Source organism: Rhinolophus sinicus, chromosome 3 (assembly GCF_057876585.1).
Source record: "Rhinolophus sinicus isolate RSI-liver-muscle chromosome 3, RSI-T2T, whole genome shotgun sequence".
Taxonomy (NCBI): domain Eukaryota; kingdom Metazoa; phylum Chordata; class Mammalia; order Chiroptera; family Rhinolophidae; genus Rhinolophus; species Rhinolophus sinicus.
The window spans coordinates 141,331,724-141,403,812 of record NC_142503.1 but is presented as its reverse complement, the minus strand read 5'-3'; positions in this window follow the sequence as shown (position 1 = coordinate 141,403,812).

Sequence of the window (72,089 nt, the reverse complement as noted above, 5' to 3'; positions counted from 1 at the left end):
AGCTATCACCCAGATCAAAATACAGAACATATCCATCACCCCAGAAAGTTCTTCCATGCTTCTTTCCAGTCAAGAGCACCCAACTCCCATGCACTGTAGGTAACAACTTTCTAACTTTTATCCCCATAGTCTAAATATCAATGCCTCTTTTAAAGAGAAATCAAGTCCAAAAAAATTTTTCCTAAGGTCTGGGCTCTTATCATAATTTAGTGTGAGTTGAGAGAAAGGGGGAAGATATGACTGGGGGATAAAGACTAGGATATTCTCCTAGGATCCTAGGATAGGCAAGCTAGGAAAAAAATTTCTATTCCTTCTTTCTGAGTCCACAGCAACAAGAAATATAACCCAAATTCAATTCTCAAAGGGTGATCCTGTTATATTAAAATTATCTTGCTGTATTGTATTTCATGTCTGCATGACATGGACAAAAAGAAATGCATCCACAGAGATAGACAATTGACTAGGAAAATCCAAGAGAAACCTGAGCTCTGTAAAAGAAATAAATATGTCAACAATAGGCAAATCTGTGGGCCAGTTGAGGACTCAAACACCACCGCAGAAGCTAAATAAAATTGGCCTAACTTTAAGCTTATTTTCTGAGTAATTGACTGGAGTTAGTGGTGTAATCACAGGACAAAGAAAGCTTAACCTTTAAACATACATCCTGGAGGTTAAACTGTAATGGATTAGAGTGTGAACAAATAACTCTAATCAGTCCCCAGTGTATTGGGTAAGGAGGGAGAGCAGGAAAGAAGGGGGGAGTGCACATTCAGCACATTTAGTATTTCTCGTTTTCTTCCCAAAGATATAACACACTCCTCATCCCACCTCCTAATGGAGATGTGCCTTGGTATCTCACTGGGATAGTCTAATGCTTCTCTGTTTCTTGCTCTCTGTCTGTCCAAATCATTCTCTTCCTTCAAACCTCAGGGAGAGCTGCTCAAGGAGAACTTTGTCTTCTATCCTAATGGAAAATTTAGCAACTTTATGATAAGTTTTCCAATCTGTCGTGCGGGAGACCCTGCTCGCTGTGCCATTTGTCGTGCGGGGAGGCCTGCGGGGTCTCTGCTCCCTCTCCCCATACAAGAACGCAGGATGTGGTGAGGCCAAAAAGGAACACCCACGGAGCCATAGGTAGGGGAGTCATACCACTATATTCTCTCTGGCAGCACTATACTCTCAATGGAGGCTGGATCCACACTGTCTGCAAACCGCCATCCACACTTGCCAGCCCAGCCACCATTTTCTTGCTAGCCCCCATTCTTTCTCTCTCTCTCTTCCTGCTAGCGTAGCCACAGCAGTTATATTAGTGGCCAATGGCTCACTGGTTACAGCTGACAGCCAACTAGCCACAGCTGATGGCCATCCAATCACAGTTGATGGCCATTTACTACCTGAGCCAACACCTTTCTATGTGAGGCCGAGAGCCTGGAAACTGCTTTTTGGGGTTCTGTCCCCACACAATCTCTTTCTTTCTATTTCCAAACTAGGGTATTCCCTTCAGAGTCGACTTGCTTTTCAGCCCAGACCTCAACTGTTTTGTCTCTTATATCCAAATTTGGGATTTTTTTTTTCACGGAGAATGGGAGTTATATTTTCCTTAGACATTCTACTTTCCTTTTGTTGTAAGCTATGTTCTCCAAAAAGCAAACCGACAGAGTTCAGTATTCATTGATCCCTTTCTCCTACCTTGGGATCAATGCAGGTAGGAGAAAGCGAAGGAAGCTGGAATGGGCAGAAGTCAAGTTACAGCACAAACCCAACAGCCTCCAACTAGAGTTCAGAAGGGAGCTCAGGAGTAGAGCAGACCCATCAGAGTTTGCTCATGTTGGGTAAAATGGCTGAATCTTACATATTCCCACCTTGATTCGTTACTGAATGTAGTCCAACAACATAGTCTGGATTCTCCAGAGAAATGCAACCAACAGAAATATATATATATATATATATATATATATATATATATATATATATATATATATATATATATATATATATATATATATGGAAGGAGAGAGAGAGAGAGAGAAATTGACTTAAGAAATTGACTCACGCAATTGTCGAGGCCTGGTAAGTTCAAAATTGCAGGGTCAGTTGGCAGGATGGAGACCTAAGAAAGCGCTGCAGTTCAAGTCCAAAGGCTATGTACTGGCTGAATATTCTCTTCTTCCGGAAATGTCAGCCTTTTTCTATTAAGGCCTTCAGCTAATTTGATTAGCCCACCTAAATTATGGAGGACAATTTCCTTTCTCAAAGTCTACTGAGATGTTACTCTCATCTAAAAATTACCTTCACAGAAACATCTAGAATAAAGTTAGACCAAACATACAGGTATAGTGGTCTAGCCAGGTTGTCATTTAAAATTAACCATCACACCATCCCAAAAAGGCATAATCTTGGGAAAGGTGGCTTTTTACAGCTGAGGCAATCACTACAGGAACTCACAGATGAAAACAGGGAAGCTAGGAAAGCATTCCCAGCAGCTGGGGCAATGAATCCTTCCTCGAAGTGGAATCTGAGCAGTGCATTTCTGTGTCCATCACACCTATGAGGTTAATTAAATATATTCAACAACTAAATTTACAGTTTAAAAGTTTATTCAATATTATGTTTCAAAACAAAGGTTAATGAATGTATATTAAGATGTAGACATAAGGACACATGCCTTTTTTGTTCAAATTAAATGATTAAGTGAGGGTGTTTAAGACGTGGGAAATTATTATTTACAGATGCAGTAAACCAAATATAGGGTCTATGCCATCTATGCTACACAGAACAGTTACCATCATTCATCCAGTGAGCCTCTGAGTTAGCTTATATCTCCTATTCCTTTCAGAGCTGGTTGTAGTGACTTCTTAAGGTGATTGGGGTGAAGAAGAGGGAAATAGGCAACTTAGAGAAACTTACCCTGTGACTTAAACAATTATTTGATAATATTTCCTGTAATCAACTAGTGAGTATAACTTATCAGAACTCAGAACAGAAACACAAATCCACAGAGAGCTCAGTTTCTATCACCCTCATTTCCTATTTCTCTTCAGCTCCTAGTAGACATTACACCTGATGTGAGAGATTCATCAACCCAGGAGTTGGGTGGATAATGACAGATTGAAGTGGAAGAATGACCAATTGGCATGTGTCTCCCCCATTTCCTCCATCTACTGGAATGATAACTTTGGGTTCACCCGTCCTCCAGTCTCAGCTTATGAAATTTGTGTGGAAGTGATTCCTTTATCGCCTTGCCCACATTGGTTGGCTTCAGGAATGGGCCCTCCAGATCTACTGTCCATCCTATACCTTGATCTATATCCCAAGAAAAATAAATTTATGTATCACATCAACAGATTCTCTTATACTCTGGTTTCGAGTTGAGTGTGATCAAAGGGAGGTACTGGAGGAAGATTAGTACATGGGAGGACAGGAGAAAATGGGGAATTTCTTTGCCACCCACTTCGAGCAGTGTCTGGGAGCAGCTAGGTCTCTTCATTGTTTGAAGCTCCTGCCAGGCATAGCCCTTCCCTTTCTGGTTTTTACGCTGTGGGGGCGGAGCCCCAGAGAGTAGTTTCCAGGCTCTCGGCCTCACATAGACAGGTGCTGGCTCAGGTAGTAAATGGCCAACTGTGATTGCATGGCCATCAGCTGTGGCTAGTTGGCCGTCAGCTGTAACCAGTGAGCCATTGGCCACTAATATAACTGCTGTGGCTACGAGGAGGAGAAGGGAGAGAGAGGAGAGAGAATGGTGCTAGCAAGAAGATGGCGGCTGGGCTGGCAAGCGTGGGTGGCGGTTTGCGGACAGTGTGGATCCAGCCTCCAGTGAGAGTATAGTGCCGCCAGAGAGAATATAGTAGTATGACTCCCCCATCTATGGCTCTGTGGGTGTTCCTTATTGGCCTCACCATATCCTGCGTTCTTGTATGGGGAGCGGGAGCAGAGACGCCGCAGGCCGCCCTGCAGTACAAATGGCGCAGCGAGCAGGGTCTCCTGCACGACATACGCTATCTTGGTTCTAGCCTCTATAGGAGGACCCCAGCTTCTGAGCTCTGGTAATACCCCCCTTCCTTATGCTGCTCTAGCCCAAAGACTTCTGCTGTTTCTAATCTCTGATAAAACTCACCATCCCTTCTTTGGTTTCTCAACTCTTCTGTCACTTGTGTAATCATTTCCCTGTAGTATTTAATTCCCTTCATTGAAATACTCAATGTTTTTTTGTTTGTTTGTTTGTTTCCCCTAACTGGACTATGAGAGTAAGAGCAACAAAAGGCTACTTACAATATCAGTCAAAGGGAGAGTTTTGAACATTTCACCACCAAGTATGTTTGTTAATCAGGCTAAGGAAGTCTCTTCTATTCACAAGTTTTTAGAAGTTTTTATCATGAGTAGATACTGAATTCTATGAAAGTATTTTTCTGTATCTATATATTATCATGATTTTCTTCTCCTTTAATCTGTCAATGTAGCAAATTACAGAAAGATTTTGTTTCCTCAATTTGATCCTCCCCCAAAACTGAGACTAAGACAATTATGTACACATAGTTTATTTGAGAAGTAATCCCAGAAAGCAGGAGTGAGGGATAGAGGAATAAAATAGAGAGGAAGGAAAAGCCTAGGGTAACTGATGCTCAATCATGTTGAACATACTGAGGAGCCTTATGAACTTACATCTCAGAATTGTCCACTAAGGGGATGAAAAGGAGACACAATTATCTATCAATCCCCCATTGGTCCCTCAATGAGGACCTCTTTCCCAGTGGTCAAAATGGTGCCCGTAACTCCCACACATTTTCATATTGTACATGCACGAGTGCCAGTAGGTTCCCACAAGCATCTCACATTGAGGTATCAAATCATCAGGCAGGAAGCAAGAAGAAGTGTCCGTGGCTGAGGTGGGGTACTGTCAGGATACAGCTATGCAAAGATGGTTAAAGCCTATGTGGTACTGCTATCTTTTTAAATATCACCTCTTCTTTACTCTCTCCTCTCCTTATGGGACTCTAATCAGATGTTAGGTCTTTTGACCATATGTAGTAAGTCTCTATTGCTCTTATCTGCATTTTTCCATCTTTTTGTCTCTCTGTTGAACTCTGGATAATTTATTTTGACCTGTTTATCCTCCAACTCACTAAAGCTTTATTCACCTGAGTCTCATCTGCTATTAGGCCCAGCCACTGAGGTTTTTGTTTTTTATAAATCAACTTCATTAAGGGATAATTTACCACCCACAGAGTTTTTAATTTTGGTTGTTATATTTTTTTATTTCCTGAAATTCTAATTGATTTATTTACAAAACTTGTCATTTTTTATAGTTTCCTGTTCCACCCTTAGATTTTTTTAAATTTGTCTTTTTATTTTATTGCTTTAAAATCGGTGTCTGATAATTCCATTATTTTTCCACTTTGTGCATCTGTTTCTACTATTTCACTTGTAGCAGATGCTGTCATTGCCCCACCCATCCACCTAGGACCTTTCTGTGTGCGGTGGCAGACTCCTAACTGCCAGCATCTATACTCTGTACTCCCTATCTGATGGCTCTTGGTTCCCCAGAATCATGACAGCTGTATTACCCAAGTGTGTGGCTGGCTAAAAGTGCCAAGGAATTCACAATATCAATCCCAAGCAGAGCAACCATCAGCTAATGATCAATAAGCCAGAACTGGTTTATAAAATTGAGTTTCCAAACCTCTCAGATGAGATTATTCTGAGACATATGTTTTCTGCTATGTCCTAGTTTCCTCAGGAGTTTAAGTTCTAGTTGCCCACTTTGGGCTTTATTGGCTGCATTCTCTATAGCCCTTCTCCACTTCCCAACTAGCATCATGTGAATTTCCCAAATAAACTATCAACTTACATCTCAAATCATGTATTCAAATCTTTGTCTTGAGTCTGCTATAATGAGAAGCAAAATTAGGATATGGCTCCTCACTTTCTGTGCTTAGTTGCCTGCCCACCCCCTCTTATTCTGTGAGCTTATCATTTAACTTTCATTTATTTATTTACTTTTTTTTTGGTAGAGATTTTTCTAGGACCTAAGATAAAGGTAAATTCATCAAAAGCTTTGGCTTTTCTTCTGCCAGTCCAGGACTACTTTTTGGACCACCAACATGATGCAAATTTAAGCTAAGATTTCATTGCACACCCAACCTATTCTTCAAACTTCTCAGGGTTTTTACCTCCCTGCTCTGCTCAGCATGAAGGTAAATTTTCCTACAGGCCCCTAGGGGTAAAAATCTAGGGCAGATTTAATTCTGGATCACCCTAACTAGGAAGTATGGCCTTTAGAGTCCCAGCTTTATGGAGGGAGGGTCATCCATGAGGTGCCCATCTTAGGGAAATGCTGTATTTTGTCTTTTGACTCTTGTACCTAACAAACCTGCTCCCTAAATGAAAAAACAGGTTTGGTAAATATTCTTTAAACAAAACAAGATTTAATGCTCAATTTACCTCTCTGAGTTCCCACCTTTGATATTGGTCTCAATTTCTCACCATCTTAGCATCTCTTCAATATTTTTTAGAATAGTTTTTTATTTAATATAAAATTCTTATTTGTTTGAAGAGGAAGAGTCCATTCAAATATCTAACTATTCATATTATTGGAAATGGAATTCTTTTCCCTTTTGTTAAAAACAAATGTGGGTTAGTTTTTTCATCACTTGCATATGAAAAAGTCCTAATAATTAAAAGGTGGCTATCCCGGCATCAAAATGATGTACTGAAATGACTGGCTAAGTGGAGAGGAGATAATATCTCTGTATTTTCCTTTGTCACCCGATTGCTCCTTGAACTAAACCTTCTCAGAACTTGAGGTACGTTGTTCCTCTAGCATATTCTATGCACGTTTATGTCGCGCTATGGGTATTACTTAGTCATGTTAATTCGTGGGTTTTATCTATCCATGAAGGTTATAAGGGCTCTCAGGACTTCAGGACTATGGACCAGACTCATTCATTTATTATTCAGTCAACAAATGTCCATTGACTGTGTCTTGTACAGACACTAAAAATACAATGGCAAACAAAAGCAGCCAAGATCCCTGCCCTCATGCATCTCACATACAAGTGGGTAAGACAGACATCAATAAAATAATCACATAAGGAAATATATGCATAGACATGGTGCTATGAGAGCATATAAGGGAAAGTGTCCTAGCAAGCAAGTCAGGAAAGGCTTTTAGGGAAGCAATAACTGAAGCTGTTACCTTCTGTGGAAACCATGTTATTATCTGACTTTTTAAAGGAATTAAGAAGTATAGAGGAGAAGCTTTTTTCTGTTCTAAATTGTTCATTTAAAAATAACTGTCAACATGAGGGTCACTAGGCTGGTTAATTCAAAAATCAGTCAAGTAAATTGTTTTAAACTCTCTCTGTCCATACCAGTGAAATCTGTAAAGGATGCTTTTTAACTACAGGATAATGCCTTAAATCTAAGAACTCATTTCACACTAATGTCAGGTGCATTTCCCTAATACTAATTCTATCAAATTCTTTCTAACATCTTCTCCCCAGAAGATACCACTATTATAAAGTCAAACTAAGGCCATCATCATCAAATACTAAAACTATAAATTAAAGATGTCATCCTCATTTATCCATGTTACCCTAGTGTCTGTTATTTTATATAAAGTATAATTGGTCATGGATTATTTGCCAGCTGAGCTTAGGAAATTGGCTCAATTGAACAACCCAAGAAATCTCTGCTTCCTCAACATGAAACACTAATATGTGGTAAGCATTATTTTCTGGACATGTTTTTTCAGTGAAGTGTTTAAGATTTATGGGATCATTTTTTGTGATTATTCCTGATGTTTCCTGACTACATTCACCATTTTCAGAACTCAAAGCAGCCGCTCCAACTCACTAAATCATGCCTGGACTTCTCATAATTCACTCTAGTAGGGCACTAACTGAACCAGAACCATTCTGTGTTGCCATCTGCAAAGCGAGGTCCGGGAAGTGGAAAACTTTTAGTATTTGAACCAAAGTAGGGCAATTTCATTTTTCATAAAAGTCACCTTGAAATTTTATCCCACAATACATCTATTTCTCCTCACTTCACCCAACTCTTTCTAATACTGTAGAAACTCATTTTTTAAGGGATGCATTTTAAAACAAAGAGACATTAGAAATGCCATAAGTTTGTATTTTCTTCATATTAAGCCAATAGGCTTAAAAATGTACTTTGCCTACATCAAGCTTTAATTCCCAGCTGTGAATATTCCACTTAGAAAATGCTCACATTATGTTAGACACATCGCAGGCAGTGCAATTCCAAAATAAACAAGCCTGCAATATTGTCAGCTGTCTACAATTTAAAGCAGCAAGTCAAGGAAACAATCTGTTCACACATCATATTGTATTTAATCACATTAATTTCAAATGAGTACTGATGATTTGGAGTTAAGCTGATGGTAATGTTTACTTTTTCAATTTCTTCATTAATGCCATATTTATATAGTATTAAACAATAATTTGTCAAGGTGGTGGAACACATTGTATTGAAAATAACATAAATATCTTTGTCAATTATAAAAACTATTTGTATTATAAAACTGTTCTTCACATAATTCTGAGAAACTTTTCAAAGCTATTGTTCAGTAACTTTTTAAGGATAAATTTCAAAGTTTTAGTTAATGGTGAAGACAATTTGTGTTACTGACAGGAAGGTCATGTTAGTTCTACTTCACATCACTTAAAAGACAAGGTCTATAAATCAATCATGGAAGAACAAAGATATTTTACAAAGAGAAATGTCATGAACAGGCTGGTCATTCCTTATTTGTCTTCACATTAGGAGAACAGGATGAGTGACCGAAATAAACCTTCACTAATCACGTGCAATTGCTAATGTTAACCCAGAATGACATTTTTATAGGACAAAAATGCTACGTAGTACTCTGTGTGTGCTTTTATGTCTCCAGCTTACCTATATAAGACACACAGAAATCAATAAATCAGACTTGAAAGTAAAAATTTTAAATTATCTCCCCTCACCTTTAATCTCCCCTCCTGAGGCCTCATTGCTCCCTGCTTCCCCTCCAGCTTTTCTCAAAAAGACCAGAAAGATGGAGAAGGGAACTGAAGTTCTTGGCAGAGTGGAGAACTAGGCTAGAGTGATGTCTAAAGCTTTTAGATGTGTTACTAGAAGATAAAGTATGTTAAATTCACCAACAAAGATGAACTGTTGATTCTTTTAAACCTGTTACTGCATTCAACAGTCTGTATTTCTGCAACTGTGTGTGCTGTGCCTGCATCTTTCACCTGACTGGTATTTAGGGCAAACTTATACGTGGCGTTGTATAAACCAGGGGTCAGCAAACTTTCAGAAGTATTTATCCAAGTAGTCACTACCCACTCCACTGCTAAGGAGAATTAGACACGTGGTCAGAAACAACTATAAGTCTGAGGCTATGAATTCTCCTTCATCATCGTCTCTACCACCTGAGCATGAGTGGGCCTGTTTGAGTTCCACTAAAAAAACATAATACCCCCCCAAAAAAAAATACAGCAATCTTACACAAGGTTGTTCCTTAAATCTTTACCAAACAAAGACTTTAACTTTTCATTTTTAAGTTAATTGTGCTGAGCTCTGTTCATGACCCAAGTCAACCGTATACTGTTCTCTGCTAAGATACAACTCCAGAAGACACTGTGGGAGAAGCATCTGAAAAAGATGGGGATCCTAAAATATACAAGGAACTCATGCAACTCAACAACAAAAAAACAAACAACCCAATTGAAAACTGGGCGGAGGACCTGGAGAGACATTTCTCCAAAGAGGGCATACAAATGGCAAATAGACATATGAAAAAATGCTCAACATCACTAATCATCAGAGAAATGCAAATAAAAACCACAATGAGATGTCACCTCACCCCAGTCAGAATGGCTATCATCAACAAGGCAAATAGTAACAAGTGTTGGAGAGGCTGTGGAGAAAAAGGAACCCTCATACACTGTTGGTGGGAATGCAGACTGGTGCAGCCGTTATGGAAGGCAGTGTGGAGGTTCCTCAAAGAATTACGAATAGAATTACCATATGACCCAGCAATCCCTCTCCTGGGTATCTACCCAAAAAATCTGAAAACATTTAGAGATAAAGACATGTGTGCTCCAATGTTCATTGCAGCTTTGTTTACGGTGGCCAAGACATGGAAACAACCAAAATGTCCTTCAATAGATGAATGGATAAAGAAGTTGTGGTATATATACACAATGGAATACTATTCGGCGGTAAGAAATGATGATATAGGAACATTTGTGGCAACATGGATGGATCTTGAGAGTGTAATGCTAAGCGAAATAAGTCAGACAGAAAAAGCAGAGAACCATGTGATTTCACTGATATGCGGTATATAAACCAAAAACAACAAAGGAACAAGACAAACAAATGAGAAACAGAAACTCATAGACACAGACAATAGTTTAGTGGTTACCAGAGGGTAAGGGGGGTGGGGGGGGTGGGAGATGAGGGTAAGGGGGATCAAATATATGATGATGGAAGGAGAACTGACTCTGGGTGGTGAACACACAATGCGATTTATAGATGATGTAATACAGAATTGTACACCTGAAATCTATGTAATTTTACTAACAATTGTCACCCCAATATATTTAAAAAAAAAAAGATGGGGATCCTGAGAGAGTAGCAGGAGTGCTGCTTGGAGAGTTGTATAGGACCCAAACCAGGCTTCTCTCACTTGATAATTGTATATGGGCTATGGCACCTGATCACCTCATTTTGCCAGAATATTGACCAGGATTATGCTTGTTCAAACCAAATACAATACAGCTGGTTTGAATATGGACCTAGATTATGACTACCCACATTTGGAAAAAGCTATGAGGCAGTCGTCCACTTGTTTCCTCCTTGGGAAAGAATAGAAAAAAAACGGGAGAAAGAGAAAGAGAGAGAGAGACAGAGAGAGAGACAGAGACAGAGACAGAGAGAGAGAGAGAGAGAGACAGAGAGAGAGAGAGAGACAGAGAGAGAGAGAGAGAGAGAGAGAGAGAGAGAGAGAGAGAGAGAGAGAGAGAGAGATCCATCTAAGATAGCTGGTTCCATTCCACTTGGAGGGTTTGTATTTCCTAATTAAACTGACTATTGAATGAGTGGATGAAATAGTGGATATAGTGGATAAGGATCTTACCAGTCCAATACCCTGGCTTCCCAGACTGATCGTATTAAAATGTAAGTCAGATCACTTCACTCATGCAGAGGAAGTGTTAAAAGAAGAGCAGGTTAGAGCAAGGAAGTGAAGAGAACATTCACAGAAGAGGCTCTGGGTAAAGCACATTTTGATCATGGTTGACTTATGCTCCTGGGAACAAAGTAAAACAGTTTCAAGAGATGGTGAAACAAGGGAGATAGATCAGAGAAGGTGATGGCATTAAAGAATGGGGAGATGAGAAATGACATCAGTCCTGAACTTCTTGTGCTGAACAGGGATAAGGGGTGTGATGAGATTTTTGTAGTTGGTCCCAATGCAAATAGTTTTTTAGGCATACAATGGCTCACCACTTGCCTTCTTTTCAACACATTCTCAGTGACAGTGAAGTGCTCTAGGTAGGAAAACAATTGTATTCTTTAATTATGCAAGTGATGTATTACTGAAAGATGTATAGCATTTTTTCCACTAATATCACATAACTTGAGATCCATTCCTAAAGGAATAATTCTGGCCCCGAGATGTCATTGAAAATCACATTAAGAATATAAAATGTTACTTAACGAACTGATAAAATAATATTTATAACGTCAGTTGAAAAGTATAGTAAAAAGGTGGTACTTTAGACTACCAGAGCTGAAGTGATGGCTATTGAGTTGTGGGCATGAGATCTCACTTCCCCAGAGAATAAGAGAGCCAATTTTTCCTTCACCTTGGGTCTGATGTTGGTATTACCCAGAGGTACACTCAAGAATTTGTGTTACCAAAAACTGCTCAGATAACTAACTGCATTGAACAAATGTTCTTCAAGTTCAGTTCCCTGAGGTGCCTGAGAAGCCATTATTAACTCTCCTTGAAATGTTCAGGTTACATACATGATTGCATCCACTTGATGGGATTGCAAATCTGTCTTAAATTGCCCAAAAAGCTTGTGCCTTTACACTTGAAGCTAATTAGACTGAAGCCCTCACAAAATTTACTGACTGATTTCTGAATTCCCTTAATCCAGGTGATGAAGCCTTAATAGAATGCAAACTACTTCACAAGTATCCCAAAAAATTTCATCTCTAATCTGAGAGGTATGGAACCAAGCCAAAGTTCCTGCAGTTCCTACAAGCATGAGGATCTAGGGACGCTTCGGCAGCAGACAGAGTTGGATTGGAATTCTGACCTTAGGCCCACAGACCAACCCAGCCCAGGCTCAGAGCTCCCTATAAAGAGAATAATGCGTATTTCATGAAGAAAAAGCATTCACCCTAGAGAGCCTGACACTTACCAGGTGCTAAAGTGTTGCCAGCTCTTTATCCTAAAGGTCACAAACACAAATGCCTGAGGAGCCAGGCACAAGTGGGTTAGGGAAGGCCTGATGGGCAAGGCTGGGCACTCCGCCCCAACCCCCTCCACCAAGGGGCAGCTGCTATTCAGCACTCCTGGGGAAGATGGTTCCAATGTTGATGAAACTTCTGGTTTTTGCCTCATTGTGGCAAGTCTGAATTTTTATGTGAAAATATCTCAACTTTTAACCATTGGTTTCACTCTTTTAACATACACTGTGCAGATACAATAAAACATACCTGCTAGAGCAATTTCAGCTCTGGACCACCAGCTTGCAAAGCCAGTTTTATATCTTTTTCCTGTTATTTACTTAAACAGAAAAAAAAAAAGCCAAAAAATAAAAAGTAAGAATTAAAAAAAGGCAAGATGATTTCATAGCAAAACACAGAAGGGAATATATTATTTACATGACCTACAGACGAGAAGGTTTTAGGCAACGCGATTAAAGGGAAATAACTTTATTAAAGCAGTTTTCGCATTACAGACTCTTGAAACTGCATATATTGAATCATCTAAAGCAGTTGTTTTCAAACCTGGCTGCACTCTAGATTCACTTGGGAAGCTATTTTAAAACATCGATGCCTAGTCCCTACATTCAGAAATTCTCATTTACTTGCTGTGTACTGGGACCCACGTGTGTGTTGTATTTTTTAAAAGAATCTCCCCACTTCCCTATCCCTTACCTCCACCCTGAGACTTTCAGCCAAGATTAAGAACCAGATACAAAGCAGTGCCTCTCAAACTGGATCAACTTTTTTGTTTTTTAATTACATCTTAGACCTACAGAATCAAAAACCAGTAGCTAGAGGTAGGACACAGTAATTTGCTTTGTTAATTTGCTCCCAGGTGATTCTGATGTGGGTGGTCCACAGAGCACTGTCTTCAAAACATTGCTAATGTGTGGGTTGAAACACAATGCTTTCATCCTGTTTAGCATATTCAATGTGTGCACTTTTTGAGTATAATTTCATAAAGTGGGGTAGCAGGGAAGGGCTAGAAATGTGCTCACCAGGGAGCATGGTGGGGCTGACATGGATTGTAAAATTGATATAAGTGACCTTGGATGAGGGCAGCAGAGTGGAAGCAAGGGCAAAGCAAGTAGAGCAGAGTTAGGCACTTTTTGGTCCCCCAAGGTCTTTGCCAACACAGGGAACACCAGGAAACACAAGTGTCAGACCGTACTCGCCATCAGGAAGGCATTGGCTATTTCTGAGAAAGCCACGCAAGTGCAGGACCCACACCAGTGGGTGGGAAGTGAAGGATGGAGGTGTTTCGAGCAGAGTGCTGGGAGTAAAGAAGGGCTGAGGAAGGTGGTACTGGAAGGTAGGCAAGTTCAAGGAGGTCAGACACCCACTGACATTCACAACAAAGCCTGAGTCTTGGCAGGATTTTCAAGCAGAAACCATAAGTGGGAAACTGGCAGCGCCCAGTAGAACAGTGCTTAGTTGTTCCCCCTAACTTTATAATTTGTGAGTCCTTTTCTCCTAGTGTTCCAGCATTGGAAGTTGAATGCATGGTTTCTGTTGGTTGGATATATTTGGCTAAGTAAATGGACTCAACTTGTTTATAATTCACAGGTATGCCACATTTTTGTTAAGCATCAAATCATTCTTAAAAGGTCTGCTTTCACAGGTCTCGCAATCAGCGGAATTAGTTCAACTCCTGTTATGTATGCCAAGCTGTGGCCTAGGTCTTACAGTGTGAGACAGGAAATAAAGATACAAACAAATTTGTCCTGTACCTCACCGGACTCCTCCCGATGAACCATAAACATAACTGAAAACGACAGGCAAGGAAATATGGAGGGAAATGCAAACTCTCTACTATATTGTACTCATCTCGATGATGCTGGTGTTCTTGGGCTACTGCCACGGTCATTCAGGCAGCACCAGGGAGTAGCACCACATGGGGTAGTGGAGCCTCACCTGACTGACTCCGTGCTGCCGAGAAATCAGAAAACACTTGACTGAGTTTTCTGGAGTTGTGGATGCCCTAAAACAAAAGCCATTTTCCTTACAGAAGAGCAAGGATGGATTCTCGCTTCCAATTGAGTTGTATTTTTCCTCACAGGCACCAAAGCAGTGCTGCCTATGTCCCAAGATCTCTGAGCTGTTGATATGAAGCAACTTTCCATTTTTACCTACAACCCTACTAGTGGTCAGGAGGCAAATTTGAGTTGTTTCCAGAGAAGAATCCCATTGGTGACTCAATATTTGTTACTGGGTCAATCAACCTTGCCTGTCTAATTCTCTCTTCCTTTAAGAGGAAGGTCCTTCCCAGGAGGCTCCCATGTCACTCAGGTAATAAATTTAGGTAGGCATGCTTCCTGTTATGCTCATATGTCTAGACACAATTTTCACACAAGATGTACCTACCATCCCCCACTCACAACAAACAGACAGGTTTAAACAGGTGCATGTGTCTATCACTTACTTTTGCTGTCAAGTTCACTAACAAAATGTACAAAATTTGCTAACTGCAAGTAATCTAGAGAAAGTTAAAGGCAGAGAATATATGAGAGTGGCTAGATGAATTAATTTCATATGTATACAAGAGTTTACTGGCTATTTGCTTTCTGGTTCTTAAGAAGATGTATGAGTATAGCCTCCATGACTCCCCTGAACTTTCTCACTCCTCTTAAATCCAGCAGGAGAGCCATTCTCTTTATCTTTGTCCTACTTGAAAGACTTCTTTCTTGCCTTTAACAGTTACTCAGGTTTCCTAATCAGTTTTTTTACTGACTTTCCACATCAGCAATGAGATGTTGTGTCCCTTTGAAAAAATGCATCTTCTTTTAAATCACTCTTTCAGTACTTCTCAAACTCTAACGTACGTCAGAATCACCTGTTGGACTTGAAAATACACATTGCTGGGCCCCTTCCTACAGTTTCTGATTCACTAGGTCTGCAGTGGGGCCCAGGAATTCGCATTTCTAACACAATCCCAAGTGATGCCGAGGCTGGTGGTCCAGGCACCACACTTTTAGAACCACTGCTCTAAACCAACATCCAGTTCCTTCGGATTTATGAGCTAAGTGGAATGTCACAATGAGCTTACAAATGGCATCAAAGAGCCACCGTAAGGCAGATGCTAGAGTTGTGTATATTGGTTCCCCTGAGAAAGTGTCCCACCTTGAGCCTGCACCTCCTAGGGCAGGCACTGTTTCCTTCCAGTTTTCCTGCCAGACTTTGTATCTCCTGGCTTTGGTGATGAGAATTAGAATAGGATGTTTCTGTAGACTTTTCAGATACCCAGTTATCATAGCTGTTCATCTGCTGAATCCAGTGGCTTGAAACAGCTTTAAAACAAAGTGTTAGTGCTATTTCCAACTAGCTTCACAAAATATAAAATGGGAGATTGTGGGAGCAGTCCGACTACTACTAGCTGGAAGTCCCCTGTGCATCTGCAAGGTCAAAACGCCTAATGGCACAACCATAATTACAGTCACCCTTGAGTTGTCCTCACACATAAGGGGTTGCACAGAGAGAGTTATTAAAAGACTGCTTGTAAAAATACACTGTGGGTTCAGACTTGGCCTTCATCAGCCCATCCTAGCAGCCATGACTTTAAAAATAAATTTTAAAACCTCATTTAGTCTCCAGGAAATTAAAATATCAGTTGAAATAAACATTAAGAATTGTACACTTGAAACCTATATAATTTTACTAACCAATGTCACCCCAGTAAACTTAATAAAAAATTTAAATGATGCATTAAAAATTAATTAATTACACCCCCCAAAAGAGAACATACAAAAATGTTAAATTTTCCAAGCAGACATTTCCATTTTGTTCTAGCCCCACTAACCCAAAGTTGTAATGATGTAAATGTAATCATTTTGTGGGACGGTGCTAAGACTCAATGGAGGAGCAATAACTAACTACTCCATTGTTGAAAATCCATTTTCTAACCAAGCTGGAGAACAGACTTAGTGCTTGAGTGACAGGAGTCTAGACTTTCCTCACTCCCCCATCAGGAGAAGGCAGCAATTCATAGGTCCCTGGAAAGTGCTGGGGTATGAATTGCACCGAGTTACTCGCACCTCGAGGAAAGAGGACCAGCCTTTGTAAGCTCTTGCTGCAGTCCTTAGTCAAGGTCATTCCTCAGAAGGGAACATCTGTGATGGTTATCAACACTCACAAAAGCTGGGGGATCTGGCAGGGCACCAACAACAACCACTGAAGGCATTTTCATTGGCACTTGGTTGCCTATGACTATTTCATTGACCAATTTATTTCTCCTACGTCACTCTCCTTCCCTCTAGTAGGGGGTCAGCAATCGTTTACGTAAAAATAAATGTTACGCTTTGCAAGCCACATATCAGCTCTGTCACAACTACTCAACTATGCTGTTGTAGCATGAAAGCAGACATAGACAATATGTAAATGAATGAAACTGACTGGGCTCCATTAAAACTTTATTTACCAAAACAGGCAGCAGGCCAGATATGACGCACAGATCACTGACTCCTGCTCTAGTCCCTCTCTCTCCTCGCTACTTCCTGTCTAATTTCCTTGACTACTCACCTTTGCTCTCTCTCACATGTAACCTCACACATAATCACATGTAATTGTACCTATTAATTCCCCATTGCTCTCCTTCCTACTCTCTCCCTCTTCTGAAATGCCTCTCGGTCATCTTCCTTTCCCTCTTATTCCTCTATTATACTCTTATTTAACCTTTGAAATGCAGCGTCATTTGAAGTACCTCACACAGTTGCTTAATAAAATTCTCATTGTTCTTCCTTTCAAAGATCTCCTTTGTTTTACCATCACATCTCTCTTCTAGTTCTTCACTTACGTCTAATTGATCAGTATATTCAAATATCCTAAAATTCAGTCTTCTCAGGCTGGTCTTCTAGAATACAGCACAAACATTGTACTCACTAACCAGTAACAAATTCTCTACTTATTCCAGATGCCTACAAGAGTCCAGGGTTTCTGTACATCTTTCTTCAGTTTAGGCATTTCTTTAATGCTATGAGTATTGGTTCAACTTTTATCTGTTGTATTTAGAAGAGAAAAATACTGATTTTCAACAAGTCCAGTAGACCGATCAAACCTCACACTCTCCTCAAGAAGCATCTAAGGACATTATGTAAGGATAACCAGTACCTAAAAAAAGCAATCAGATATAGGAGGCAGAGTTTTCTGTACAGCAGAGATAAATCTGTTTTCCATGTAAAGGGCTCTTTTATCTTCCCTTTTTAAGACTGTTGAATTATCTTAGAAACCACTTCTTCGTGTGTTTTTTTCCTCAAAACAATGGTCTAAAATATCTTTCCTCTTGGCAAGAGGCATTCTTCTAGGGTGGGGATATCAGAGGCAAGAAGGCATGGAGATGCAGCAGAAACTTCTAGATTAATACAGTGTTTCACCGAAAATAAAACCGGGTCTTATACTAATTTTTGCTCCAAAAGATGCAATAGGGTTTATGTTCAGGGGATGTCATCCTGAAAAATCATGCTAGGGCTTATTTTCTGGTTAAGTCGTATTTTCAGGGAAACATGGTAGTCTTCATAATTCACTCTTAGTTATGACCAAGTCACCAAAGTAATATATCACTTAAGACTGTGGGCCAAATCTCTGGCTAATAATAAGGTAGTTGTTTTCACTGGAATGGACGCAAGGTACATATCCTGGGGAACTAACTGGAGTGGCAGCTGAACAAAATTTTAATTAAGGACTCAGGATCCCTGGTAAATCTTCTCCCAGAATAACACCTGATGAATGTGGGTGTACGCAGAAGAGTGGAGGATATGGGAGACAGCCTTGCTCAGAAACATCAAATTGCAAGAGCAACTTTGCATGGGAAAAGCTCCAAGTGGAGAGAAACAAATCTCTGGCATTGAAAGATGTTATCCATCAACGGTTCTAGAAGTCATCTCAGTGTACATAAGGATTCTTCTTAAGGCTGAAGACAGTTTCACTCCTAAAGTACAAATTATAACAGCAATTATGTATCTGATCCCACTTCAAGCAACAGGACCCAGTCTTAGTTAGGGATAGGAGTTCATTTTATTTGGGCAGCAGGCCCAGATCATATAGAAAACTGCACTTTGGGCCTGACGACATGAAGAAATAGTAGGAGGCAGGGTACACACTATCCTATGTTTGTTTTCCTTTTTTCTCCTATATTCAGTGAGAGTTGGAGGCTAGCATCACTGGGAATGCAAAGCTGTGAATTTTACTTCTAGAGTTGTTATCTGTGGGGAGTTAGTTACTTGCTTGCCAGAAAGTAGGAGTATCTTAATTTGGATTCTCCCAGAAACAGACTCTGATACAAGGAATTGCGTGTAAGTAGTTTATTTGGGAGGTGATCCAAGAAACAGTTGCAGGAAAGTGGGAAAGGGAGGGTACCAAGCCAGCTACCACTGTGGGCAATTGAACCTTTATCCTGCTGGAAAACTCCAGGAATCAATGTAGAACAAGCAATTCAGAGATATCCCACCCAAGTCACTGATGAAGGGCTGATTATGGAGCATTAATTCTGTGGCACTTCCAGCCTACTTTGGGCACAAGCAGTAGGTTTCAATTGTCTTAACAAGCCTTCCAGCAAAGAGGTGCACATCCTGGCAGCTGGAAGTAAGTCAAGGAGTGTACCACAAAGGTAAGACTCAAGCGGATATGGCTGAGGCACCCATAACATCTCTTGTAAGATGTACTCCTGAACTGATTTGAGTGTGGTTCCTGGAGAGAAGTAGCAAGAATGCATCTTGATTTCCCTTTTATGGAAATTCAAAGTATATGATCTGGACACTAAGTGAAAGAAAAGGGTCTTAGGAAGACCTGGAAAATGAGATCTTATCATCTCAAACTTAGAGATTTTATTAAAAGAACAGAATGTTTCACAGTTGTGCATATTTTCTCTCTCTTCCCTCTCCTCACCAAACATGACAATAACAGTCTAAGAGTCCTTTGTCAGGAGAACCATTACATTTGAGTTTTAAATCCAAGGGTAGTAGTCTAGACAATGGGTATCAATTAGCCTTGCCCTACAAATAAATTTAAAGTCTGTCTGTCTGTCTGTCTGTCTGTCTCTTTCCCTCTCTGTCTGTTTCTCCCTAATCTGTTTTCTCTGTTTATATCATCCCCCAAATATACTGCATCTCTCTGGCAGTCTCTGGTTCATAACAGCAAATGGGGAGTAGATTCTAGGATATGTGTTTGGTACTGGAAACACTAGGTTGCTTGAAAAATACATGTGCGTAAGGCAATTGTATTTTGATTGTAAATATTTAATTCAGTAGATCTGTGTCATGACGATTCCTTGGAACTTTCAAAATATGGGAGACTTGAGATTGAGGTAATATCTGAAGGTGCCAAAGGAGCCGAATTTCCTATGGGAAATTCTCCACACTGCAGCTCCTGGAGAAGAGATCCAGGCCCTAATCAAATACCAGAAAGATACTACAGAACTGGGACTGAGCCAAACAAGACTACAACGAGAGGGAAGGTACTTTGTATATATTTTGTTAGATCTGTAATCCCCCCAAGAACAAGGGCTTGGCTTTGAAAAGCAATACAATTTTTAGAATTAAATCAAACATTGTCAAGTAGAGTAATAGGAACTGGATTTATCCCTCCAACTTAAACAATTGAAAACCTGGACAAAATGTATGAAACCAGTTTTCAGATATTGAATGAGAAAATTGCAGTACAGAGATCCTTCAGAGAAGGGAAACAAATAAGATGAGCTCTACAACTGTACCAGTTTACTTTTTAGAGGCAGTCTTCAGGCTTGTTCCCTTTGAAATCTAAGAAAACTTCAAAACCGTGAGCCCTCTATTAGAGTGAAAATACTCTCTTTGACCCTCAGATAGAATCCAACATCGATGTTTTATATCTCCAAATGTAGTCATATTCTGAAATACTGAAAGTTACAACTTCAACATATGAATTTGGGAGGGACACAAATCAGTTCATAACAGTACCTCGCAATCCTAACTATATATGTACTCAATAACAGCTTCAAAATACATGAAGCAAAAAGCTACTGAGAACTGAAAAGAACAGACAAATCTACAATTATAGTTGGCTATTTCAACACTCCTTTCTCAGTAATAAACAGGACAAGCAGACAGAAACATCGATAACAATTTGCTTGAACATCATTATCAGAAAACCAAACCAAATTAACATTTATTGCACAGTCCATCAACAACTGCAAAATACACATCTTTTTCAACTACACACAGGGTGTTGTTCACCAAAGTAGACTATATCCTATACCATTTCAACAAATTTAAAAGAATTTAAATGATACACAGCATGTTTTATGACAAAAACAAAATTAAACTAGAAATAGTAGCAGAGAGATGTCTTAAAAAATATCTCTAATATTTTAAAATTAACCAACCACTTCTAAATAACCACATGAGTTGAAGAATAAATCACAAGGGACATTCAAAAATATTTTTAACTGAATAAAAATGAAAACACAGCATCTCAAAATATGTGGGACGGAGTGTAGAAATAAATTTATAGCAATAAATGTATACATTAGAACAGAAGAAAGGTCTCAAATAAAGGTCTCAAATATGTGCTAAGTATCTAATCAAAATCTCCACATCAATAAATGAGAAAAAGGAGAGTAAATTTAACCAAAATAATAAGGAAAAAGTAACTAAGATTAGAGCAGAAATTTATGCAATAGAAAACAGAAAAAACAATGGAAAAATTCAATGAAACAAGTCCTTTCTTAAGATCAATTTAAAAAATTAATGAACCTCTACCCAATCATACTGATTCACCCCAGGAATGCAAGATTGGTTTTAAAAAAATCAATATAACTTGTCATATTAACAGACTAAAAATAAAGAGCTATATGATTATTTTAATAGATATAGAAAAGACATTTGAAAATATTCACTATCCACTATGATAAAAAGCTCTCAGCAAACTAGGAGTAGAAAGACATTTCTTGATAAAGAGCATCTATAAGCATATAGCTAACATTCTTACTTAATGGTGAAAGACTGAATGTCCCTCCTAAGACTAGGAGAGAGGCAGAGATATCCACTGTCATCAATTCTATTTAACATGGTCCTAGATGTCCTAGCCAGAACATTAAGGCAAAAAGAAGACATAAAATTTAAAAAAGAAAGAAAGAATATCCATACAGATTGGAAAAGAAGTAAAACTTTATTTGCGAGTGACATGACCTATGTAGACTATCCTAAGGAATCTACAAATAAGCTACGAAAAGTACTAAGTGAGTATAACAAAGCTGTGGGATATAACGGCAATATGCAAAATCGATTGTATTTCTAAATAATAGAAATCAATGATTAGAAATTAAAATACCATCAAAAGGTGTGAAATAGGGATAGATTCGACTAAATACATTGAGCCTGTACATCAAAAACTATAAAATATTGCTCAGATAATTTTTTAAAATTTTAAATATATGGAATGAAACTTTCAATCTTCATAAATTGAAATATTAAAATATTGATTAATTGTTAAAATATTGATTTTCCCCCAAATTGATTTATAGATTCAACACAACCACAATAAAATCCCAGCAGGTGTTTTTGTATTTGTTAAAATTATGCTTCTAACATTTATATGGAAATGCAAAGGACCTAGAATAGACATAATAAATTTGAAAAAGAAAAAATAAAGTTGGGATTTCCCTGATTTCAAGGTATATTATAAAGCTAGAGTAATCAAGGGATTGGAGTATTTGCGTAACACATATTTGGCCAATTGATTTGTAAGAAAGGTGCCAAGGCAATTCTATGTGGGATTTTTCAGTCTTTTCAACAAATGATATTGTGTGGAAAAAAAAGAACTTTGACTGTTACCTTACAACACACAAAAATTAACATTGCCTTAAAATAGTATTACCTTATATATTACCTTACAATATACACAAAAAAATAATAAAAAATTAATAGGATAATTTGGATCATAAACCTAAACTATAAAACTTCTAGAAGAAACCATAGGAAATAAACAAAACTAAATCTTTATGGTCTTGTGTTAGCAAATATTTATTGAGATAAGATACAAGGAGCACAATCCATAAAAGAAAACACAGATAAATTTGACTTCATAAAATTTAAAACTTTTGTTCTTCAAAAGATACTGTTAACAAAATGAAAATGAAGGTTACAGATTGGGAGAAAATATGTGCTAAGTATCTAATAAAGGACTTGTATGTAGAACACAGTTGGCAAATTACAGCCTCCTATTTTTGTAAGTCAAGTTTTATTATCTGTGGCTTCTTTCAAGCTAAAATGTCAGAGTTAGGTAATTATAATCCAAAGCTTATGGCATAAAATATTTACTATCTGGCCCTTTAAGAAAAAATTTGCTAACGCCTGGTAGAGAATATTTAAAGAACACTTACAACAAAATAGTAAGAAGACAAATAATCCCATTTTTAAATGGTAAAAGATTTGCATACACACTCCACCAAAGAACATATATAAATTGCAAATAGCTTCAGTTATGCTAGATGAATAAATTCTACAGACCTACAACACAACATAGTGCCTATAGTCAACAATACGATATTGTGCACTTCAAAATTTAAGAAGGGAGATCTCACGTTAAGTGTTCTTACCACACACAAAAAAAAGAAGGGACACAAGAAACTCCGGGAAGTGTTGGATATGTATATTACCTTGATTGGGGTAATGGTATCACAGGTATTTGCATATTCATCAAATTGTACACATTTTGTACATCAAATTGTCCAAATTCATCAAATTGTACACATTAAATATGTGCAGTTTTTGTGTATCAATTATATCTCAATAAAGTTGTTGAAATGCCAAATAAGCACATAAAAATATGCCAAATATCATTAGTCATTAGTAAAATGAAAATTAAATTCACAATGAGATACCACTACGCACAAGCAGAATGGCTAGAATTAAAAAGACTGACAAACCCAAGTGCTTGTGAGGATGTGGTGCGACTAGAATCTCATTCTGTGCTAGTGGAAATAGAAAATATTATAGCCACTTTGGAAAACATTTTGACAGTTTCTTACAATGTTTAACAAACATCATTTCACCCAACAATCCCACTCCTAGATATTTATATAAGAGAAATAAAGAATGCGTTCACACAAATATGTTCATAATACCCAGAAACTGGAAACAACCCAAATGTCCATGGACAGGTGAACAGATAAACAAATTGTGGCATACCTATACATGATTGAATACAGTAATAAAAAGAAATGAACTACTAATACATAGAACAACCTGGATGAATTTCAAAAGCACTATGCTAAATGATGAAAGCCAGAGTTTAAAGACTGTATACAAGGTCTGATAATTAAGTTCTGTGAACTTGTTGCAACAATGTTGCTAACTTTTTTTAATATATCAGAGGGGTTATTATGAATTTGTACCAACTAGACAAGCAGTTAACTAAGTTGGCTATTTGGAAGTGCTGAAACGGCTGCGTGAAAAAGTTAGATGACCTGAACTCCACCAACAATTCATGGCTCTTGCATCACGACAATGCACCAGCTCTGTCTGTGAGGGAGTTTTTAGCCAGTAAATAAATAACTGTATTGGAAAACCCTCCCTACTCACCTGACCTGGTCCCCAATGACTTCTTTCTTTACCCAAAGATAAAGGAAATATTAAAAGGAAGACATTTTTATGACATTCAAGATATCAAGGGTAATACAATGATAGCTCTGATGGCTAGTCCAGAAAAAGAGTTTCAAAATTGCTTTGAAGGGTGGACTAAGCGCTGGCATTGGTGCATAGCTTCCCAAGGGTAGTACTTCGAAGGTGACTGTAGTGATATTCAGCACTTTTTCTTGAATGAGTTCGTAAACTTAATTGTCCAACCTCATACAGTATAATCTATTTATATAAAATTTTAGAAAAGGCAAAACTATACGGACAGAAAGCAAATCAGTGGTTGCCAGGGGCCAAGAAAGGGATTAACTGCAAAGAGACACAAAGTAACTTTGGGGAATGATGGCAGTATAATTATTGTGGTGGTGGTTACACGGTAACATACATTTGCCAAAACTCATCAAATTGTACCTGTAATTGGTGAATTTTTTGTAAAGCCGATTTTTAAAAATTAAATGGAGACAGCAATAAATATCTGGTCTTGACACATTGCTGGAACAATTCTATTTGTTTCACTATATACACCAGATTCTTGACTCTAAGAAAGTTTGACAATATATATGAACATAACTTGAGATTTAAAAATAGAATAAGAGATGATTTCCTGGCCTACTGCAGTAGTTCCCAAACAGATATGCATCTGGATTCCTTGAGGATGTTGTATAAATGCAGTTCTCCAGGCTGACCCCCAGGTGTGGGAGACAGACCTGTGTGGTCTCAGATGATCATGACGCATGGCAAAATTTGAAAACCATCAGCCTAGTGTGTAGGCTGACCTTGGAGTAAACTTAATTGATGTCATGTTCTGGTCCAGTTCAGAGACTTCTGAATCAATGTCAGAAACATCATAAAAGACCTTGAAGCAATAAATTGCCAATTGCATTGTCTATCACTCCAAAAAGAGGTTCAAGGATTGGCAAAGTTGCCTCCCAAAGGTGCAAATCTTCTCATACGCCATTGATCCCCTTCCCTGACCTCAGCCTGGCTAAAAGCATACTAATCTTTGAGTCTTAGCTTTCTCAAATTGGTTATTTGATGGGCTCAATAGTACATATACCTATGTCATAAGGTTGTTTGTCAGAATCAAGCAAGATAATTCATATAAACTGCATAACACAATGCCCAGTATATAGTATGTATAATGAAACCTGGAAAATTTAGATAACATTAACTAGTAATTCATTCCCAACCTCCACAGCACGCTCACCCTGGTCATTTCATTAACTTTATAATGAGTCTCTGGACTTCATGCTTTTTAATTGTTTGGACCTCAGTATACCATTATAGCTGTGTTCAATCAATTTCATCCCTTAGCATTATCATTGTGTATTATATTTATTACTGTATTTATTATCATTACCATCATCTTAGTGATTTTGATATCAATAAATCATCCTCTTCATTCTGCCTGGGTTTACCACTGACTTATTATCTTGGGAGATTGAAAATAATCCTCTCTTGAGTATCCAGACAGATACATATCTATTTGCATATTAAAATGGAACCTTTTAATAGCCATTGTTTACTTTTAACAAGCCATTTCAGATCATTCTACAAATGCAGGGGCAAGATGATTTTAAAACTTAGGAATATACCATGTTTCCCCTAAAATAAGATCTAGCCAGACCATCAGCTATAATGCGTCTTTTGAAGCAAAAATGAATATAAGACCCGGTATTATATTATGTTATATTATATTATATTACATTACATTATACTATATTATATTAAAGACCCGGGCTCATATTAAAATAAGACCAGTCTTATTTTAATTTTTGCTCCAAAAGATACATTAGAGCTGATGGTCCAGGTAGGTCTTATTTTCGGGGAAACACGGTATAAGGATTGAATTGGTAATAACAGAATAATGTTCAACTCTCTTCGAGTCTGTTATTTAATTGCCTAAAGTCAACCCAGATGGTACTTCCAGCCACATTTTTTCACTTTTTTTTCCTAGCCTCTGCTCTCCAGGGGCTTGGTGGTAGAGGTGATTAGAGCTGGCGTTGTTGGTATAGGTGAATGGAGGTGATTCAGGGGGTAGTGACAGCAGGTGATTAATGGCAAGGAGTCATCAGAGTCGTCCCTCTTCTCTACTGCCCTCCTCTGAGCTGTTCTTCCAGGGTGGTCAAGGTCAACAATGAGCATTTTCCCAGGTACATGCATCAAGTGGGGCCTTGGGATCAATCCTGAAGATTCTGTGCTCCCTGTCATGGGAATTTTCCAATGTAATAACTGATGTTTAAGAAAGTGCTCACTAGTCTTTCAGATAAGAAGGTAAGCTCATTTATCTACATGAGATGATTGAGGCTCAGAGAGGTCATGCCTTAGCAGAAATGATCCAAACAATGTTGTGACTTTAACCAGATTTCATGACTCCAAATTTCATCACTCTTTTCACTCTCTTATGACACTTCTCCAGTTGGGAGGGAAACTACGTTAGCACTTCTCAATTAATAGCTTACAGATGAGCCAAAATCTTGACCCTCCTCAGAACTCAATGTGGCTGGGTGGGAAGTATGTGTCAAGATGGCCCGGTTGGTCCCCTCGCAGCAGTGAACCGTCTTTGGTCTTTAGCCCAGTGTGCTATTTGAACTGTGATGTGGAAATGTCAGGAGGCACTGATACGTGTTATATGGTATCGATACATTAATCTTTTTATGTCTCTGCTCTATAATTCAAAGGAGTGGCATTCCTGCCTTGAACTATTGGGACTTAAAGAATTCAAAAACTCTGTTCCCCTCTGCCCACAAGTATGGGTGCTGATGGAATCAGACCTTATTATGGGGACTCCCTGCCCAAGCCAAAGAGGTTAGTTACACCAGAGAGGTCACGGAAAGGCAGAATTTGCACATTATTAACCCCCTATGTGTTCTTCCCCAGAGTCCCATACTCCAGCATATTGCATAAGCTATCACACTGAATTATAATGTTCTGTTTTCTTGTTGATTTCTCCTGCTAGGACTATAATCCTTTTAAAAGCAGAGGCTCAGTCACTAATACCCTAATCATCCAGCACAGTGTCTAAACCACTACAGTAGTCTCCTAACAAGCCTCTCTACGTCTGCTCTTGCCTCCCTATGACCATTCTTCAAGTTTGAATTTTAAAAACAGTTTTAAAGGTTTTAAAATAGAAAAAAAAGAGGTTTTAAAAATAAAGAAATAAAGGTCAAAAGGTCATGTAATCCTCCTGCTTAAAACCTCAAAAGGTTGGGAATGTTCTGCATCTTGATTTGATGGGAATCATGTGACAATAGGCCTTTGTCAAAAGTCATAAAACTATTTGAATTCACAACCTAAATGGGGTAGATTTTACTGTATGTAAATCATACCTCAAAAAACTTGACTTAAAATTTAAAAAATTAAAATTTCCAATTGTACTTAAGATAAAATCCACACTTATAGCCATGGCTGATAAGAGTATATGAGTCAGGGTCCCATAGGAAACACATGACACTTTTACATTAGGAAAAATTTGTAAATACTTCATTGAACTTTCCTCAAAAGTGTGGGTAGACTGTCATAAAGCTACAGCTAGAGTGGAATCCCCAGAGCCAGTAACAGCGGGGCACAGTTAGCACCCCAGGCCTGAAAGGTTACCTACAGACAGAAGGCCTGTGTGGAGCTGAGACTTGCAGTTAAATACCTAAGGCCCTTTCTTCTCCCATCTGTTGGGACTCCTCACTGGCTGGACCCAACATAAGACAGAGGGCCACAGGGTGAGGGAAAGTCACCCCCAGCACACAGAGCAAGATGGACTTAGAGGGGCAAGTGGGAGCCTTCCACTAAACAGTGGTAAACCTCCTCTTTACCTCTATAACTTCATCTCCAGCTCCCTCCAGAAGGCACCCCTCCCTGCTCCCTGTGATCCAATCAGACTGGCCTTTTTGTACCTTCCACTTTTAGAGTAACTTATTTCTGTGCCTCAAGTTCTCTGCCCCTAGCTCTTTGCAAAGTGGTCTCTTTCTTGATATTCAAACCACCCTCCCAATCAAAAATAAAGTCCATCCGTCCCTCACTTCTTAATACTCATCCTCTGTGAAATCATCTCGGTTATTTATTTGCTTACACATTACTCTTTCTCCAACACCAAAAACAGTGCCTGGCACAAGGTAGGTACTTAAGTGTTTGAAGGAAGGAAAGAACAATGAAGGGTGGTTCCTCTGACTCGTGCCCTGAGTTCCCATTCAGCCCTGGTCAGGTAGGTATAGAGGTGTGTGTATGGTGGGGGCGGGGAGGGCAGTGAGGTTGGGGAATGAAGTTGATAGATGATAGATAGATAGATAGATAGATAGATAGATAGATAGATAGATAGATAGATAGATAGATAGATAGACAGTGATGATGTGGGCAGGGAGGATTGGGAGGCCTAAGTGGGTGGAGCATTCCAAGCACAGGAGAAAGTCAGAGCTAGAAAAGACAGAGATGGCCAGGATGCCCTGAGTTCCATGGGGAAAGTGTGCTTTTTAACTTGTTCAAAATCAGCAGTAAGCACTCTCCACACATGAGAAAGCAGCAGAGACATGGTCAGAAGTAAAGTCTAAACAGTGGACCAGCATGGGTCAAATCATGGGGACTCAACAAATATTTGACCATTATTCTGATTTACAGAATATCAAAAAGGAAAGAGACAATCTCCCTTTCTAAAGGAAAAAAGAGATTGTGTAAAAAACAAAAACAAATAGCCTCTGATTTCTTAGTGTGGTAAGTCAGCAAGCTGTATAGCAAGTTAAAGATTTTTTAACCAAGTTCGTTCAAAAGAAATATCTATACCTTCCAGAAAGCTATATTCTTAGATTATCATTATGCCTTATTTCTAAAAACAATTAATTGAGGCAATATTTTTATAATTTTAAAAAATGCATTTGCAAAAATAATTCCTCCTAACAGGGCCTGCTTATTTCTTGCTGCTGTTTAGCTATTATTCTCTTTTATTGTTTTGTAGGCCAAAAAACACTGCAAAATTGTTTCTAGTATTTACTCAATTTTATCCAGAGTTGCCAAATTTTATATACAATGGTTTTCCTCTTTTGCTACAGAGCAAATCTCATAAATTGCAAAAAGGTGAACATTTTGAATTAGAATAAAGCTTTCCTCAAATAATTTTCTCTGTATGAAATAGTCTTTCATTCTCAGCATTCCCTAGTTTTAAAAGAACTGACTTTACTAAATATTGATTGAGATTCTTCTCCATGTAGTTTAGAAGACAGCAACATTGATTACACTGGGCTTTTCTTATTTACCACCTTTTCATTTATGATGGCCCATCTGGGTATTCAGTGTTTAGTTATGTGTGTCTAAACTCTTTGAGGAAGACAGTTTATTTGTTAGACTGCAAATATCTAGAGAGCTAGAAACAATTTTCTTTCAACAAGCAATTGTCAGACTTCTTCTGACTTGGAACATTGCCAGCCCAAATCCTCCTGGGTGGCAAATGTGGTCAGACACAAAATGGTGTAACAGACTTGGGACCTGACTTGGATCCCAAATTTAGCCCCAGTCAGGAAAGTCCATAGATGAACTTGTGGGGCAAGATGGCTGGGATTCAGTGCTCCATTTTTCTTTCTTCACTAGTATGCTTCTTTCTCAGGAGGGTACCCAAGGAGGAAGACATGGTTGCATGCCCAGAAAATATATATAGAAAAAAATAGATTGATAGATTAAATAGATAGATATGATATGATATGATATGATATGATATGATATGATATGATATGATGATATGATATGATATGATATGATAGACAGATGCTAGGAATTTTTGGAGGCCAAGAAGTCCCATGATTTGCAGTCTGAAAGCTGGAGAACTGGGGGAGAAGAAAAGGGTGATGGTGTTAAGTCCATGCCCAAGTCTGAAGGCCAGAGGAGAACCAGAAGCACTGATGTCCAAGGGCAGGAGAAGAGGGATGCCCCAGCTCAAGCAGACAGCAACTTCCCCCTTCCTCCATATTTTTGTTCTAGTCAGGCCCTTAGCAGATTGCATGATGCCCACTGGCATTGGTGAGAGTGATCTCTATTCAGTCTGTTGATTCAAATGCTAATCTCTTCCAGAAAATTAACTATTACACACCTCCATACCTCCACCACTACCATGAAATTCCCATGTCATGTATTCCTTTGGGGGTTATTCATTCATTTATATAAGTACTGCTTTTAAGCATCTACTTCGTGGCAGGTACTACGCATGCTAAGGATATAGCAGTAAGCAAGACATTCCCTCCCTCAAGGAACTTGAAGGCCATGGTTGTCCTCCAACCTGTTTGGAGACTGGTGAGGGGAGCTTACATGGGAAGTGATGTCCAAATGGATAGTGGGAGAGTGAAGAGGCTGAGTGAGGAGAGAGCAGCAGGAGCATAGCGTGCACTAGGGGAAGTTTTAGAAAACAGTAGGGACAAAGGTCTGAGAACATAGCAGAGCCCAGTGAATTCAGGCTGGGGAAAGCTGAGTGAAACTGGAGATAAGTTCAGGTCACATTAGATTGGGACTCTACAAGCTATGGAAAAGATTTGGGCAGTGTGGTATAGTGGTTAGGAAGGCAGGCTCTGGCATCCTAGGCTTGCACCTGAATCAGGCAGGGCTACAACATGGAAACAATTTACCTATGGCAATTGGTGCCTGTTTCTGAGAAAGCTAGCAGTGAGATTGGGATCTGGAGGAGGTTTCCTGGTCCTGGGTGGCACTGAGCACCCTGTCACTGCTAGAAGGTGAAGCATAATCTGTTCCAGGTACCAAGTGGCAGTTCAATGGTGAAAACTTTTGTTGGTTGTAAACTGTGATTATGTACTGCTGAAAGGGAATGAAGTGGCGAATGTGATGTGTCAGGTGTTCAAGATCTGTGCAGGAAATAATAGCACGAAGGACAGCAGGATTACATGGCTATGGCTAGTTGCCATCGATACCACGGAAGTTCAGGAATGTGTGTTGCCAATCTGAGTTACCTGATGGACTGACACAGCCAGGCTTTGTCCCTCCACCTCACCCAATAACTGAATACAGGCAGTCCCAGGAGGGCAGTAACCTGGCTGAGCAGCTCTCTGTAGCTGAGGCAGATCCCAAAGCAGCTGACAACTGGAAGCTGTCTTGCTGACCACACACCCCTTAGCCTCCTACCATGTTTCCCCAAAAATAAGACCTAGCCAGACCATCAGCTCTAATGCATCTTTTGGAGCAAAAATTAATATAAGACCCAGTCTTATTTTACTGTAATATAAGACCGGGTCTTATCTAACATAATATAAAATAAGACCAGGTCTTATATTAATTTTTGCTCCAAAAGATGCACTAGAGCTGATCGTCCGGTTAGGTCTTATTTTCGGGGAAACACAACAGTTGAGCAGACATCTTTTTCTAAACGGTGGCATGAATCTGTGTCTACCACACTTTTCCTTCCTACCTTCTGAGGATATTTTCTGAAGGTTTATTTTGCTGCTTTTTGTCCCGTGTTATTTTAACTCTGGGGTCTTTTTTCAAACCATTCTCATCAGACTCAGAGAATCAACACACACATATACACATTCACACACACAGACACACACACACACACACACAGTATTACAAAATACTTCACAGTATACCAATAGAAATTGCATGTTGTGAAAAGATTGCACATTTTGTTCTAAGGAAGTTAACTTTTGTGGCTATGCAAAGAAACATCTGTCACTCCTTTATTATAAAGGTTGATTCAGTTGATCTGAGTGGTTAAAAAGATGTTGGCTCCTGTTCATAGCTCCTCAGCCTCCCTCCTATTAGTGAAAGCTTGAGCAAAAAGATGACCTTCTCAAAGAGAGGAAATAGTTCTCAGTAAAATTTATCAGTGTGAGCAAACCAACTAACATTCAGAACTTGGTCTTTGACTATAATTGAGATTTAAATGACACATAGAGAGCAGGGGGAGAATGATGAGAGTGTCACCCTGATCTGATCTTCACTTAATTTTCCTCTAGCCTCTGGAGCCAGTACCAAGAGGTCTTGCTCTCAGTTAATACCCTTATCTAGTACACGGCAGCATAGTTCTGACAGTCTTAACTATAATCTCTAAACTGCTATAGGATTTGCCACTCAACACTCTACCGCCATCCCTACCCCACTTTTTCTTTAGAATAGTAACTAACTAAAATTATTCAGTTAGGTAGAAGAGTATTTTGTTCTGTTCTTAATTACAAAATACACATGTAAAATTGTGTTCTGTTCTTTTAAAAAGAAAATAAAGTCACTTTCTATTTATATGGTTCTTGACTGATGACCCCCAACCATCACCCACAACTCCATTTTGTGCTAGTAATACTTAAAAAAGAACTCCCCACAGTGACAGAAATGTCAGCATTGATGGGTCATATTTAATCCTCTTCACTCGTTGCCTTCCAGGAAGCATTCCTATAACCCACAGCATTCTTCTAGTAAAGTCCAGTAAGTCCAGAATGGACAACGCATATACCTCTCATTAGGAAGAAAACATCCAAATAAAAGGAATAAAAGAAAGAAAGAAAAGATAATCAATTATTGCTTTGTTGTAAGAGAACTTCTCAGGCACCAGGATAGCTTTATAAAAATCACTGCTGAGTCAGGCTCAGGGTGAGAGGCAAAGTCAGTTAGCCCATGTGGTGTCTGGGCAGGGGGCCTGTGCTGAGCCTTCCAAGAGAGGGCTGGGGAAGAGAAAACTGGTTTTTCTTTTCTCCTCTTGGTGTTCTTAGAGAGTTTTTTATTTTACTTACAGATGAAAAAAAATATCAACTATGGGGTTCAGAAGAGAAACAGAAGGGAACATACATCATGCCCTAAACCTGGAAGTCTACCACCACTCAGAGCAACACAAAATACAGGCCACAAGGGCATATTGGGCACCGATCCAAATGAGCAAGAATCAGAAGTCAGGGCAATGACAGTGGGAGCTTTTCTCCAGTGCCTCAGTCTAATTCTGTTTTAAAATATTCAGTAGCAAGACTCACAGCAGAGTGTCCCTTGCCAACTAAGCCTCAATTCTCTATTATATGGTCTTCCAGGAATTGATTCTAATCGGCTCAGTGATGCTTAGACCCACATAAGGAAAATAAAACTAATGTAGGCCATGTGGAAACCTGAGGGAACGAGCTCCATGCATTCATATACCGACTCTGCAGGCATGCAGTGGCACAGAGAAAGCTCTGAGACCCCAGACAAGATTTCAGAAGGGCTTTGTTCTCTTTTAAATGTGAAAATAAATAGGCCTCTAACTCTGTGTACTAATGGGGTTGGTGGAGTAGTATTTACACCTGTGGAGAGAGTGGAAGGAGGCAGCGGGAAGGATCAAAGATTTTCTCTATGGCTCTAACTTGCTTTCCATTATTTTTGCAGTGCCCTCATGCAGGCCAGAGACCCCATGGTGTTTTAGTCAAGCTGTGTAAATAACACCAGAAAAGGGGCAACTTTAAAGACTTTAGTTAAAATGGGTAAATGCTGGTTGTTGGCTGTGTTGAGCCCCTGCATTTCAGAGGAAACTGCCACAGGATGGGAGAAACACTGGCCTTGGGCCCTGCAGTCCTGAGCTCTGCTGGATGGCCTTGGACGAGGCACCTAAACTCTCTGAGCACTTCTCTCCTTACCTGAAATGAAAGTGGCACCACAGACTGTAGTCAGGATCAAGTGGGAAGACACATGGAAGCATTGTCAAGGGTGTGGGATTAGGAATCTAATAGAGGTCTCAGACCTTCCTTATTTAGGTAGTATAAGTGTTGGTAGAATGTGGAAGATGGTTTTCAGGTGCTACTTCAATGTCTAATCTTGTATCTCGAAGATAGATGTAGCTACAGCAATATGCTTGCTTTCATTCTTTACTTCTTTCCTACTCTTTTAATCCACCCCTTCTATTCTGGAATTCCAGCACTTTCCTAGTACCCTGTGTTTCCTCCCTGGCCCTTCATGTTATTAGTTAATACTGTGGTGTTTGGGCCATTTATATGATGTTCTGATCATGACATGATCCATGCAGTGTATCAGCCCACGGTGGCTTTAAAAGCTGTTCCCTGTTGGATTCCAGAGAGAGTAGACTCTGGGATGGGGATTATTGGGCAGGAGGGTTGTTAGTGAATACACTTGGGTAAATAAAAAGAAGAAAGCCAGACTGGGTGGAGGGAGAAGTTTGGCTGCATATTAGTTTCAGTAAAGGCCTCTGCCAACCATATAGGGAGAGCTGAATCCTGTAGGGACGAAAGGGCCAAGCTTTCACATCACTGTGATGCTCAATCATTGAATGCAGGTAACCCTGGAAAAGGGCATCACCTTCAGCCAAGGTAATAGAAAGCTGACAGCTGAGGTCTTTCCTCTGTCAACACTCTCGGTAGCTGGAGGAGTAAATCCTTCATTTCTGATAGGGGATCTGAGTGGTGTATCTCAGCATTCTCCTTCAGAAGCCATTAAGAAGCCAGTAAGCCACCATTGTTACATCTACCATTTAATGAAAGACTGATCTGACCCTTTGCTCTTCTGTGTAAGGAGACGTATAACCATACTGTGGCATCAGACATAGCATTCAAAGAGGCTCATGCTAAGAGTCCAGGAAAGACCAGGCAGAGGTAACTCTAGGAAGTTCTCATTATCTGGAGCAAATAGAAAGTTTAGGAACCAGGAGACAAAGTTGGGAGTATTAACTAGGCTTCAGGAACCAAGACTGGCAAGAATGTGGGTCTAGATAGAAGTAAAGAAGGAAGACCCAGACGAGCACTATAAGTACATACATGAGGCAGAGGTCATTTCTACCCTCAGTGTTGCTAATCATCTGAATGCCAGGCTTTCCACCACTTCTCCTCCAAACAGAAGGATAATGTACCTTTGTGCTGTTTGTGCTGTTGAAAACACATAAGGAACATATAGTGATATAATGAGCAACAAATATCCATTAAACAAATCCTTCTTATGAATTTTTTCAGAGCCAGAAAAAACATGGCTGACCACCACTGGATAACATGCTTCCCTTCATCAAGCTATAAAACTGAATTAGCCGTTGTGATTTTCCTCTCCAGCCTTAGAGTCCATGAAACTTAGAGTTATTTTCAGCGTTCATCTTCAGCAATCACCTTGTCATAGGAAGCTGGCAAAATTTTCCTTCTCTCTTTCCTCTGTTCCTTTTCATCCTTATTTCTTACCCAATTTTTTATTTATAGTGTAACATTTTTAACTCTCAAATTCATTAGTAAGTGAATATAACATATTTTATAACTAGTGACCTATTTCTTGATCTTAGTCACAACTCTAGGCAGGGAATATAAGTTGTACCTATTTGGCAAGGTGCATAAGCATGAGCTTAGAATTTCTAGTCAAGGATGGGAGCTAAGGGTGTGTTTACTCTTTTCCCTTCCCTATTTTAGCTATAAAAAAATATAAAACATAAAGAAAATTTCATCTAAAATGAAAATAAGAAACGGCTACAACCCCCAACCACAGACAATAAAAGACAGACTCAAAATATAGCAAAATTTAGACCTAAATTAGAGGTAATAAAGACCATTCATACCTTCTTAGGTCTTGATAAGAATACAAATTTCTCTGAAAATAAGTTAGAGGGCTCTAATGGGCTTCACTTTACCTGGAAGGTTGAGTATGACGACATGCCTAGGCCATGTGGAGAATATCCTGAGGTCTTGTTACACACTGAGGAACAAAAGGAGAACAAAGTTTGAGAAGTATTGTTTCGATTTTCACTTTCTTCAGTTAGGACTTTTGTACCAGAGGTGATGCAAGGTGGAAGAGAGATCAGAAAAAGTAAACATTCCATCTGCTAACTACACCCAACTAAGTAAGATGAATAAGTACAAAATCACCAAACAAAAGACCTATGAGCCATGGAGCTATGTTGTGAATTCACATGGATCTCCTGGCTGGTGATCTGCTTACCCATAGAGAGAAGGAAGGGGCAGATTACCCCCGAATCTGAGGGATTAAGATATAGCATAGATGCTATGAAATATCAAAAGGAGGAAAAGAATAAATGAGACAAAAAAAGATGAAAAATACACATACGAGTATCAACAACAAAAAAGTAAGAAGGTGAAGTCATAAAGAGAACATAATAAAACCATTACAAAAATGAAAAACATTAAAAGCTGTGAAAAAGAAAACAGATATATCTGAAATGCAATGACATGGACTTTTTGCGACAACTAGATAACAAAATGGGAGAAAAGGACAGGATAAGAGGCTAAAGAGAAGATCAGAGATGTGAAGGATGGAAGCAGACACCTCATACACACATAATTGATATTTCTCAAGAGAATGGAACAAATGACACCAATTTTTTTTCAAAAATAGAATAAAAATTGACAGAAAAAAAGAGAGCCCTAAATCAGCAGTTGCAAAGGTCACATTGTGTTCCTAGAAAATTTGCACACACAAAAAAAACAACATTCTCACTGAAAAAACAGTCACTTACAAGGAGGAGTATATGAGGAGTCAGGTTAGCACGTGTATGCTCAGCAGGGATGATATCACCCCCAAGCAGACAAAAATTGGTTCTTGGGGAAGGGTTTGAAAAAAATCTTAAATATTATAACAGTTTGTGGACCTCCTAAGGGCCATAGTACATAAACAAATATCGAATATATATATCTCATATTTGAGGTTCTGAGCATGTGCTATGATGAAAATAGAACATGTGTTCTGTATATAATATGTATGGTTTATATGTATATGTACATGTAATAATAAGGAAAATAAAAACACTGGATTAGCATAACACATCCACAAAATATTCAATGCCAAAACAATGTTTAGAATCCTAGGAAGGAATAACCATACCCCCAAGAATTTCAAGCCAACCAATTATCAACCGTCAATACTCATTAGCCACACATTTGCAACCATGCAATGAGTCAGAGTATAACAATGATAAGCCCTTATGGAGAAAACTAATAGAAAATGAACCCCAACCAGCCAAAAGATGGACCAAAATAAAGAACCAGAAATGGGGAAGCTAAGGAATTTTAAGGACAGGTGGTGAGCACTGAAGCCACTAGACGTTTATAACATTTAATACAAGTGTTGTAAACTTTAACATTGTGAAAGTAAAGGAACTAAAAAGCAAGATAGTGATGTAGGGGTGGTGTAGAATGGGCAAAGGCATGAATTTCACCCACGTTTCATAGGAAGGAGTCAATAGATCTTGCTTTAAAAAATATTTACAGTCATAAAAATAGCCACTAGAGGAACTAAAAACCAGATTATAAATCTATCAAAATATCAATAATAGGAGAGCCATAGAATCAAAATAAGGAAGATTAACCATAAAGCAAAAAGTACAAAACAACAGAAGCATTAGAAAGAGAAAACACCAGATGATAGAATTAAAACATGTTATATGCATATATGTGTGTGTTTCATATGTATATAAAATACAATAAATTCTTCAGAGATTCTCATATTGTATTTAATGAACAAAACCAGATGCCTTATATTACTCAGTCATTCAGAAATGTCAAAAGGATTGATATAAGTGATTCTGATATTTTTTCGCATTTATTTGTCATATTTTTTTTCCAGGCAGACTTCAAGGCAAAAAGCACTAAACAAGATAATACAGTAGTTTATCATTACAAAAACATTCAATCTACAAGGAAGATATAACTACTGTTATATTTTACATCCCAATTATTATAACATAAGAGCACATAAACTTTAAAATGCAGGAAATTTAAGGAGATTCCTCCAAATGGAGGAGGATTTTAATTTATTTCTCTCAGTCTCAAACAAGTCAAATACACAAAATGAGTGAGGATATAAAAATCTGAAATTCAGTCCATTAGATTAATATTTTTATAACTCCAACCCTGGAAACGGAGAATAGAACTGTTTTTAAACACTTGTAAAAACATTTAGAAAATGTGTTCACACATTAGGCATCAAAAAACAAATAGTAATAATAGTAATAGCTATGCTCTCTGGTTATAAAGCAATAAAGTAGAAATTAGTAACTAATAAAACCAACTACCTGAAATATTATAACTTATTATTTAACAATTCTGGTCCTGATTTCTTTATTGACTCCAAAGTTGCAGAATGTCTAGCAAATAGTAATATTGAAAACACTACATCAATAAAACCCAATATAAACAGTTGAAGCTGTGCACAGAAAATATGAAGTTCTATACACTAACATTACCAAATAAGAATTTGATTCAATAGTTGAAAAAAATAAAACCTAAGGGAAGCAAAAGGAACAAATTATTTAAGATAAAAAGCATAAATTTGATACATTACAAAACAGGAGAAAGTGGAATGAATCAATAAAACCAAGAGGTGATTCTTAGAGGAAAAAGTAATAGAGATAAATCAGCAGTTAGTCTAAACAAAAAATAAAAAGGAGAAAGTACCAACACATAATTAACAATGAGACTAAGAGGGGAAAGAAACCTCATATGCCTAAGATTTTAAAAAGAATTATGAGTACTTTGTAAAACTCTATAAAAATAATATTGAATTCCTAGATGAATGGATATTTTCTAAGTTATAAGTTATCAAAACAGAGACCATTCTTAATTTCTTTCATGACTATAAATTAGTTTATCTTCTTTCTCTTGTAGGGTCAAAGAACAACTACTGCCCATGTCCCTGCCCCCCACGAAAACTAGGTCAAAAAGAGTCACAAATGCATTTTTTTTCAAATATTCAAGGAACAAATAATGTAATATTGTTTCCAATCTCTCAAAGCATAGAAAAGAATAAGAAAGATTACCTTGCTAATTAACATCAATGCAAAAATCTCTAATGTAATATTAGCACATAGAATCCACTAGAAAAAAAAGGTACCATAACCAAATAGTGTTTATTGAGAAACGGAAGGATGGTTCCAGAGTAATTAAAGGCCATGGCCTTCCATCTGATATTGATCACTTCTTTTCTTGACCAGTCTCATAACTGATCCTCTAGATCATTCCTTCTCCCTCTCTCCCCACCATCCCACCACAGTCCATCTTCATAGTTGACAGAGTGAGTCTCGTAATACATAAATCTATATTTTTGTTGTTTCCCTATTTACACTCCATCAGAGATTCTCCACAGCCAGAAGAAAGTTCAACCCCGATTGTGCCATGTGACGGAGGCTCTCCCCACCTCTTTAACTTGGTTTCCTGCCTATATACACATGGATGATTCTCTGGCCACCGCAAAATACTTGGAGATCCTCAACTCTTTTTACTGTTTCTTGTCTCGATGCTGCCCCACATGCTTTTTCCTCTGTCTAGAATACTTCTCTTCCTCCTCTTCGCTTCCTTCTCAGCTTACTCTGGCATCACCTCCTCCAGGAGGCCTTCCCCCGCTAGGACGAGTTGGTTTACTTGTATATCCTCCCAATAGCACTTCAGTTTTCTTTAATCTCTTGCACTGAGCATATGGCATATGGCAGACATTAAATAAATGCTGAAGGGATGAGTACCTCCCAATCTGGTAGAAAATCATCTCCAAATTGAGAAAGTCACTGCAAGTTAATGAAATCACCCAGAAATGGAATTACTTAGGGGGCACTGTTTAAAACTACTATATGCTGGCTTTTGACCATAGACAGTTTTTTCAGGATCGTCACCATTTGAGGAATAAATAAATGATTATCTCAGAGGCTGTGTTCTCATGATGGGTCTTCCTATACTTGGGAGGATTAGAGACTCAGAATTCCATAGTTTGAAGGTGACAGAATGCTGAAGACTAAATGACGCGTCTAAAAATTCAGTTTGGAACAAACACAGATTTATTTTGCCTTCACTGCACAGGCAGCACACCGCTACATAAAGGTTCCTAATTTGCCATTCTAGAAGTAGGAGCTCAGAGTCCCTCAAATCACATTATTTTATGTTACAGATTTTATCATCAGTACAGGGGGAAAAACCACGGTCCCTGATTACTGGAAGCTGCTACAGTGTTTCTCAGTAAGGGTTCGTCTGCATTTCTGGACACTAGATTCTTGGATATTCCTGCTTCAACTGCAGCTCCAGTTGCATATCTTTCAGATAATTTATTTAAAGATTACTTTCAAACTTTTTCTCAGAAAAGCACTCTGATTTAGTTCAACTCTATTTTACAGATGAAGAACGCGAGGCCAGATTGCCCATACAGCTAGTTATTCAAATCCAGAACCATAACACAAATACCAAATACTAGATACAATGCTCTTTGTTTAAGGAGAATAATACTTGTACTTATTTCTACTTCACTGTAGCGACCTATTATAGCACAAAAGTCTAGATGCTCATTATCTAAGTCTCTTAATACAGTGTCAGCTACTATTTTGTTCAGTTATCTGGTATGGGAGAGGGGTTATATTTTCTAAAGTATTTCTCAAAGACAAGATTTTAAAGCCCAATTTTATTATTAAAAACTAACCAAACATACATGAGGTTACAAGACACCTAGCTCACACAACCTGGAAACTACCTGGCAGATTTCTACTCTAATCAAATCCATTGTCAATAAGTCACAGAACACATTAAAATGCACCAGAGAATGAGTGAAGTTAACTTCAGGGTCCACCAGTATGTTCATTCCAGCACCATCTGTGCATCTGTTACATGATTAGACTCTGTGTTGGGCAATATTTAAATAACTGGGCAGCCCTACCATAAAGACCATATGCTTACAAATGAATAAGTTACAAATTCAAGAGCCATCAACTGCTCTGTATAAGAATCTACTCTGAGACAAATTCTCTGTAAAAAGTTTTGGTTTTTTCCTAGACAGAACTAAGATTGTAGAATCTGACTGCTTTCTTGGTGGTTTGGGAGATGTTTGTGGAGGGTGGGGGAGAAGAAAGCTGAGAGTATGGGAAAGGGAGTTCTTTCTAAAGACTTATAAACAAATACACTGGGGCTATAGCACCTAACCACATCTAACCACAAACCAAGTCACTCTCACACGTGCCTTGGTAGAGACTTCAGTTATGCTTTCAGACTTCCTAGAACCACCCTGTAAAGTTTCACATAGCTATGAAGTCCAAGATGGCACTAGAGGAAGTATATTATAGTGAATCTCATATATACTATTTCAGTTTTTGGCACATATACATACTAGATCATGCCTTTTGTGTGCTAAAAATCATGGTAAAATTTTTTTCTACTCTACTCTTTTTCAAAACACATTACAATGTCAACTCTTGCCAGATAGTATCTTACCAAAAAGGCAGTTATTTTCCCTCCTTTTATATGGAAATTACTACACTCTTTGAAACCAGTTGTTTTTGTGTTTGTTTCCCCCCCACCAGATAGAGAGCAATTTTGTATATCTACTACCTAGTGCAGTGCCTGCACATAATAGGCACTCACTAACTATTAAAAGGGAGAGGGAGAGAAGTAGCAATTGTCATCAGAATTAGAGCAATGCGGAAGACAAAGGAAAAGATATAGACTCGATGAGTTGTAAGATGACAGCCATCAGCACACGGGCTATGGACCCTCAGTCTTGACAAGAGAAAACTGAAGACTGACAGCAAGACACACGTATTCCTTCAAAGTTTGTTCTGTAAGTGTGTACATATAGTAAATTATATACCATTTCATTTCAGAATGTAAACTCAAAAGGCTTTGTTGGAAGTGACTAAAGTCTTTATGAAGCCCAAGTTAATAAACCTCTTTGGGCATTATTATTATGTATCTGGAGAGACACTGCATAATTATTAGTCAAGATTCTAGGGCTGAATGTGAGCAAAACTCCTAGCACTCAGCCTGCACCTCCACGTTCCCCATTAGACAATCTTTTCTGACCATGTTACCCATTCATGAGCCCGAGTTGAGAGCCCGATGTGAGCCTGTGTGATCTGCTCTAGCTATCTAACGCCATTTCAAGGGCAGTAGCCAGACAGAAGGTTACAGTGGGAAGAAATCAAGTCTAAAACAGAAAGTAAAGACAGACTAGGATCCAAAAACTAGATTGGCCTTGATTTCCCAAATCTAACAATCCAAAACTGAAATATCAATGAAGATACATTGAAATTTCACTGGAAGTGAACTATCTACAGAAGTTTGAAATTTCTAGATTACAAATAGGAGCTATATTAAGTATGTCAGAAAATAATATTTCATCAGAAAGCACTGAGTAGCACATATAACTCAGTGAATAACATTCTTAAGCATGCACTTTGATCTCAGTGCTGAAAGAAACTTAGATCGTGCTCAGATCCTTAACTTTACAAAAAGAGGGAGCTGAGGTTCAGAGATAGTTCCCTTGGTCTAATGTCTTTGAGTTAGTGTCAGAATGGGATTCCTAATTTTAACTAGAATGCTCCCTTCTCTCTGTCATTCTACAATAATTCACTAATTATGCATCATTTACTCAACTAGCTTAAACAATGAAGAATTATATTATCTAACAGGTCCAGGACACAGAGTAGGTTCCAGGTACCACACGATCAGCTACTCCGTGATATCATCAAAGACCCAGGTTCTTTCCATCTCTCCTGTCTGCCTTTCTAGGTATAACTTCCTCATAAGTCTGACTCCCTTTAGGGTTTCAAGATAGCATTGACTGCTACTGCAAGTTTTGTGCTTGCTTGTTAATATTGGTTACGGGAGGCAAGGGGGGAAATATAAATCCCTTCCAATTTGGCAAACTTAGATCTTATACTCACTCCTGTTCATTTAAAGCTAGAGATGGGGTGGATACTTGAATAGATTCAGAGTGCAGTTATCCACCTATAATTTAGAGTTAGGTCATTGATTTAGATTGACTACTACGTGTCTGCCTCAGTAATCATTCAAATCAGTGTGCACGCAGCCAGAAATCCAAGCTGCTCTAGGTACACCTTAAATACTCCCACTTCTACTCCACTATTGCTCAATATTCCCTCCATCAAACATCCAAAATGCTATAGCAGCTGGGGTGAGAGAGAAATTGGCATAAGTTACTATACCCATTTGCATGCAATTTCTGCTCCTGGTGGGCAGAGCTCGTTCTTCAATTTTCTTTTCTTTTTCAGGTGGCACACACATCAGACCCCACTGAATGCAGCTTTTTGGGTTCATGCAAATTGGTGTTGCACATTAGAATACTAATGCTGAATACTAATGCCTGCACACCACCAGCAAACTAATTAAATTAGACTTTCTGGGGGTAGAACCCAGGCATAGGTATTTTTACAGCTTCCCAGGTGATTCTGATATAGAGCAGGGTTGAGAATCACTAGTATACTAAACATGCTGATTGGATGAATGTCTCAGTTAATATCCTTGTCTAGTTATGGCCCAAGACTTCAAATTCAGTTTCTTTGCAATTTTCCCAGGTGACTTAAAACATAATCCATTTAAATAAAACATCATCTGTGGTATGATAATAACTACAATTTTAGGAAAGAATGCTGTGTCAGCTTCCTTTTAGAGAATGCTTCTCAATCAATCGATGGATGTCTGAACCAAAATATTATATAGGCACGAGGGGTTTTGTATTGCTTTCTATCTATTTCTGGGTGTAGTGTATAACATTCATTGGCAACATTTCATTTTTATATTGTAATGGGATCTCCATGGGCTTATACTGAAATTGGTTTTCTGCTGTAATCTCGCATTTTAACAGCCTTTATAGACCTGCTGAGAAACTGACTCAAAATTGTTGTGAAGAATATTTGGCGTCATAATTTATTATTTTAAATTATACAAATGCCTCCCGCCCACCCCAGCAAACTAACCGTGAGAGATACTGAAGTACCATTATGACTACAATGTAAAGTAAATACTTGACACATTCGATAGTTATTTCACAAAAGCCAGGAACTATTTTTCCTCCTGAGTGCAGAGTCTTCAGCTATCCTCAGATTTTTAATAGAATGTTAACACCCATTTCAAATGATGGGGGAAAGTGATTTTATCACATTTTCTTCGAGTGAATGTTAGGTGGAAATTAATATCATAAGCACCAGAGCTGGTCAAAGTCCCTGGAGCATCTGGTTGGTGACACTCCATTGAAAGAGTCTGTCACATTCAGGCTGCCTTCAGGATCAGCCAGGCCACTCTTTTTCTCAAGTCCCCCCCACCAGCCATCCGCAAACTGACAGGAGGACTAAACCCACCTCCTCTGTGGTGAAATCAGGGTTATCAGTTGCCTCAGAGCCCACAAGACTCAGAAGACAGGTGGCCGCCTGCCCCTCTGTTCACCATGCCCTCTGCACAGTCTCTCTGGCCAGCTGGAGTCTCCCTCCTTCGTCCCACAGCATCTCTGGGGCTCTTCAGAGTTTCCAGTGAGAGACATCACTTACTAGCTCTAAGTTACTTAAACAACTTCACCTCTATAGAGCTCCATTTCTTAATCAGTAAAATGCAAATGTCAGTACTTAGTGTCCTTGTGAGGATTAAATGCAAACATCTCTGGATTATATTCAGTCAGCATAGTACATAGCACATGGTGAGGTCTCAGATTTTACCTGTTGTTAACACACCGTTGCTACTGCTGGTTGTTGTCACCACCGGAGTGACTATTCCATGGGGATGTCTTGCATAGTTCTATGTTTTTCTTATATCTAATTTCTCTTTTCTATCCCAATGGCTGCCACCTTGTTTCAGGCCCTTACCACATCATACTTGTACTAACATTGCAACAGTGTCCAGAATAGTGCCCTTTTCCTGCCTCCAGCTGTTTGTCCTCTCCAGCAACGGTGGGGGGCTGGAGGAGTGGGAGAGGAAACTAAATTTATCTTCTTGTCTACTTTATCATGTCATTCAAATCTCCACAGTATGGCCCCTCTGACCTCTCCAAATCAACTCTCTTTCTTAAATACTGTTTTCCTGACTCTTCGACACAATCCTTCAAAGGCTCATTCGTGCCCGGGCTCCTGTGAGAGCTTCACGAAGAACCTCAAGTTGAAGCGAGAGAACACAGATGCAGACTAACAGCAATTAATTCTTGTTCCTAAATCAACCCCCTTTCTCTTAGGACAGCTCTTGTCATCCCTCCGAACTGGAGCTCTGCAGAGCACACTTTGGGAAATGCTGTTTTAGGGAAATGATAGGACCGAATCACAGGAGCCTAATACGCTCCTTCTCAATGTCCCCATGCCTGAAGAGCAAAAGGCCAGCAGCTTAAGGGCAGGGGTAGGGGACTGAGGGGCACGGACAAGCCTAATGCAAGACCTCCTTCATGAACTAGGTCTCCAGGAGCCTGCTCTTCTGTCCCTGATCTCTGAAGAGAAGGCTCTGGGAAGATGACAACCTCCAGTGAGGTCATCAAGTCATGTACGTCAATGATATCCAGCATCTGATGCTGCTTCCCAGCCCCTTCAATAACAGGAATGGCATGTGCTTCCCCAGAAGAGGGAATTTCATTCTTCAAATCCCTCCTCCCACTGTCTTCTCACTTGCTTGGGTTTGAAGTGATACACCTAGTTGCTACTCCAGAGTGCACCAAATACTGTTCCATTCCAATTAAGAAAATATATAATAGTCCAGGGCTCTGAAAAGAAGGCTTTGCTAGTTGGTGCAAGGATTGGTCCATTAGCTGATAAACGCATGCTCCTCTGTCACTTCTCTCTCCACCAAAACACACAGCTCTGTTTATCAAAACGTGTCTAAACTTTTTAGGGCAAAAATACTCACACTGAAAGTTCTAGCTTAAGGGTTGGGACTTTTGTGGTAGGGGGAAATCACTTTTGAAACTCATATTTCAGTGTATTTCCAATAATTTAAAACTATATGACATCTTTTAAATTTGTGAACTCGTAATTACTTTTTTGATGATTCATTCATTTTCTAGAGAATGGTAATTGTATAAAATTGTTATTACAGCTTTATTTTCAATATGATGTGCCTGTTAACCATGGATTTTCCTCCCTTTGTAAAAAGACATTGTAAAGAATTGAATGTTCAATTATGGAAGGTCATTCATTTCTTGTCACACATTTTGTTAGTCTGGTTTTTGTTGCTTATTGGGTTTAATATTGTTCTTGAAAACAGTTGACACTATGTTACATATAACTTTTCTAATAAAAGTTGTGTTATAAGCAAAAATGGAAAAACCAAACAAACACGCAGCTCTGTAAGTAGGGGGTTTGTACTCTCTAAAATGACCTTTGCTGCTCCTCGTTAGCCATCTGAGTCTTGTAGTGTTAAGCCCCTGCGCTCCTCATCTCAGTGCTCAGTGTAAGGGCACAGTGGCCTGTGTAACTGCAGTCACTGTGTCATGGTGCAGTATGAACAGGGGACCATGTAATTCATCATCCAGGCCAGAATACTTTTGAAAGTAAAAGAAGGAACTATTAACAATTATACTAGGACAATAGGCACAAACCAGAGTGGCCCTGTGCAAAGAAGAAACTAGATCACCATTCTTACAAGGGCTGCAGTTCTCAGAAAATGATACAGGGGCACAATCCCCTGTCCTGTGTCCCCAGAGATGAAGACAACAAGAGTTCTCCGCTACCACCAATTAGAAGAAGAGAAGGATCCCCTATTCCTTTTACCTACCATCTTGCAGGCCTTTTCTGCTAATCCAGCTTCTGGGATGAAAGTCATCTACAATTCTAACTTCCAATATTGTTCAGAAGGAAGGGGAGTGGGGTTCTCTGGGTTGATTTCATCTTTGTCCAAAGGAAGAAAGCAGTTCCCTTTGAAATTAAATAATGAAATCAACTGACTATTCAAGTTAATAATTCTGAAAACATAGCTTGATTTGTGATAAGTACACAAAAAGGAAAATCAAAGTTCACAGTACTCCAGAAATAAGGTGGAAATTCCTGTAACAATAACAGCTGGAAATTTTAGAGAAAAAATTTAAAAGTGTACAAGACATGTTAAAATATACTAATATATATAAATGACTTAAATGGTAAGAGTTGGTGTGATTATGAACGAGATGGTTAACTATTATAAAGATAATAAGTCTTTCCAAATTAATTAAAGATTTTAAAAATTCCCATCAAAATTGCAACAGATTAAGAGATGGAGGAGTTGCCAAAGTGGTTCTAAAATTTATCTGTCAGTATATTCATTTTTTCAACTTTGTTTTTGCTATTTTCATAAATGGGGATATCCTTACAATCCTTACAAATATTAGAACACATTATAAAACTACAATATCTTAAATACTCTTAAAATAGTATTTTTAAGAAAAAATGCTAATATATATCTAAAGCCAAATATATGGAGGTGGGTTCATTAATCAAATTGGGAAGGGATTGTTTCAATAGTAGTGGGAATTATAATTTTTGGAAAAAAATTTTATATCCTCAGATCATACCACATAACCAAATAACCCAAATATATGTGAAAATTAGATGTAAAACTGAAACTACAAAATAAGATACATGTACATATTTCTTTTATTTCTCTGTGAAGAATGATTTTCCACACACTAAAACAACGGAATAAATCACAAATGGAAGAAATATATTTGGCTTCTTAAGCCTCTTAAAGTTATAAGCAAAATGAGAAGGTAAGATCTGGGGCATATTTGTAACTATGGACAAAAGAGAATAATAGTTGTACTAGTTATCTATTACCATAGCACGCTGCCTAACAAACAACCAATGCTCCGGAAGACTACAATAATCATTTATTGTTCATAGTCTGAGGTCAGCTAGGGGTTAACGAGGTGGCTCTATTCATCTTGACAGGGCTCACTCTCCTGTCTGGGAGTCAGCTGATATCAGCTGGTTTACAGTGTCCTCTGCTCCTTTCCGTGTGTCTCCCATCCTCCAGCAAGCCAGCCCTGGCATGTGCTCACTGTGATGGCAGAGGTACAGGAGGGAAAGCCAGAACATGCAAAGCTGTTGGGTCCTAGGCTCGAAAGTGGCACACAATCACTTCTGCCTCCTTCTATTGACCAAAGCAAGTCACATGGGGTGGGAAAAAACTGCTTTCAAAAGAGGAACTCCAAAGTCACAGGACAAAGGGCATAAGAAAAGGAAAATTGGGGATCATTAATGCAATCAATCTCCCACAATATCATTAGTCAATCAAGAAAATCTCATCCCAATTAATAAATGAGTAAAAAGCTCAGGTAATCACAAAAAGAAGACACACAAAAGGCAAATAAAAACATGAAATCTCAATCAATTAGAATAAAGAAAATGTTAATTTTTAAGAAATAATATGTGAAAATAAGGTGTTTTAAAATCTATTCTAATTTTATATGTCCCCAAAATATAATTTTTAAAATGTACTATTATTTCTTAATCTATTTTCTAATTTGAAGATATCCAAGGAATAGAAATGGACACACACAGAGCTGGAACAAATACATATTAATATAACTTTTCTAGTGGAACATGGGCAATATGTATCAAAAAAAAGTGTTTTCTCCATTAACTCAAACTTAGAAGAGATAAAGATACCTGAAGAGGCTTGTAAAATACAGAAAACAAAAAAACAAACCATTATCAATTCATCATAGCAATACCAGTGTATACTATAGGCATTTATTAGAGTTTGAGAGGGAGAAAGGAGAAATGGAGAAAGGAAGGCAGAAAACTAATGTAAGACTCTTAATGAATGGCGCTCCAGATGCAAGCTTTTCCTAAGTAAAAAAGAGCACTCCTCTTCTTTGGTATTATACACTTTGGTTCTTAGCCAGCTCCATCTTTCATTTTTATCCTTTCTAACAGAACCCAAGAGTTGTCCAAGTATCCAACCCACTCCCTGAAATTGTGAAAAATGTAACCCAATCTGCACACAGAATTTTTCTCACAGTGATTACTGCTCCTGAGATGAGCATATAACCTAGAATGGGCACATCATACCAAAGGGAAGAATGTACATTTCACGCTTAGGAGAAAAACTTTTCTCACTTTTTCCTGATGGTTGTGAATAAGGAAGCATGTACCCTGATCACCACTGGGGAAATAGCCCTAGAAGGTAGCAGAGCAGAGAAATGGAAAGAATCAGCGTCCTTGATGCCATCATTGAACCTCTGATCACCATGCCTGGAGCCTTCTTTGCCTCTGATCTCCCAGTTATGTGAGATATGTCTTCTTATTGCCAAGGTCTGCAGGAGTCTAGGCTTTCTGTTACTTGTGGCCAGAGACAGCCTAACCAATACACCTTCCCCCCAACACACACACACACACACACACACACACACCTTTTCCTAGAATTATCTCTTGCCAAAACACGGGCAGCCTTAAGAACTGATATTTCTTTATAGACTTCATAACATGATACAAAAAAAAAACATCAATTAGGACCACTGGCCACTTCTGCCTCCTAAGGGAAGCATAATGTCAGGCCTGCCCCTGGTCTCCTCCAGCCAGGTACTAGAACAGCCTGAGTGTGAGATAAATGGAGAAGCAATGGAGTGGCCTGGCCTCTGTAGATCTATTTGTGTCTACAGACACAAGTCAGAATCTCAGAGCAAGTCTGTTATATGAGACAAAAAGTGCCTAGCTGTATGCAATATTTCCAATCATAATCCTGACTTAAGACAAGTCTATTCTGTGCTTGCTGTTTCTAACCTATGAGAATACTACTTGCCTCTCTACTAAAGATGGTTATAGTCTCAATATTTTCTTATCTTAAAACCAAAAAACTAAATGTGCTACAGTAAATGTCTTTTATAAAGATATGAGTCGCAATTTTGTTCTCCAAATCACAATTTTTTAAGCTCTATTACAGTGATTATGACCTTTCATTTGAAACGTTCTTGAGATTTTTTTAAACCATATTCACATGATTAGATATAAAAAGAATATTTTCAACACACTTTTAATAGGACTTAAGGGTCCAATAAAACAAATGTTCTGTGGATATGAGAAAGTTCAAATTATTGGTGTCTTCTTCAAAATTTTTATTAAGATTATATTGAGTTTTAGCATTGAGTTGGAAGCTATTCCTATAGCACAAATGCAAAACCTCATCAATTTTGACTGCAAGAAAATGCAAATTCTGTTCTTCCAAGTACCTTAATGAATAATTAATGTCGTGTTCAATGATCTGGCTGCAAGCACCAATCAGCTGGCCAAACTAAATTGGATTTGTATTGAAGAAATAGTTCCACATGCTCATCACAAAGATTACTGTTTCTTTTAGGGAAAGCTTATAATAGTGTGAAATGAAGCACTATTGGAATACCTTGCTGCTATCTGCATGAATAATCATTCCTTTTTTAAACTACTCTGTCAAAGCACTAGCTGATCTTAAAAATTAAAGGGCTGTTTGTAAAAGAGTATCACTCAATAACAACATAAATTGATTTTTATAGAATGGTATACATCTTCTTTGCCTTCTCTTTTGAGCCCATATTTCCAAAGCTTTGGATCCAAAGGAAGCCCTTCCTAGCAAGGTGGTAGTCAAAAACCCTGCCCAGTGTACTTCTCAATCACACTGTAACTTCTATTGATGGAAAGAAAACTGTGGGAAGACTAAAATATGCAGTTCATCCTATGAGTTCAGAAGAGTGGACAGCCACCAGGTTTCACTTGCAGAAATCTAAAGAGCATTAAAAAAATCAAAATCTAAGGAAAGCACAAAGGCTATTTCATTGAATTACCCACCTGATTTCTGAATCCTCAAATGTCATCAAGTAGACATTTTTGTTAGAAGGGTACTTGGCAGATGCAAAAGACCCCAGATCCCATCTTCTTTTCTGAATGGGGCAGTACTTTGTGGTAATAATAATAATAATAATGAAACCATTGGATAAGCAAAGCAATTTGAAAGTGGGAGAGAGGAAGTTTGGGTTTATATACACAGAGGTAGAGATATGTCAATAGAGGTAAGGATAACTCATATTTGAGCCAAATATATAGTTTTAAAGTCTAGTTAATAGAAAATTACAGGTTCAAAATGCTTTTAAACCAAATGTATCCTACTATATACTAGTGTTAATATAACAATTTACATAATTAACTAAATAGATAATGATGCTGAACTAATAATTTTTAATTAAAACAGGCTGTTATATGCATCATGAATATTATCAAGTTACCGTAGCTTAAAAAGAAAGGCAGCAATTAATCATGAAGCAATGTGTCTGGGACTTTCCTAAGAGTGCCTTATCTCACATAATAGTTTTGCCATGCTGTCACTTGCTGAACACCATTTGTTAAATTACTACTATTCAGTAAGCCGTTAAGTGCACATATTTTAGTTTATGAATACCAAAATTTAATAAGCCTTAATTCAGACACCTTCTGTGGTTAACAGAAATAAAATCCAATGAAATTGTGTTCTCTGGGTAGATACCATGTAAAGAAAAGACTTGAATTTTGGACCTGTTTTGACCCATCAGGAAGAACTTTGTGGACCAGCAGAGGACCACAGAATATAGTTTGATCACTGCTGTAAAAATAACTTATTCCTTGGTGATCTTAAATTTAAAAATAGAACTCCCCAAAGATTAAAGGACATGCTGTCTTCCATTTACTTTTTTCTATTCATAAGTTTTAACTGTCGCAGCCTTAGGCTGAACAAAACTTCTCTAAGCCTCTTTCACATGGCAGCCTTTTAATTAAAGATGGCTGGTTTTGTCCCTATGATTTTTCTTTCCTCTAGGCTAAACATTCCTATGTCTTTGGGCATAGCTTAGAATCCCATCACATCCCGGTCACCCTCTGCTGAATGCAAGCAATGTGCTGAGTTTGAATAGCTGGAAAAGAGAAGAGCAGGGAGAAAATACTTAGCAGAGAAAAATGGTGTAACCAAAGATTTAAAAACAGGAAAAGCACCTGGTAAGCTCAGAGCAGAGTAGAGTGGGGGTTGTGGAGGAGGCGGTGAGTAGTCCAGCCTACCAGGACTGGAAGGTAACTGGGAACAATAGAAAGGTGGTGTTGGCAAACTAGGATGGAACTAGACAGTTTACTATCCATATGAAAAGTTTGACTTTACTCTGTATTTGGGGAAAAAGTCAAGTAGGCTTTCAAGTACAGGAATAAAATTTTGAAGTAGTAATTTAAGAACATTAAATCTGACAGCAACATAAGGCTAGCCAAGATGCAAGACATTGACTTAGAAGACAACAAAGCATTAGTGATTATGGACTTGGGTTCTGGACACCAAATCCCTGATACAAAATTCCTGCTGTGGCACTTATTATGTTAACATAGCCAAGTTACTCAACCATCCCAGGCCTATTTCCGTATCTGTAAACTGGGCACAGAAATATTACCTACTTCAGTAGATAGGATGCTATCATCAGAAAAAGGACTATATTATCTATGAGACATTTTATACAAACCTCATTGTAACCACAAAACAAAAATCCATAGTAGAGACACAAAATATTAAAAAGGAAACTGAGAAAAACATCATGGAAAACCACCAAACTAAAATGGCAGACAGAACTACAAGGGAACAGAAACAACAAAGATACAGAGCAACCAGAAAACAAAAGATAAAAATGGCAGTAGTAAACCCTCATATATCAATAGTCACCCTAAATGTAAATGGATTGAACACACCAATCAAAAGGCAAAAACTGGCTGATGGTTTGAAATACAAGACCCAACTATACGCTGCCTTTAGGAGACTCATCTCAGCTCTAAAGACATAGGCTCTAAGTGAAGGGGTGAAAAATGATGCTCCAAGCAAATGGCAGCCAAAAGAAAGCAAGTGTAGTCACACTTATATCAGACAAAATAGACTTCAAGCCTATAAAGGTAACAAGAGACAAAGAAGAACATTATATAATGACAAAAGGGATAATCTATTAAAAAGATATAACAGCTATTAATAAATATGCACCCAACATAGGAGAATGAAATTATATAAAGCAACTATTAACAGACCTAAAGGAAGAAATTGACAGCTACGTAATAAAAGTAGAGGACTTTAACACCCACATACATCAATGGATACCGTGTTTCCCAAAAAATAAGACCTAACTGGAAAATAAACCTTAGCATGATTTTTCAGGATAACATCCCCTGAACATAAGCTCTAATGCGTCTTTTTTAGCAAAAATTAACATAAGACCCAGTCTTATCTTCGGGGAAACATGGTAGATCAAAAAGTCAACAAGAAAACATCAACCTTTATGACATAACAGCAGATGAACCTAATAGATATATACAGAACATTCCACCAAAAAGCAGCAGAATACACATTCCTCTCAAGTGCACATGGAACATTTTCAAGAATAGACCATATATTGGGATACAAAACAGGCCTTAAGAAATTTAAGAAGACTGAAATCATATCAAGCATCTTTGCCAATCACAATGATATGAAACCGGAAATCAACTACAAGAGAAAGCTGGAAAAATCACAAATATATGGAGATTAAACAACTTGCTACTGAAAAACTATTGGATCAACAGAGAAATCAAAGAAGTGAAAAAATACATGGAGACAAATGAAAATGAAAATACAACATACCAAAGTCGATGGGATGCAGCAAACAGGGTACTAAGAGGGAAGTTTATAGCAATATAAGCCTATCTTAAGAAACAAGAAAAATCTCAAAGAATCTAACCTTATACCTAAAAAAAACAAGAAAAAGAACAAACAAAACTGAAATTCAGTAGGAGGAGAAAAATAATAAAAATCAGAGTGGAAAAAAATGAAATAGAGACAAAAACAAACAACAGAAAAGATCAATAAAACTAAGAGCTGGTTCTCTGAAAAAAAATTTTAATGATAAATCTTTAGCTAGACTTACTAAAAAAGAGAAGTTTCAAGTAAATAAAATTAGAAATGAAAGAGGAGAAGTTACAACAGATACCACAGAAACACAAAATATCTAAAGAGACTATCAACAGCTATATGCCAACAAATTGGACAACCTAGAAGAAATGGATAAATTCTTAGAATCATGAACATTCCAAGACTGAATCATGAAGAAACAAAGACTCTGAATAGACCAATGTCCAGTAAGAACATTGAAACAATAATCAAAAACCTTCCAAAAAACAAAGTCCAGCACCAAATAGCTTCACCACTGAATTCTACAAAACATTTAAAGAAGACTTAATACCTACCCTTCTTAAACTCTTCAAAAAAATTGAAGAGAAGGAAATGCTTCCTGACTCATTTCACGATGCCAATATTATCCTGATATCAAAGCCAGACAAGGACAACATAAAAAAAAAAAGAAGAAGAAACAAAGAAATTACAGGCCAATATCTCTGATGAACATAGATATAAAAATACTCAACAAAATATTAGCAAACTGAATACAATGATACATTTAAAGAATCATATATCATGATCAAACGGGAGTTATTCCAAAAATGCAAGAATGGTGCAATATCCACAGATCCATCAACGTGGTACACTACATTGACAAAATGAAGGATTAAAATCATATGATCATTTCAATAGATGCAGAAAAAGCATTTGACAAAATTCAACAAAGATTTATGATACAAACCTCTCAATAAAATGGGTATAGAAGGAAATTACCTCAGCATAATAAAGGCAATATATGATAAACTTATAGCTAGCATCATACTCAACAGTGAAAAACTGAAAGCTTTTCCTCTTAAGATTGAGAACAAACAAGAACGCCCACTCTCACCACTTTTATTCAAAATAGTATTGGAAGTCTTTCAACTAAGCAAGAAAAGACATCCAACATAGAAAAAAACTGTCACTATTTTTTGATTATATAAGTTTATATATAGAAAACCCTAAAGACTCTACCAAAAGAACTATTAGAAATAATAAATATTAAATAAATACAATAAAGTTACAGGGTACAAAATCAATATACAAAACTCTGTTATGCATGGATGGACCTAGAGAACATTATGTTAAGTGAGATAAGTCAGACAGAGAAAGACGAATATCATATGATCTCACTTATATGTGGAATCTAAAGAAAAGAATAAGTAAATGAACTAATCAGAAACAGTTTTGGAGACATAGAGGAAAAACTGAGAGTTGCTAGATGGGAGTGGGGTGGGGATAAGGGGGTAGGTGAGGAGATTAGAAAACAGTCAGTAACCACAAGATGGCCACAAGGTTTTGAAAGTTAATTTGGGGAATATAATAAATAATGTTGAAAAGATTTTGTAGGGTATCTGATGGACACTTGTCTCATTAGGGAGACCACCTCAGGGATAACGTAGATGCCTGATCACTGCGTTGTACACCTGAAGCTGAAGCTGAACAATAATGAATGTCAACTACAAGTTTGTGTGTGTATATATATATATTTACAAGAAGCAGAGTACAGTATTAGGAATAGAGACAGTGGAAATGTAATGGCTGTGTGTGATGTCAGAGGGATAGTGGATGGGGGGAGGGGGGTTCACACAGTTTGAGGGATATAAATGATAAACATCTAAGTATTACTTTGTCTTGTGCACCTGAAACTAATAAAATAAAAAAAACTCTGTTGTGTTTCCACTCACTAGCAATGAACTACCAGAAAGGGAAATTAAGAAAATAATCCCATTTATAATTGCAAAAAGAATAAAATATCTAGGAATAAATTTAACCAAGGCGGTAAAAGACATATACAATGGAAACTATAAGCCATTTTTTAAAGAAATTGAAGAAGACACAAAGAAATGGAAAGGTATTCCATGCTGATGGATTGGAAGAATTAACATTGTTAAAATGTCCATATTACCTAAAGCAATATGCATATTCAATGCAATCCCTATCAAATTCCCAATGGCATTTTTCACAGAAATTGAACCAAAAAAATCCTAAAATTTGCATGAAACCACAAAAGACTCCAAATAGCCAAAGCAATCTTGAGAAAAAAAGAACAAAGCTGAAGCTATCAGACTCCCTGATTTAAAACTAATGTAACTTTACTAACAACTGTCACCCCAATAAACTTTAATTTTAAAAAAAACTATACCACAAAACCATAGTAATGAAAACAGTATTTATTGGCAGAAAAACACAGAGAGGGACAGGTGAAACAGAATGAGAACCCAGAAATAACCCACACATACACAGACAATTAATTAACAACAAAGGAGCCAAGAATATACAAGGAGAAAGGAAAATCTCTTCAATAAATAGTGTTGGGAAAACTGGACAGCCACGTGCAAAAGAATGAAACTGGACTGCTGTTTAAAATCATACACAAAAATTAACTCAAAATGGATTAAACACATGAATGTAAGACCTGAAATCATAAAATAAATTGAAGTAAACATAAGCACTAAGCTCCCTGACATTGGTCTTAGTGATGTTTTGGTGGATTTGACTCCAATGGTAAGGAAAATAAAAACAAAAATAAACAAATGGGACTATCTGAAACTAAGAAGCTTCTGTACAGCAATGGAAACCATCAACAAAATGAAAAGTCAACCTATCAAATGGGAAGAGATATTTGCAAATCATACATCAGGTTAATATCTAAAATATATAAAGAACTCATACAACTCAACAACAACAAAAAAATAACCCAATTAAAAAATGGGCAGAAGATTTGAACAGATATTTTTCCAAAGAATTATGCAGATAACTCTTTGATCCAGTTATTCCACTTCTGAGTATTTATCTAAAGAATATGAAAATACTAATTTGAATAGATGGATGCACCCCTATGTTCATAGCAGCATTATTTATAATCCCCAAGATATGGAAACAACCTGTGTCCATTGACAGATGAATGGATAAAGATGTAAGATACACAGATACACACACACCACACAATGGAATACTACTGAACCATAAAAAATGAAATCTTGCTGTGTGATAACATAGATTGACCTTGAGGGTATTATACTAAGTAAAATAAGTGAGATGGAGAAAGACAAATACCATATGATTTCACTTATACACGTATGTGGAATAAAAAAATAAACAAAAGACAAACTTATAGATGCAGACAATAGATTGGTAGTTACCAGAGGGGAAGGAGTCGGGGGTGGGTGGGCAAAATGGGTCAAGGGGGTAAACTGTATAGTGACAAATGGAAACTAGACCTTATGGTGAGTATACCATAGTATATAAAGATATCAAATTATAATATTATACACCTGAAACTTATGTAATGTTATAAATCAATATTACTTCAATAAAAAAAAAAGGAAATATCAGCTACTTCAGAGATTTGTTGTGAGGATTAAATGAGTTAATACGTGCAAAGCACTTGATTTGCAATGCATAGTAAGCCCTTGATAAATGTTAGTTAGTATTATCATCATTATTATCATTATTAGGTAATACTGAGTATAACGTAAGATCTTGAAGGGGACTTATCGTAAAGGAAATAAAAAGGAAGGAGTATATTTGACATTTATTATTAATGAGATTTCTTACCCTCCTCCGTAGCCATCCTTTGTCTTGCCTCTCATTTCTGGTCAATGATATGAGTTTGGGTCCAAGTATACATGAGAGCATAAAGTCATTTAAAAACAGTTTTGTTTGATAGACAGGGAACAAATTCCATTTCTGTGAATAAACCTAAACAGTCTAATTAATTTTAGACACTTCAGAAAAAGGATTATATCTATATAGACTATATCCCTAAATTCCTGTTACATATACTAACTCCAAGATTATCCCAAGTCCTCTATTCACCTCTGCCAGCTATTTTCAGATTCTGAAGTCTTTCTTGAGCAAAGGAGGAAAATATTGAACTTATAAACCCAAATATTGATATATTTTTGGTGCTCTTTTCTTTAAAATGTAAGAGTTCCAGGTTCTAAACTTGCTGTGTTCTGGATTCTAGAATTTTACCATCATTCCCCATTATTTAAATAATTTAATTTGCAACTTAACCTGTGGGAATTAGTGTTTATATTATTTCAACTAATTTATTAATATACTACCTATATTTCCTCATAAAACAAAAATATTACCTCTAACAAAAACTTTCACAACTAGCTGTGTCTCCTTACGATTCACATGCTCATTTCTCTTACTATTACAAAGAATTGCTAAGTTTATGCAGCCTGAAAATTAAAAGGAGAGTTCATGATTAATTAATTATATCTAACTCCTATAATATCAAATCTTCTCTGTCCTTCATACCCACGAAGCAAAATGGCATTAAGGGAAATGTAGTAAAGTTGGTATTTATTAGTTGGTGATGTTATAAAGCAGGAAAAGTTCCAGGGGAAAACATTGGACTTAATCATTTAGAAACATCAGTTAGAAAAGAATGGCCTCATAGCAGTTCCAGGTGAAAAGGGAAGAAGTTGTGGTTGACTTAGGAAAAGCATCTAATAAGAATATCAGTCCTTGTGGAGGTAGAGTTGCCATTTTCCCTGTGTGGGGTCCTCTGCTTGTGCAGCCTGCAGGTGGGTGCCATTTTTCCGGTGTTGAGCCCCCACCCCATGCCCATGGCCAAATCTGAGTCTCGTGAGCTCTGCTTGCTCCACCCTGGTGACTCACTGATATCTTGCCTCACCCCCACAGCAACTCACACACCTCAGGAAGCTCTATCAGGGGCTGAACCTTATGGGAGTTAGCAGGTGGCAGCAGGCCTCAAGTGTCCTGGGTTTTGCAGAGCTACCCCAGACCTAGTACCAATGGCAGCCATCCAGGGTTTGCAGCGTGGCCTCTCCCACCTGCCTCCAGGTCCAACACAGGCAGTGACCAACTGTGGCTAGCTCCTACCAGTTAGTCCTCAGCCAGTAACAGGCAGTGGCTGACCTTGTACTACACTCCCAAGAGGCCCCAGAACCAACATACTTAGAGGCTGGCTTCAGACCACAGCAGAGTACCACCCAATTAGCCCCACAAATGGCACACCCAAAGGGTGGTCTCAATAGGCACCAGAGCCCACTGGGGCAAATCTCACTCCCTGGGATAAGCCCCCTACACAGCAACCCGTAAATTATGGACATAGCCAAACCCCACTGATAGTCAGCCTGAGGGTCAATCCTACACACTGAGATGCCAATAGCAATCAAGGCTTAAATATATCAGGAGGGCAAACACAACACTGGGACACTCCTGGAGCATCTAGAGCAGGTGACTGTGCCACTGAGACACACAGGGCACCTTCTACATAAGGCCACCCGGCCAAGACTGGGAGACACAGCAGATCTACCTAATACATAGGAACAAAAACAGAGAGGCCATCAACATAAGGAAACAAAGAAATACCTCCCAAATGAGAGAAAAGGAGAAAACACCAGAAAAAAAAAAGAAACTAAACAAAATAGAGGCAAGCAATATACCAGAGACAGAGTTCAAATACTAGTTATAAAGATGCGCAAATTTAATGAGAACTTCAACAAAGACATAGGAAGGATAAAAAAGGACATAGAAACCATAAAAAAAGAACCAGTCAGAAGTAAAGAATACAATAACTGAAATGAAGAATGCACTAGAAGGAATCACTAGCAAACTAGATGAAGCAGAGGACTAAATTAGTGATGTAAAAGACAAGGTAGCATGAAACCCAATCAGAACAGCAATAAGAAAAAAGGATAAAAATACATGAGGATAGTTTAAGAGACCTCTGGGACAACATCAAGCATAACATTCACATCATAGGAGTACCAGAAGGAGAAGAGAGCAAGCAATGAATTGAAAATCCATTTGAGAAAATAATGACTGAAAACTTTCCTAACCTGGTGAAGGAAATAGATATATAAGCCAAGGAAATGCCGAGAGTCCCAAACAAGATGAACCTAAACAGGCCCACACCAAGACACATCATAATTCAAATGGCAAAAGTTAAAGACAAAGAGAGAATCCTAAAGGCAGTGAGAGAAAAGCAACTAGTTACTTATAAGGGAGCTCCCTTAAGATAGTCAGAGGATTTCTCAACAGAAACTTTGCAGACCAGAAGGGATTGGCATGAATAAATCAAAGTGATGAAAAGCAAGGACCTACAACCAAGACTCGAAGGACAGACAAAGAGCTTCCCAGACAAGAAAAAGCTAAAGGAGTTCATCACCACCAAAACACTATTACAAAGAATGTTAGAGGAACTTCTTTAAGACAAAAAAAGATAAAAAATATGAATAAAATGGCAATAACTACACATGTATCAATAATACTTCCCATGTAAATGCATTAAATGCTCCTATCAAAAACATAGGGTGGCTGAATGGATAAGAAAACAAAACCCTTACATATGCTTCCTACAAGAGACTCACTTCAGATCAAAAGATACACACAGACTGAAAGTAAAGGGATGGAAAAAGTAAGTTATTTCATAGAAATGGAAATGAAAAAAAAAATGGTGGGGTAGCAACACTTATACCAGACAAAACAGACTTTAAAACAAAGGCTATAAAAAGAAACATAGAAGGACCCAGTAATCCCATTTCCGGGTATTTATCTGAAGAAACCCAAACTGCTACTGTGAGGGGACATGTGCATTCATACGTTCATTGCAGCATTGTTTACAGTGGCAAGATGTGGAGGCAGCCTGTGTGTCCATCAATGGATGAATGGATAAAGAGGAGGTGGTACATATATAAAATGCAATATTGCTAAGTCATGGAAAGGAATGGGTTCTTTCCATCTGTGGCAGCATGGATGGTCCTGGAGGGTATTGTGCTGAGTGGAGTATGTTGGACAGAGAAAGAAAGATGGAATATGATTTTGCTTATATGTGGAATCTAAAAAACAAAATAGACAAACTCATAGATACAGAGAACATTTTGATGATTTTCAGATGGGAGGGAGTATGAGAGGATGGGTGCAAAAGGGGAAGGGATTAAGAAGTACAAATTGGTAGTTACAAAATAGTCATGGGTGTGTAGGGTATAGCATATGAAATATAGTCAATGATGTGGTAATAACTATGTATAGTGCCAGGTGGTACTAGACTAGTCAGGGGAGATCACATCATAAATTATATAAATGTCTAACCACTATGTTGTATACCTGAAATTAATATAAAATAATATTGAATATCAACTACAATTGAAAAATTTAAAAAAGGGGGGGAGATAAAAATGAAGGGCAATAAGAGGTCCAAATTTCCAGGTATAAAACAAATATGTCACAGGGATGTAATGTGCAGCACAGGGAATATAGTCAATAACATTGTGATAGCATGGTACGGTGTCAAATTGTTGCTGGACTTATCATGGTGATCACTTCTTTAGGTATATAAATGTTGAATAACTATGTACCCCTTAATATAATATTGTATGTTAGCTATATTTTTAATAAAATTCTTTTTAAAAATAAAACCAGCCCTTTTAATATAGAGAGGGATTAAAAATGTTTAATTACACGCATTTGTTTTATTTTAGTATTATGTTATCAGTATACTGCAGATATTTTATTATACTGGTGATTGTCATCTGTTTTTTAAAAATAAACATTCCAAGCTACTCTTCTGACTTGAAAATGCTGAGAAAGAGTTGTTGCCACCAAATTAGCCCTAGGTACTCTTTTATTTCCCTACATTTAAATTCATATTTTAGATTCAAATGTTAACCCTGTACCCTGTTCTGCCCCTTTTTATGTTTACATATGTGCCAACCCATATGCTCATCAAACCACATGGACTTTAGAGTGGGTTAGCACAAGACAGACACAAGATAACATGGAGTAAATGCTGTTCATCAGTGAAAAAAGCCTATGCAAGACTTGCTACTATTCCATCTTTTCTCTCTTGCCATCTTGCAGGGTCTGCCTTTAATGACTAACAATATGGCTTCTACAAATGAGGATTTGATGTCAATGATGTCAAAACTTGCCTTAAAACAGGGACGAGATTGGTGGTCCCTAGAGGTGACTTCAACTGCAAAGACCTAGATTCTCTAGCCATGATTTTTTTTTTTTTTCCAGATCATTTCTGAGGTTTTTAACATGTGGTGGTATTACAGAAAGGCCGTATTGTCTAGGTGACGTCTGGAAGCTCTATTCAGTACTTGGCTAAGTTCTCCCTATTATGACAAGGAGCGTAGAGCTGAACCCAAGCTCATCAGTAAAATATGAATAATAATAGACTCTAATTCACAAGGATGTTATCAGCACTAAAAGAGATAATCCATATAAGGTGCATAGCCCAGTGCTTAATCTATAGGAAGTGCTCAAAAAATGTTAGCTATTGTTATATTAACAAGAGACAGTTGAGTTTCTCCCCAGCTTCTTCTCAATGACTATTCGCTGCAATAAAGCAGCTGCCATATCAAATTATTCGAGTAGAGGAGCAGCAGCCCTTCCTTTTAGGAGGCAGGAACAGGAAATGCACCTTAGCAATTCCAGGTCCCACCTGCATGAAGTTAGCTGAGTCTTCTCCATTAAAAAGAAATTAAGAATTCATACTGTCTTGTACAGGTGCCTTGAAGGTCTGAAAGCAAAGGCAGAGAACACTAAGAACAAGGGTTAAATTAAAGACCTCTTCCTATAGACCTCCAAATCAGCAAAAAGAGGGGCTCCTCTTATATCCCAGGTCACTCCAGGACAAGGACTGGTGGTGATGGGAGATTTAAATCAATGGGCAACATTACTGTCAAACTGCTACTAAACAGTTTTTAATAAATTCCGTTAGCGAAGTCCCCATGTTTTAGAAAAGAGCAAACATCAGGACCACCTTAGAAAGGAAAAAAAAGAAATGACCCTGAAAATGCAAGATAAGTCAGCTTAACGTCACAAACCCTGAGTAGTACTGGAACAGATCATCAAATGATCGATTTATAATCACCCAGGAATTTAACAGATAACAAGTGCAGTCAAATAGCTTTGGGAGCTAAAAATCATACCACATTCATTTAACAGAAGGGCAAGTTATCTAAACAAGGGCAGTGGGAGCGGGAGAAACAAAGATAAGTCTCTCTTGAGCTCAGTGCAACCTCAGAGTCTCAACCTCAGATTCTCAGAAGAATTAGGAGACCTCAGTGGGGATCATAGAACTCTTGGGGGGCCAGGCGGTGTTGTTTGTCCTTAACGTAAGGTAACTTACTTGGGTTATTGGTTCCAGAAAAAGGCCTATTTCTATCCTTTACTGATATAGTTGAACAGAAGAATAAGAGTCACAGAGTAGCTACATTACTCAGACATGTTCTATAATCTTCCTCTTTCTTCACTTCAACAATACTGCAAAGCAGTTATTTTCTTCACTTGCAAACGGGAAAACATGAACCTGAGAGGGTCAAATCTGAGTTGTCCAAGGCCATACAGCTGGTAAGTGGTAGAGCTAAGGCTCACACTCAAGTCTGTGTCTCTAGAATCTGGGCCAGTATGAATTGTCAAAACTACAATTTATAACATGTAATTTCATAAGCTCTTTCCCTGGAAAAGCAAATCAAAATAATCCATTTATCTTTCTCATACTTCAGGCTACAGAAATTTGGTTAAGATAATAGTCAAGGACAATCTTAAAGAAGGGAGACATGTAAAGAAGAAATGTACCATCTATATAGAAGAAAGGATATTATTAGGCCTAACTTTCCAATGATGGTGGGAGGAGGAAAGTGTGGGATGCAGGAAAGCTTACATCAGTTTGTGGGTAGATGCATGTCAATTGTAGTATCACTTCCTGGTCCTCCACTGACTGTCCAATTGGGTACCTCATCTTCCATAACAGCAGGACACACACACACACAAAGTTTGAAATCTGAGATAATTATCCCTCTTTTCCTTACCCTATGTTTGGCCCTGATACAGTAACATTGGTTAATTTAAAGACAAGCATAAAATGTAAAACAGAATAGCCTCCTGGAATACTAACATTAGGAGGTGTTTTATAGATCTAATCCTACCCTTTTGCTTTACAAGTGGAGATTCTAAGACCCAAAAAGGATAAGTCACTACTTGCCCAGATCACACAGTCATTTGAGTTTAGTCAGGACAGGACAAGAACCTAGTACTCGGGATCTGTATCTCAGTGCTCTAGTACCACTGCAGCAAAAAGATAAGACAGTGACTCTAGAGTGAGTGAATGAATGAATGAACACATGGTTCGAAATCTCTCTCTCTCTCTCTCTCTCTCTCTCTCTCTCTCTCTCTCTCTAACACACACATACACACACACACAGCAAATAGTTACTAAAAATGAACAGATATTAGTAAGACTAACAGCTATCAACCAACTATAGCAGGAGATTCTGACTGTCAGCAATACAGTGCTTGAAAGAAAAATAAGGCCATAGATTCCAGGGATTCCAGGGTGTAACAAAGAACAAAGCAGTATGATGGCCAATGGCCCAGATATAATTTTTCCTTTGTGCAGTAAAACTTTTCTTAGAAGAAGATGCAGTTTCTTTCCAAACTTTAAAAAAGAGGCAGTTGAACTGGAGAGAATTCAGAATAGAGTAACAAATATGATTAACCTTTTCACATGGGATCTACTTTCCTTCCTATTAAAAGAATCAAGGCTAGAAAAACGATGACTTGAGTACCTGATGGAATTTGGTGCCAAGAGTGAACTGAATGAGAGGGAACAGACTTAGATGTTGGAAACAGATTTAAGTTGATCCTAACAAAAAAGTGTCTTGATCCTCCAGGTAACAGTACTTTGGAAAGACTGATGGAGGTGTCCTGGAATCATCTTCAACCTGAAAGTGTTTTACCTGCTTAACAGAGACACAAGCAGGCTGTGCTGGGTGAGGATAGGTGCCGGCCTATCAGTGCCTTGGGCATCTGAGGAGACAGAGTCAGAGGTGCTCCCTCACAGGAGCACAGTGACTCTGGGTCAAATGGCTTGGGTTTTGAGGAAGGAGAGATGGGAAAAGACCTGTAGACAGAGAATTTTGGAGCTGGACTAAGAAGCAAGACGCTCTCTAGCCCCTTTCATCCCCCATTCCTCCTCCTCAACAGAAAGACCACGGGGTTTAGGAACTCTCTAGGTTACATCCAAAGCACATAAAGAGCAGGCACCCTCTGGGTCCTGCTAAAAAATGTGTGAGAAGGAGGGGAACTAACACTGCCGTGTGACAGACCCACAGCTTAGTGGTCCAGGACTTGGGCCCTCATTCAATTCGACCTGCAATCTGGGCAATCCACTCTATCTTTACCTTTTAATATGTGAAGCTCAAAGAGTTTGCGTTGATGGAAGTCAAACATCCAGGAAATGATAAAGTTGAAATTTGAACCCTCTGAAATTTGAATCTCTCTGACTCCAGATTCTTCACTCGCTGAGATAATAAGTCAGGTGTAGGCCCTGGGCCACTAGGCTAATGTATATTACTAAACTATATGTTTCTGTGTGTTTTTCTGTTCTTTTTTTTCTTTTTTCCATTTGAAGCCCAAGAAAAAAAACAGGTAGCAAAGAGAAGACTATCTTGGAAGATGAGATACAAGGCTTTTTGATACAGAGGGAACTTCTTCAAAGTACTCAAAATTTTAAAGTTAGCTCTCTTGGGTGTTCTTTTTAATATGCATGTCACAGTTGATAAGGTGTCAGCAGGAAGGAATCATATAATACTTACGGCAGACATGTGAAGAAGATAATTGCCCCAGCTGACATGTGTGACTGCTCTTTCATTATCATGTCAAGAGGACAGTTCTGCCTATAAATTGTTTGCAGTGAACATAAAATAGGAAGCACTTGCTTAAAGTTTATTACAGCCTTTTAGAGTAACGTAATTATGATTATCAAGTGTTCTTCCTTGGTGTGAACATTTTACTCATTCTTCAGAGGATTTCTTTAAGATCAGAAAAGAAAATTTTATTTTGATAGAAGATTTGAAGCATAAAAATTCCATTCATGGCACCTTTACCTGGATGCTGCATCACATTCTCTGGAGGACATAAGTATACAGGGCTTGCTCTGCACTCTTACACAGATTAAGAACATCCTAGTATGCTGCCCTGCTGCAATTCCCCAGGACATCAAGGCCCCACACTCATCATCAACACCAGCATCAATCTGCAGTAGAACTTAAAGAGAAAGAGGAATAGGATGTATCAGAGTCAGGACAAAGACTAATCTAACTCCTTGGCAAAACAAGACAAGCCAGGAAGTAGCTTTCGCACCTGCTAAAATGAAAGACCCCTGGAACGGGTAACCCCCAAAATCAATCACTGGCCACTCACTGTGAATCAATTTTAGACTGTATTCAGTATTCATACAATTTTAGAAACTAGAAGAGGTTTAAAGGCCACCTTATCCAATGCTTCGTTTTATAAATGAAGTAACTAAGATGGTTAAAATTGCATGCATTGCCTAAGTGATAGAAGATAATAGAGAAGCAGACCCAGGACTTCTAACTCCAGCTCTAATCATCTTTCATCTAAAGAGCATGAATCGCTGGATACCTGAGAGAAGACAAAGGGGAAACAGGAAGCAGGCAGAATATGTCTTTGGTGTCCCTCAACTTTCTGTTCTATTCCCTGTGATGAGTGAAGTGACAAGACGGAGAACCATGTGGGAGATTTCCATGGTACAAGCACTCCATGTACAAGTGGTGTACATTACACTGCCTGCATTCTATTGGTCAGAACACAGTCACATGGCCTCAAGCAACTGTCAGAGGATGGTGATTTAGTTATGTGCCCACAAGGTGAAGGAAATTGGTTTGGGTAGATGTATAGCAGTGTCCTTGAAATTTTCTAGCTTCCATGACATTTTAATTTTCCTCTGCTTTTGTTCTTAGATTCAGAAACCACTGATTGAAGAGGAAGCCAGATCCTCTTGAGAGGAACCATGTAATCACAAGGTTATACAATGAATGTTTTCCCAGTTCTAACCCCCAAAAGATCTGAAGCCATTTCAAGGTAACTGTATACCAGGAAAAGAAATGTCCAGAATACTCAAATTTTTTGAGGATTGTTAGGTACAGAATCTGAGTGGCCACTAATAGTAAGAAAACCAAAATCCCATAATAATTCTCTGGTTAATATGAATGGCTATGGCAGCCAGATGATAAACAGAGCATTATACTAAGACCCTTTTAGAGAGGGTCCACTAGGACAGCAGACCTATCTTATGGTTACTCCTTGGTTCCCAAGTATTTAATTGAATAGTTACACATAGCTCCTGAAGAACCCTCACATTTGTTTTCTAACTTATAGAACAAGAGCCATTATGATAGGAAAGGCCAAGTGTAAGCCTCTGAAACTGCCCCAGCCTTGTCTGAAATAGTAAGTCACAAACAATGTTGTATCCCAAGAGGAATTTCAGAGATTAGCAGTAGCCTCAAAGGCTTTAAAAAAGCAAGGGTGGTACTCTCCATCATATTCCCCTTAGTGTTTTAGCACTCGAGAAAACCAGATGAAATGTAGCAGATGACAGTAAACTACCATAAGCTTAAACAGGTGGGACCCTCAAGTGCAGATAGTATTTCCAGATGTGCATCTCTATTGGAGCAAAACAAAATGGCCTAAGGCACTTGCTCTGCAGCTATTGAGCTAATGAATGCATTCTTCTCCATCTCCACCAATAGAGAGGATAAAAAGACCAAAAGGGAGGCAAGGACAGAATTATACTTTAACCATCCTACCCAAAAACCAAGCTAACTCTCCTATTCTCTGTCAAAGTATAATCCACATGGACCTTGATCATCTTGACATTACACAGAACATACTAGCATTCCTCTATAATGATGACATACTAATTGCACTAATGTGACAAATAACATAAAAGACACGTTGTTTCAACACGTCTCCTACACTAAGCATTTGATTATCTCATTGGATTTTGGAGGTAGTATATGTTACACTTTAAAATATTAGTAGTATACCTCACACATGACCCATTTGTCAGGTGATTTAGGAGACTGACAATTTGGGGTGGAACACAGCCTGTGGTGTAAGTTTCCTTACCACTCAGGTTGTATGATCCAGAAGATCCAATGTGGCTAAAAGTATCTATCCATAGCAGGATATCATGGATATGTAAAATCCTTGGCAAGTCCAAACGGGAGAGGAATAGTACAGATCCCTACTAGTCTGGAGCATGGCCAAACCTTCTGCAGCAGAGAACTACTCATCATTTGAAAAGTAGCTTCTGGCGCACAAACTGGGCCTTAGTAGAGACTGCATAATTAATATATTTGCATAATTAAATTATTTGAAGGCATAGATTATTTGAAGGTGTAATTAAATTATTTGCAGGCATAATTAAATTATTTGAACAGAGCCTAGACTCCAAGTCCTCGACCTGTACTGCACTAATGCTTCTCCTTCAGCTCATGACAAACTCCTTCCCTATAACAAACTAAGAGAGAAGAAAAACAAAATCAGACTTGGTTCATAGATGAACTGGGGTGATTGTTGGTGCTAACAAAAAGGGACCTACTACGATAATACAGACCTCTTCAAGAGTGGCCCTAAAGAAGACAGGAAAAAGCAAATCATCCTCATGGGCATATCTGTAATCAGTACACTTGATGGTCCAATTTGTATGGAGAGAGAAGTGGCTAGAAGGTAAGATAGCCACAGCCTCCTGGATAGTAACAAATGGCTTGTCCAGTTAAGGGCCTAGAAGTAGCAAGTGTAGAGGACTGTAGATAAGGAATTCTGGGAAATAGGTGTATAGGTGGGCTATGGCAGTGGACACTTGGTTTCTCTTATTAATGCTCATCAGTGAGCATTCATCACAGAGGCGACCCTCAACAACCAGGGAGAATAACTTAGCCTGTAGATATTAGCCATCCTCTCCGTGGCCATCCCAGTGTTTGCACAACAAGCCCATAAATTGAGTAGTCATGACGACAAGAGTGCAGACTGTGTAAGGGCTCAACAGTATGGGCTCCCTCTCACCATGCCCAAATCTCTAGCCTGTCATGTGGAACCATTCCTCCAGGAGAATAACCACCCACTTGGTGGAAGACATTACATCAGACCCCTTCCCCCCTGAAAAAAAGCAATAGATCATCCTTACTGGAATGGACACATTCTCCAAATATGAGTTGCCCTTCCTTATCCTCAGTGTCCTCACCAACCCCATCATCTAAGAGCTTATAGGATGTCTAATCTACTGAAATGGGACCCCAAATAACTTTGCCTAAAACTGAGGGACCCACCTTATAGCAAAGGAAGTGTAATGATAGACATATGACAGTGATCTGACCATATACCCTATCCCCAAAAGCCACCAATCTAATAGAATGGTGGGATGCCCTTTAACAGGCTCAGTGAGGTAGATGTAATGATATACTACTAAAATTCCTCTTCAGGAATGCAGGACATATTCTCCCAGCTCCTGGGACTGAAATTCTAGTTGAGGGGAAAGGGTAGGAAGCACTTATGTGAAGGTACACAGTACGGATGCTGCTGAACTTGAAGCTGTGACTTCTCCCTGGTCCATTTGCTCATGTTAGTAAACCAGCGGACACAGAAGGAGTTACTGAAATGGCAAGGGAATTACATGAAGGGCCAAGGTCGCCCCAAGGGAACAGGGAAGAGTATGTCTGGAATTCAAGGGATGCCCTGAAGTACTTCTTTATGTTTCAATACCTAATTATATCATTATAAAAGGGCAATTGTAGCAACCACAGCCAAATGAAGACAAAGAAATGGAGGGATTAGGCCTCCAGAGGATGAAGGTCTGCATCATCCCACAAACCAGTCAACCCAGCAGCAGTGCTGACTGGGGCTGAAGAAAATTAGTGGTAGAAAAGGCAGATTTAAATACCAACTAAGGCTTCAGGAAAGTTGCTATAATGGAAACTGTACCTGTTTCACTGACTTTCTTGCCTTAGGTCAAAGGGATTGCAGTTAGCCAGCACAGTGAAAGGGACTTTATGACTGATTAGACCTGTAATTCCTCTCTCAGGAAAGAATGGAATGAATAGAATTTTCACCAGTAAAGAAAGAAAAGAAAAATTGGTCCCTTTATGCCGTTAGCAATATGGGAGCTGTGTATCATGAAGGGCGCAATCCGTAATACAAGAGGGAAACAATATCAGACACTGCCTATGCACCACCCCAGTTCTCAAATCATCATCTGCCTCTTCCAGCTCTGCATGCTTTCTCATCAGATTTAAGCAGTTGTATCATGACAATACCTCTCCTTCTACCTGTGCCTTGCCTCTTTCCTTTCTTCTCAAAACAAGTGCTGCCCTGTTAAAGCTGCTGCAGGATCCCGATTGGTGTCCGTCCACAGGCACAAATGCACAACCAGGAAATGCATGAAAGTTAACACCCTTGACAATGGGAGGCAATGGTGAGTAGATAAATGTTTTCCCTATTTCCGCTTTCCCACCCAGGGATAGTTCTGAGACACAATTTATGTAACTTCTCAGAGATGGGGTCCCATGGGTTGTGCAACTAATTACACTGGTAGCCAACTGGATAACATCTTCATATGGGCTCTCCCTCCTTACCTACGTTATTCACCTTGGCCCCTCACTCCTGCTACCAGAGATTGCATTTCCTAATAAAATAATGGCATAGAAGCCTTCTGCCTAAGCTTCTGTTTTCTTGGGAATTAAGAAAGGCTAAGACAGTTATTGCTGTTGATTTTATTATTGTTGTTGTTATTGTTGTTGTGATTACCACCTCATAGATTTGTTGAAAAGACTATAATTATTAAGTCATTTAAAGTGCTTAGAAGCAGTGCCTAAACATTAGTTGTCATCATCAACATCAACATTATCATTATTGCTACCTCCCCAGCCACATTTCCTGCCCTGGCCTCTGCCCCTCTCAAACTTCATATAAAAATTGAACATGTCTATAAATGAGGGGATATGTTCCAAGATGTTCCTGAGTTGAGGGTGTGAGGGTAGAGAGAGTGTGTGTTAGAATTGGGAAGAGAAGGTAGCCAGGGACCATGCTGAGGTGGTCCCCAAAATCTTCAGACTATTCTAAATATTGCTACCGTAATAGCCCTCCCTTCAGAACTCATGCATCACTAACTGTCCAAACCAAGAAAGGTTACTTCTGATTTGATGGTGTTTTACAATATTTATCGACACACACACACACAAACACACATGCAGGTGCACACACACTGAACTATGTTTTATCTTCCTATGTAGACTAAAGGTCTTACTTGAAAACCTCCTAGGGTCTAAATTCGGGCTAAGTAGATTCTGATGTTTGATAAAAGTTTTTTGCTTGATTTCTGGGCAAGCTGAACTAGATTTCTTCTCATTGTTCCTTCACGGCAACTTTTCTTGGCACATTCAGTTGTTCATCTCACCTGTCTAGATTCACAGCAAAGCATGACCTACTTATCTCTAGTGTTTCTTTTTCACAGTTCCATGGCTGCTTCTTTGCTAATAAGACTTTTCTGAGGCAGAGAAATCTACTTTTTTGTGGAAAAAGTACAAAAAAGCCCCAAGAGCTTCTAAGTCTTCACGCAATACTCTGTTCCACCCTACTGCCTGGCCACTCCAGCTAACCTGGGTACCCTCCCTTCATCGTAGATCCCTGCTTTGCACACCTTGGAAGAATTTGTGTGGTGGTGTGTTATCAGGGGAGAGAACCAGTCGAAGTTGAGAAAAATAGCAAATATCCCCCAGGTGCATCCAATCCCAGACTTTCTATGGTCCATACCTAGCGCTTAGACTGAGTGTAGGAAATCTACAAGTAAATGATGTGGGCTGGGAGGAAAGTTCCACATTACCCTCACGTTTCCCTGTAATCATTTTTCCTTGTCTATTTCAGCAGTGTTCGTGTCACAAACTGTCTGCCTCCAGGACTGGCTCTTGCTATTTTAATTTTCTCTCACCATTTTCAAAATTAAAGGGGCTCTATTTTTATTCCAGACCTGCCTTCCTCCCCCTCTCACCAGATTGCTTGGAATATAATCTGTCAAGAGGGAACAAAACCTGCTTTCTCCACCCTCAGTATTGCTAAGCTTTTCATCTTTGTCAACCAGAGGGGACAGCAGCTGTTAATGGGGCCTCCTTTGCATATATCAAACTCTAGGCAGGATGAGAGCCACAGGGCATAGCACGTGCTGCAGAGTTCCTCCCCTGCTTTGTTACCTCTGTGGCTCCTGCTCAGATGAAGGATTCCTCACCTAAGGAGGGTCTTACCCTGGAGGACCTATAAAAAAGAATCACTCTCGTGGATTTATTTGAACATCAGATGTTTTAATCCTTGGGGGGAGGGAATTTAAGGATCTTCAGCTCTACTGCTCTAAAAATGTTAATTTTCAGAAACACTGTTTTGATACTTTGAAAATAAATACAATTAGAACTGTACTATTAAGGATTAAAGGCACAATGAACAAAAACATCCCATACATAACCGAAGAAAGTTCTAACTTTTAGCTCAAACCTAATCAAGCCTACCTTTGTGTACATAAGGTCAATCAGTACATTGTCAGTTTTGAAAGAAGGATAGTGAATTCTGGATCCATTGGAACTCTAAATATACTAGAATTTTCGGAGCCCCTAAACTT